Source organism: Nelumbo nucifera, chromosome 5 (genome assembly GCF_055504915.1).
Source record: "Nelumbo nucifera cultivar China Antique chromosome 5, China Antique-T2T, whole genome shotgun sequence".
Taxonomy (NCBI): domain Eukaryota; kingdom Viridiplantae; phylum Streptophyta; class Magnoliopsida; order Proteales; family Nelumbonaceae; genus Nelumbo; species Nelumbo nucifera.
The window spans coordinates 36,259,437-36,331,525 of NC_142653.1; the positions used below are offsets into that span (position 1 = coordinate 36,259,437).

The window sequence follows — 72,089 nt, forward strand, 5'->3', positions numbered from 1 at the left end:
TGTTATTTTCCCGAGGGGCCTGACTTCCTCTCCGCTGAAGCCCACCAGAGGAGTGTTTGCGGGCTTCAACTCGCTTCTCTGCAACTGAAGCTGATCAAACGCCGATTTGAAGAGAATGTCCGCCGAGCTGCCTGAATCAACAAGCACGCGCCTGACTTCGAAGTTGCTGATCCTTAGTTTTATGACAAGCGCATCATCGTGGGGGTAGTGGACCCCTCGCGCATCATCTTCCGTGAAGAAAATCAGTTCCTCCGTCTTCGGCCTCTTCGGAGGGTTTTGCTCTTCTTGGGCAGCTTCGCGAACTGACGCCCGGGCCGCTGCCGAAGTACAACCCACTACTACCGAACCTCCCACTATCACGTGGATGGTTCTCCGAACTGGCCTCTCTTCTGGAGGCTGTCTCTACAACTATTCGGCCGGCCTGCTACTGGACTCGGGAGCATCCTTACCATGCTCCCCTTGCCGACCTATCTTATTATTATTATTATTATTATTATTATTATTATTATTATTATTATTATTATTATTATTATTATTATTATTATTATGCTGTACAAAAATTCTTAAGTACCCGCGACAATGTTCGGTACTATGACTGTGGTATCTATGGAAACTGCAGTACAAGTTTTTGTTCCTCTCGTTTGGGTTCCCTTTTAGGCGAGGTGGCCACTTTACGTACAGGGTGTCTTTGATCGTCATCAAGATCTCAGCCCGCTTCGTGTTCAAGGGCGTGTAGTCTGTTCGACCTACCATGGGAGCTCAGAACGGCTGGCTTGGTTTCGGCGCTCGACATGGATCCTTCCGGCTGTCTCCTTGATTGTGGAGTTCTTCTCTCTTTCTTTTTTCAAACCCACCCCCAGTCCTTTGGTTGATCTCCTCCTCCGTTCGCATGAACTTGTCCGCGAGCTTAAGGAACTCAGCAATGGTCGCGGGCTGGTTGGCCACTATGTGCCACTTGAACTCCTTGTGTGTCAGCCCCATCTTGGCCGCCGCGAGCTGAACTGCGGGGTCCAAGCGTGGGATCTGTAGGCATGCGTCGTTAAACCGCTTGATGTAGTTGCGGATGGGCTCCCCTTCCTTCTAGACCATGCCGAGAAGGCTCTCCTCGGTTCGGGGGCACCGCTTGCTGGTGACGAAGTGCGTGGTGAAGACCTGCACGAACTGGGCCCAGCTCCTTATTGACCCGGGGGCCAGGTTCCTGTACCAGGTGCAAGCCACTCCTCTGAAGGTTGTAGTGAAGGCTATGCACATACAGGACTCGCTGGCCCTAGCCAAGTGCATCTGGGACTGGAAGGCATCGACATGGTCGCTGGGGTCAAAGGACCCATTATACTTGTCGAGTGGGGGGAGTTTGAAGTCTCTGGGCATAGGAACTACAAGGATTTATGATGACAGGGGGGAAGGCCCGAGCTTGGGAAGCCTCCTGGTTGGGGTGCCCGCCTTGAGGGGAGGGCTTGGCTCGCCTAACGGCGAGGTGCCGAGGTGGGAGCTGCGGCTGACTTTGAGGCAGTTGGGGGAACTGCTGCTGGTAGTGGTATTGGGATACATGGTGCAGCATCTGCTGCTGGTAGATTTGATGTTGTTGAAGCTGTTGCATTTGGGCTTGGATGGCCCGCAAGCCATGCACCAGGTCATCAAGCTGGTTCTGGCTAGTTGCCGAGGGAACAATGGTTGGTTCAGCAAAGGTGGTTCCAACAGAGGGAGGAAGGGGGACGTTCATGGCGGGAAGATTCACGGGCGCCACTGTTCGTGGCGCATTCAGGCTGGGGGTCCCATCCACCGGAAGGGGGATGGTGAACTGTCCAATGCACACCACGGGGACTTGAAGTTATTCCCCGGTGGCGTTCATCTCCGTGCTACGTCCGACATTGCTGGAAGAAGCCATGGGTGTTGGGGTTTCTTGGAAAAATGGTGTTATGAAAGTTTTGGAGGGAGGCTTTTAGAAGCGTTTCCCACAGACGACGCCAATTGATGGAGCGCAATCCGGTCGGTCCTAGCTGTCAACGATCTTGCCTCTGACTGGAGCAAAAGGTGCCTGAAACGGGGAAGAAAGTGAGTAGTCTCCGGGGAGGAACCCGGTGAGAGTGCTCCGAAGCTCAAGTTAGTATTTTCTCAAAGGCAAGATAAAAACCAGATGACGCAAAGTTATCACGTACCTTTATTCTTGGGGGGAAGAGGGCCTTTTATAACCACTTCGCGCACTCACTCTCAAGCTCCTGTCAGGTCGGGTATCATTACCTCTGCACTTCTGCCAGTTCGGGTGTCATCACCTCTGCTGGGGTAGACAACCGCCACTGCTTTCTTTGTCGGAGCCGTCTTTGTAACTGGAGGTGGCGGTGGTAGGTGGCCGTTGAAGTGCGGCTGTCAAGCGTCAGATCCTAAGTCAGTTAGGTGCGCCACCTCAGGATACGGACTCCTTTGGTGTCAGGTACGGTTGTTCAGTTCGGCGACTTGGAGACGAAGTGCCGGAGTGGTGTGGGAACTGCCCTGGGGTGGGCCAGTTCGGGTTGTTGCCCTTTGTGCTCCTTGTAAGGCTCAGGGTCAAAGGGAGAGTTCGGGCTCCTTTTGGGGAGCTCGGACCGCTGGTTCCTCCTCTCGGAGCTCGCGCCTTAAGCGCACTGCCGTGCCGAGCTGTTGCTCCTGCCAGGTCACCCTCGGTTGCTTCCACGAAAATGGGGTTCTAACCCTACATTCGATTAATTGATTTGGGATGGGGATATTAAAGTAATTTTATTTTTTGTTTTTTTTTAATTTTATTTAAAACATTGAAAATAAAAAAAAACGAACCCTCGAATTGCTGCCCGTTGAACGATTTAGCGGTCTGACCGCCCGAGTTAGCGGTTTTTTAACTTTTTCAATGTTTTTTAAAGATTTTTGGTTTTTAATGTAACCGAACCCTAGGGCCTGACTGGTTACCGGTTTTTCCGGTCCAACTGTCCGGTCCAATCCGGTTTTGAAAACCATGATATTTTCTTACCAAAACTTCTATTAAATTGAAATGCGTATTTGGTTTGATAGTAGAATGGTGGAGTAGGTTGTAAATAAATTCTTACGAGATTGGATTATTAGCTGATTTTAATACTTGGCTTATAGTGCAAGTGGTTAGTGATGGGCGAGTTGACATTAGTGCCGAACCAAACAGACTGTTGGAAATGAAATTTCGATCGTTTCTTTCTAAACCAAATAGAACTATGGGAATAGACTATTCCCATTCAAGCTATAAAACAAATGGACCCTAATTGTGCTCTCTTACATTGGTCGGTCCTGTAACGGTGTAGCATGTCATCTTCTTGCATAGAAAGGTTTCAATGAGCGTGGCAAGTTTATTTTTGGTTGCCCTGTTTGGCTTGATGATTAATTTGCTCCAGTCTGACTTGAAGCTCTAATTCGATTCCTATTTTTCGAGTGTTTTCTATTGTGGTTTGTTGTGTCCTTTGAGTTGCTTTTGTTTCTTGTTTTTGGCCTTTTAATTGGAAAGTTGCAACGTAAAATGTATTGGGTGGTTGAAAATGTCCCAAGATTACCACTTAAATCCTGGTTGATCGGATTTAAAAATTCAACATTTTCTTGTTTTTCTTCTTTGAGAAACGAGAATTCAAAGGACAAAAGAAGTTATGGAAATCAGGGACATCCCAAGAATAAGGAACTAAAGATCCTCTTACGTCGCCGCTATAGCTATTTTGTACCGCACCGGACAGTGATTTTGTTTGGAGGAACAAAGGCTTTTTAATTTCTTTTTCCCTATAAATATATCTGTATGTACCTCCTTCATTGCCCCATGAACACCGTCTATCACTCCACCCTTCTAAAATCTAACTCCAGAAAGAAAGAATGTCGAGTACTGCTGGTCAGGTGATTCGTTGCAAAGGTACTTCATTAGCTCTTTTGACGCAGCGTGGAAGCAAAGAGAACCGGAGCTGGCGAAGCAAACATCGGGCGTTCACTAGCACCTAGCGAAAAACACCGATTTCTCTAGGAGAGAGAAAAGGTGGCGAAAATAGGAAGAAGAGAACTTGAAGAAATTCTGAAAATCTGAAGTATGAATTGATGAATAACTTTGGGAAAATAGCAGTATTTATAATACATTTGGGAATTGTAAAAGAACTAGGAAAGAACATGAGTCTTGATCTTGATCTTGATCCTCTTGGGCTGTCTTGATAAGGTCGAACCCTCTTGGAATTCTTGGGCTTGATCTTCCACCGTCCGATCTCCCTAGCTCTCTTTATGCATGAATCTAGGAGTCTTGGATTTCTTGATGTTTCTTGGAGTCTTTGTTGGATCTTGATTGGAGTATTGAATTCTTGCTAATCTTGGAAGAGTCTTGATAATCTTGGAGTCTTGGAAGAGTCTTAATGGGTCTTGAATTATCCTATTATCCTTTTTTGACTTATCTTGGACTCTTGACCTTATCCTAGGAGTTGCCGCCCCTAGGGGTGAGATGGGCCTTGGGATGGGCTTCCATCATTCTCCCCCACTTGGAGAGAACTCGACCCCGAGTCGTGACGAGGATAGGCAAGTGTTATCTCTGGCAGGTGCCGGTGAAGGTCAGCAACGTTGGAGGTCTTGGATATACCCATATGATATGGTAGGTCCACTATATAGGCATTATCATTAATCTTCTTCACGATCTTGTATGGACCATATTTCCGAGGCTTCAACTTGTTGTAGGTACCTACGGGAATTCTTTCCTTCCTTAAGAAGACCATAACCTCATCACCTACATCAAACACTTGAGGTCGGCGGTGTTTGTCTGCGGCCATCTTGTACTTGGCGTTGGATTGTTCTAGCTTCTGCTTCACGGCGTCTTGGACGGACCGGATTTGTTCTGCCATCTGTTCTGCTGAGATACTGGCACTGGGTATCTTGGGTAGTTTCACTAAATCCAGTGCATGGTTAGGGACCTTCATGTACACGATGGAGAATGGGGATCTGCTTGTAGAACTATGCACTGCATTGTTATAGGCGAACTCAGCCTGGGCTTTGGCGAAGTTCCACTGTTTCGGCCGTTCCCGGCATATGCTACGAATTAAATTCCCTAAGGTTCGATTTACCACTTCTGTTTGTCCATCTGTCTGCGGATGGGCTGTACTGCTGAAATTAAGTGATGAATCAAACAATCTCCACAGGGTCATCCAAAAGTGACTGAGGAACCGTGTGTCACGATCTGAAGTGATGGTCTTGGGTACCCCATGTAAGCGAACAATCTCTCTGAAAAATAATTTGGCTGTTGCGGATGCATCTGCTGTTTTCTTGCATGGGAGGAAGTGAGCCATTTTTGAGAACCTATCAACCACCACGAAGACGGAGTCCATGTTCCTCTGGGTCTTTGGCAAGCCTAGCACAAAATCCATGGACAAGTCTTCCCATATAGCAGTAGGAACGGGTAGGGGCATGTAGAGACCTGTGTTCTGGGTTTGTCCCTTCATTGTCTGACAAACATAGCACCTTCTTACGATGGTAGACACGTCCCTTCTCAATTTCGGCCAGTAATATCGCCCCTTAACAGCTTCTATTGTTTTGTCCCTTCCCAAGTGTCCTGCTAGTCCACCCCCGTGCAAATCCCTGATGATCTTTTCGCGGAGGGAGGTGCAAGGGATACACAGCTGCTCCCCTTTCATGAGGAACCCGTCATAAATAAAGAAGTCTTCTGCTGACTGCTTATTCACACATTTCTCCCATACCTGTTGGAAGTCTTCATCTTGGGCATATAAGTCTTTTATGCACTCAAAACCCACAATCTCAACGCTGAGGGTCTTGATGAGAGCTACACGCCTACTAAGTGCATCAGCCACTTTATTTTGCTATCCTGTCTTATACACAATTTTATATGGGAACTTGTCTAGGAAAGCAGACCATCTGGCATGTAAATCACTCCTTAATTGCCTTTGCCTACTAAGATATTTTAGGGCCTGGTGGTCAGTATAGAGAACAAATTCTTTTGCAATTAAATAGTGTTCCCATGTTTTCAAGGCTCTTATCACAGCATAAAATTCCTTGTCATAAGTAGACCACTTTCTCTTGGCTTCACATAATTTTTCACTAAAGAAAGCAATGGGTCTTTTCTCTTGGGACAATACAGCCCCTATGCCAACTCCACTGGCGTCACATTCAACTTCAAATAATTTATTGAAATCTGGTAAGGCAAGAACAGGAGCAATACATAACTTTTCTTTTATGAGAGCAAAACTTTGTTCTTGTTCTTCTTCCCATTGAAATTTCCCCCTTTTCAAGCATTCAGTAATGGGAGCCATGATACTACTAAAATTCTTAATAAAACACCTATAGAAGGTTGCCAACCCATGAAATCGCCTGACGTTTGTGACAGTGGATGGGGTCGGCCACTCCCTAATGGCTTTCACCTTTTCTTCATCTACTTTCACACTATCCTTGCTTATAATAAATCCCAGGAATAATAAATTATCATTCATAAAGATGCATTTCTTCAAATTAGCATATAATTTATTTTCCCTCAATGTTTTCAAGACCTCCCTAATATGTCCCACATGCTTAGTGATAGACTTGCTGTATATCAAAATATCATCAAAATAGACTACCACAAATTTACCAATGAAGGGGCGCAATACCTGGTTCATCAGCCTCATGAAAGTGCTGAGTGCGTTGGTTAGTCCAAAGGGCATGACCAACCACTCAAACAAGCCATCTCTAGTCTTGAAGGCTATCTTCCATTCATCTCCAGGACGGATCCTGATTTGATGATATCCACTCCTGAGATCTACTTTTGAGAAAACTACAGCTCCGCTTAGTTGATCCAGCATGTCATCCAGCCTAGGAATGGAAAATTTGTACCCAATGGTGATCTTGTTAATGGCCCTGCTATCGACACACATTCTCCAACTGCCATCATTCTTAGGTGTTAATAAGGCAGGTACTGCACAAGGACTCATGCTGACTTGAATGTGTCACTTTTTCAATAATTCTGCTACCTTTTCTCGTAAAATTTCATTCTCCTTAGGACTCATCCTATAATGTGGGAGGTTAGGTAGACTAGCACCTGGAACAAAATCAATATGGTGTTGTATATCTCTCATGGGAGGGAGTTCATTTGGTAACTCCTCTGGAACTACATCATTAAATTCATCCAGTAGTCCCTGTATTTCAGCTGGAATTGTATTTTCTCCATTAACATCTTCTCCTTTTACTACTAACAAATGTATCTCATGAGTATCCTTACATTCTTTAACAAATTCAGCATGATGATGGGTGATGGTAAGGAAATTTTTCTCATGTGCCTTTGGAGTATTTGTAATATTTTTTTTCTGCTATGGGTAACAAAGTATAACGTGCACCTTCTTTTTCAAGTTGGTAGGTATTCTTCCTACCCATGTGCCTTGCATTTGTATCAAATTGCCAAGGCCTCCCTAACAAAATATGGCAAGCATCCATATCTACAATATTACAAGATGTTTCATCATGGTACTTACCAATTGAAAAAGGTACCTTGCAGCGTTCTTCCACTTGTACACCGCCTCCTTCCTTGATCCACCCAATTGTGTATGGGTTGGGATGTTTTTCAGGAATCAGCTGTAATTGTTGGATGACATCCCTACAAATAATATTTTCCTGACTACCACTGTCAATAATTAAATTAAATAATTTTCCCTTGACAATACATCTGGTACGAAATAATCTGTGCCTTTGAGAAGTATCCTTATTTTTCTGGAACAACATTAATTTTCTTACCACACAAGTATACTCCTCATATTCATATGGACCCTCTTCATCCTCCCCATCAGGTCCACAATATACTTCCTCCTCAATATCTTCTTCCTCCTCCCTTTCTACCATATTAACTGCCTTCCTCCTGGGACAGTCACTGGATCTATGTCCAACCTCATTACATTTAAAACATTTAATAGGAGCAGGCCTTGCATAAGGGTTACTAGGTTTAGGAGGGTTGGAAGGATTACCTCGAGTATGTGCTCCTGTAATACCTCGAGTATTATCTCAGAAGGGATACCATTGTTTTGATCCTGTTTCTCGGAAATTCTATGTATCCATGGATGTTTCTTTTTTTGAAGATGAGCCTATCTTTCATGTTTCTCTTCAGGGGGAGTGTAGACATGAGGAGAAACTGGTTCAGCTTCCTCCTCTTCCTAATTCTTCGCCATTGGCTCAGTCTCCTCTTCCTAATCCTTCTTCCCCTTCTCTTCCTGACCCTCCGCCTTTTCATGTTTTTTCTCGTCGTCGCAAAGGCCAACCAAATTCAAGAGCTGTGGAAAATCCGGAAGTTGTACCTCCAGTGCCACCAGATTCCTCGGGGGAGGATCATACTCACTCAAGTATTTTGGCTCCCAATGACTTCCTTGAATCTATTGAAAATGATCCCTCTGCTGCTAATGACCTTGATCATCATATTGCTAACAGGAAGGGTGCTAGATTGTGCACCACTAAACATCCCATTTCCAAATTTGTTTCCTATGAAAACATTTCACCCTTATTCCGTGCTTTTCTTACTTCCATTGACAATGTTCCTATCCCTAAGAATGTGGTAGAAGCTCTTTCAGTTCCTAAATGGACAAATGCCATGAAGGAAGAAATTAATGCCCTTCATAAGAATGGCACATGGGATCTTGTTGATTTTCCTAAGGGAAATGTTCCAATTGGATGTAAATGGGTGTTCACTGTCAAACATATGGCTGATGGAACAGTGGAGAAGTACAAAGCTCGCTTAGTGGCAAAGGGGTTTACTCAAGTGTATGGAGTTGATTATGTTGAAACTTTTGCTCCTGTTGCCAAGATGAACTCATTAGTCTTTTTCTCCCTTGCTGCTAATTTGGACTAGGATTTACATCAGCTTGACATCAAGAATGCTTTCCTGAAAGGTGACCTTGAAGAGGAAGTTTACATGATTCAACCCCCTGGGTTTCTAGCTCAAGTTAAAACCGTTTGAACGATTTTGACCGTTTTTTAATTTTTTTGTCAGAACGGGCCGGCCGTTCGGGTCGAACAATCAGACCGTTCGAACTGGTAACCAGACCCCTGACCGGTTCAGTCACCAGTTCGTTTTTAAAAACCATGATCTGGACCTTCATCCTAACATTTTTCATTTAAATGACAATTACTCCAAAAGAAAACACCCTCTCTCTTACCACTCCCTCACAATTCATCTTCTTACCACCGAACCAGACTCTCTCTTTCACTTTGTTTAGATCTACGGAACAATGTTTTCAAAACTGGACTGGACCGGACAGTCGCACCAAATAAACCAAGAAACGTTCAGGTCTTCGATTCTGATTTTACTGTAAACCGATAATATTCAAAAACCCATTGAAAAGGTAGAGAACCGCTGATCCGGGTGGTCGAACCGCTAAATCGTTCAACCCGGCAGCGGTTTGCGGATTCTATTTTTTATTTTTCCTGTATTAAGAAAAATATAAACTAAAAAATAAAATTCTTCCCGTGTCCCAACTCCCAGTCAATTTGTAAGGGCTACTGGGCTAGGATTCGAACAATAGTAATTTTCGTTCTTCCCTTCCCATCTCTCTGCCGCTCAGTAACCACCGACGACCTGTGGAGGCCACGACCTACAGTGAAGTACGGCGACTCACGGCAACCGGAGGTGGTGGTTGAGGCTTCATCGACAACGACCTACGGCGACAAGATTTTATATTTCTCAAGGATTTGCAGTGGCAACCGACGGTTTTGCAGCGGCAACCGTCGTTTAAAGACCAAAATTTGCAGCGACCGGTGGTTTAATCAGTTTCATCACTGATCTATAGGAGTTTGCAGCGGCAGTTTCTAGCTTTTTGCTCATCATCCGGAGTTACCGCGGCAATCACCGGCAACTAAACTATTGTCCACCGACGGCGATTTTCCTCTCTCTGTGAGCCCAAACTACAGTTCACCGACCAAACTACAGTCTACCAACGGCAGTTTCTAGCTTTCTGTTTTTTTCTATATTTTTTCTGTATTTGTTTACAAATTTCAATGTTTTGTTTTTTTACAATTTTCTATGTTTTTTTTTCTGTACTTTTTGGATTTTTTTGTATTTTCTGCACATGTATAAGTAATTAAGTATGATTAAATACATCTTAATTTTTTATTTTTTAAAATTTTTGTGTTTTTTTTTTATTTTTTAGACTTTTTTATATTTTTTGTATTTTCTATGTGTTCTGTATTTTATTATTTTTATATTTAGATAGTTTTATTTTTTTCTATATGATGGGTTTTTCTGTATTTTGTTTAATTTTATGCTGTTTTTATTATTTATAAATATTATTTTATTTTTAATTAATTTATGATGGCACAAGTTGAACCATTTGATCCGAACGATTGATCCGTCAAAGTAGAAAATAGTCTCCCAATCGATTCTGTTTCTGGGTCGATTTTCAAAACCTTGCTAGGGAAGGCGGATGTGCACCGAATAGAAGGTCAACACCGCATCACCCCTCTCACACAAATCTTGAAGTTGGTGCCGCACCACCATCAGCACCACCCTCATTCCCTATTGCACAAATATCCAATTTGAATATGGCTACCGCACCACCACTCTCTCTTATTCAGATCTTCGGTTTGAAGATTTGAATGAATAAAGACTACGATTAGAAATTTAAGTGATTTTGAAATATTTGCAATGTTTTGTAAGTTCTTGTAATTTGAATATGAAATAATGTATATTTTACATCTACATGACGGTTTTACAATTTATGCAAAAGTATTTTTGTAAATTTTTATCTGATTGTTTGATGCAATGTTTAATTTTTGTTTGATTTTTTTTTTAATTTTATCATGTTATTAGTTTGTCTGCAATTTTTTAGTTTTCTAAAATATATACTTTTAAAAATGTTATAATTTCTTTTTCCAAAATTTCTGTGATTTTTTGTTTTATATATGTATGTATGTATTTTTTGTAGTTTTTAATTTTATCCAATTTTTTTTGAAAATTTTATCAGTTTTCTTTTTTTTTTGCATTTTCTGCTTTTTTGCTATAATATATAATTTTTTTTTAATTTTTATCATTTTATGTACTTTTGCAATTTCTGCTCTTTACCGAATATTTGTATTTTTCCAAGATTTTCATGTATTTTATATTTGAAAATATTTTTTCAACCTTTTATCTTTTTCATTGTCTTTTTAGTTGAAACGTGTGTGTTTTACATTTTTCTATAATTTTGTACAAATTTTTATATTTTCTGTTTTTTTACAATTGCATTTTCTGGCATTTTACATGAAATATACATTTTTTACCATTGTGTTTTATGCTCTTTTATTTTTATTTAAAAATTGCAAATTTTTATGTATTTTTAGTTTAAATACTTTGTTGTGTTTTTATGCAATTAGAATGGAGAAAAAAAAAAAACTAAGTTGAATTAGAGGGTCAAATGGATGGGTTAGGGTGGATTAGGACCCACAACACTTTCATCCACTAACATGGGTGGTAGGGGTAAGAATGGGTTGGTTCGGTTTGGTTCCATGGCAGAATTGATTGGTGGTTTTGGGGTCGGTTCCAAGGTCTACTTGTGGAACATGTTCTTTGTTTACTCTCCCCCTTGAAAAAAAATGCTCTTTAAAAACTTGACTTTCAATAAAAATGATATATATATATATATATATATATATATATAGTTTAAAACTTATATTATCATTATTGATTAAGTTGGTAAGTTAATATGTAAACTATCATTATATGGTTCAAAACTTATAATTTAAATTTAAATTTTGTAAATATGACCTTTTAGATTACTTATTATATGTATTCAAATATTAACATGAAAACAAATGATCAAATCACTTAAAAGTAGTTCAATGGTCAAGTGAGACCATGGCCTTTGTCACTATGTGTCACTATAAGGGTTGTTTGTTTGACTATAAGGCTGTCCTGGCATGTCAAGCCAGTCTTGGTTCCTGGAGGAAGTTGATGGCTAATAGACTAAGCTGCTCTGTCGACTTTATTTCAGCTCGGATAAACCTCATCAGTCCTCTTCATGAGGTCTCCCCTACAGATTGAACCCTTCGCGGCTCCCGCGAGAGTTAGCGGCCTACGAAATATGCGAACGCCCTTGCGGGTCGAACCCCTCAAGGCTCCTGAGCGAGTTGGCGACCTACAGTTAGTAGGGTTGCCCCCGGAGGTCGAGGTCCCTGTGGCTTCTTGTAGGAGTGGACGATCGACATCATTACGAGGATGATGCAGCGCAGCCATGGCCCCAAACTTCCGACTCACACCGACAACAACATTATGCCCTCACAAGGGGGGGCATAACATGTATGCCGTGGTCTTGCAAGTAGTCATCCAAGAAGATAATCCCACGGGATGATGTAGAAGCAGCCATATGAGAAATTATTAGAGAATGAGCACCTGTTTAGGCAAAAAGGTCAGGCCGCACGTCGACTAAATAAGGATAAGGAGAATGGACCGCAAGTCGCTCCCAGAACTTAAGGGCTAAAGTGCCGAACTGGGAGTGGTTCCAACTACATAGTGACAAAGGCAATGGCTCAACTTAATCATTGCACGGTTCTAGTAGTGGCTCAGTGGAGGTGGAGGTGGATCAGGCAATGGACATGGGAGTGGTTCTGGATATGATTCTGGTAGTGGATCAAGATATGGAGCAGGAGGTGCCAATGGTGGAGGCTATGCCAGTGGTGGAGGAGGTGGAGGTGGTGGTGGTGGAGGCAGTGGTGGTGGTTCTGGCGCTCTGGCTATGGTTCAAGTTCTGGATCCGGATATGGTGGTGGAGTTGGCCATAGCCTGTAGACATTCACGACCCACATCCACATGGTCACAAAACCACTACTAGATAGAAAGTAGGATCCCTCCACCCCCCTTTCTCTTGCATGTTGTGTGTAGTTGAGTATTGCCTACGTGGAATGAATAAAGGTACATTGTGTCTAAGCAATAAGCGTGAGGGAGGGTGATTTGGCCCGATCTCGTAGCACGGGGACACGTGGACAAGACCTGGCACAAGTGACAACTCAGCGTGACAGCCTGGCCATAACTCGGCGTAACGAACTCGTCGGACCCCGACCGGACAACTCGGTGGATGTGGCAACTCGTCGGGAAGTGACACCCAGCTTACCCCGAATTCTCTCTAAGGGTGGAGCTCCCCGAGCTCCCTCCAAGCAAGGAGTCCCGAGCTCCTCTTAAGACCCGAGCTCCTCTTAATGAGCCCCGAGCTCTTCCTTCCTGAGAAGGGAACACCCCGACCTGTGGCTAGGTATCCCGAAGTGGAAACACTTCAGGTCAGCACCATTAACACTCCTATCCATACTTGCCTAAGGCCCACTTCAAGCATAAGCACCTCGGCGCACCCCCAGCACCTCGGTGTAAGGTTGCTCGGTGCAAGGTAGTTCGGCAACCTACAGGAAAGATCTGCCTAACAACAGTACCTACCGAATCCGTACCTTGCAACGGCTGCTTGCACCCGCCACCTCAGCTCTGGCAGTAATGGCTGCAGCAGTGGCGGTTACGCCTGATTTGACAGAACTCCAATTTAAACGGACCCCAATCCCCAAGGAGCACAGGTATTGAACTTGCATCATCCGCACTCTTAGCTCTCTCTTTGCATTTTCTACAGTTCTCTCAGTTCTCTCAGAGTTCTAACTTAACCGTCGGAGTGTTCCCGCCGGGCGACCTCCCCGGGAATTCTTCACTCTCTTCTTCTTCTCAGGTACCGTCCGTCGCCAGCTAGGAGCCAGGTTTCCGCCAGCTAGGAGTGTTCGGATAGCGCACCATCATTTGGCGTCGTTTGTGGGAAATGCTTCAAGAAGCCTTTCTCCAATCTCTGCAAATCTCAGAACTCAACATCCATGGCTTCCTCCAGCAAGAAGAGACTGTCTCCGTCCTGGCATCGACAGAGGACCCAGCTCAGACACTTCAGGTCGGTGCTTCTATTGAGGATCCTCTACCATCCCAACTGGTAAGTTTCTTACTTGAAAAATTAGATGTTTTTGCATGGTCCGCAGCAGAGATGCCCGGCATAGACCCTAGCATCCTAACTCACAAGCTTAATACTGATCCTGTAGTTATGCCCGTTAGACAGAAGAAACGCAACTTAGCCCCAAAGCGATGGAGAGCAGTTGACGAGGAGGTCGGGAAGCTCCTCGCAACCGACTTTATAAGAGAAGTCCATTACCCGAGCTATGTGGCCAACCCCGTTCTAGTAAAAAAGGCTAACGGTAAATGGCGCATGTGCGTTGATTATACCGACCTGAACTGAGCTTGCCCAAAGAACTGCTTCCCACTCCCCAGGATCGACCGTCTGGTGGACGCGACCTCAGGGCATGAGTTGCTGAGTTTCTTAGACGCCTATTCAGGCTACAACCAGATCAGGATGAACCCAGCAGACGAAGAAAAGACTGCCTTCATAACCGAGCTCGGCCTGTACTGTTACAAGGCCATGCCCTTTGGGTTAAAAAATGATGGGGCAACCTTTCAGAGACTTGTAAATAAATTATTTGAGCCATTGATTAACAGAAAAATAGAACGTTATGTAGACGACATGGTCGTCAAAACTCAAATTTCACATGATTTAATACAAGATTTGCATTCAGTTTTTGAAATTCTGCGTAAATTTAACATGAAACTGAACCCGAATAAGTGTGTGTTCGGTGTCACCTCGGGTAAATTCCTAGGGTACATCGTTAACCGGCGTGGCATTGAGGCTAACCCAGATAAAATTAAGGCTATCCTAGACATGAGACCACCCCGGAAATTGAACGAGGTTCAGAAATTGAATGGCCATATAGCCGCTCTAAGCCGTTTCATGTCCAAATCGGTAGATTGCTGCCTGCCTTTCTTTAAGGCAATAAAAAGCAAAGACTTTGAATGGATCGAAGAGTGTCAGCTCGTGTTCGATGAGCTCAAAAGGTACCTCGCCAACATCCCAGTCTTAACCTGACCCAAAGAGGGCGATGTTTTAGAGCTGTACCTCTTGGCAAGTGATGAGGTGGTCAGCTCGGTACTAATAAGAGAAGTAGATCGGGTCCAACGACCCGTCTACTATGTTAGTATAGTGTTGTAGGGAGCAGAGACGAGGTATCCAGAGATAGAAAAGCTGGCCTACGCACTAGTTATAGCAGCCTGGAAGCTCCGTCCATACTTCCAAGCTCACACTGTCATCGTCTTGACCAATAAACCTCTGAGGCGAGTTCTACTCAAGCCCGAGGTCTCCAGTAGGTTGACAAAGTGGGCCATTGAGCTCAGCGAGTATGATCTTCAATACAAGCCGCGAACTGCTATTAAGCCCCAAGCCTTAGCAGATTTTGTTGCAGAATGCATCTTTAGCTGTGAAGTTCCCAGGCCGGTCGAACACGAGGCCCCTAGCTCGGGCGAGCCTGAGGTTCCTAGGCCGGTTGAGCTCGAGAACCGTGAAGTAGCAACCAGCGCGACATCTCTCCTAGTGAGACCAAGCGCGAACTGGGATGAGGAGCCCTGGATCCTTCACGTAGATGGCTCGTCAAACCAGCAGGGCAGCAGAGCTGGGATCGTTTTGTACGGGCCAAGCGGTGTGAAACTGGAATATGCACTATGCATCGAGTTCGTGACATCTAACAATGAAGCAGAGTATGAGGAGTTACTAGCCGGGTTGGCTCTAGAAAACGAAGTGAGAGCCAAACACATTGTCATCTACAGTGATTCTCAGCTCGTGGTCAACTAGGTTACGGGTGAGTACAAAGCTCGCGAGCCAACCATGATCGCTTACTTAGCCAAAGTAAGAGAGGCTCTATTCAACTTCCAGTCACACTTCATCCAGTAGATCCCAAGATCAGAGAACGCTGAGGCCAATGCCCTATCCCGGTTAGTCAGCACCAATGATAACACCATGAGAACCATGTATATAGAAAACTTACCTCGGCCTAGCATTCTCGAAGGGGGGGCAGAGGAGGTCGCTCCCATCGTTCAAGCAAAGCCGAGCTGGATCGATCCGCTCGCGAGCTTCCTGGTACATGGAACCCTCCGTGCATATCGTAATGCCGCCAGAAGGGTAGAACATCAGACAACCAAATACGTCATGATAGATGAACGGTTGTACCAAAGATCCTACATGCTCCCCTATCTGCGCTGCTTGCGACCCTCTAAGGCTGAGCTCGTCCTTCACGATACTCATGAGGGCCTGTGCGGCGGACACTTGGGGGGCAGGGCTCTCGCCCAGAAAGCACTGTGACAGGGATATTACTGGCCAACGATGAAGGCAGATGTGACCGAGCTTATCAAAAAATGCGACAAGTGTCAGTAGCACGCCAACATTCACCACCAGCCTACCGTCGACCTAAAATATCTTACCAGCCCATGGCCATTCGCATAGTGGGGTATCGACATACTCAGCCCATTCCCACCAGCAATATGGAAAAGTAGGTTCCTAGTGGTGGCGGTCAATTATTTTACTAAGTGGGTTAAGGCTGAACCCCTCACAACGATCACAACTCAGAATGTACAGAACTTCTTCTGGAAGAGTATAGTATGTCGCTTCGGACTACCTTGAGTACTGATCTTCGATAATGGTAAACAGTTCGAGGACATCAAATTCCAGAACTGGTGCAAGGACATGGGGATACAACAAAACTTTACCTCGGTAGCGCACCCTCAAGCAAATGGCCAAGCGGAATTCACAAATAGAGCCATTCTCCGCGGACTTAAGGCATGACTGGACCGAGCTAAAGGACTATGGGCGAACGAGTTACCCAGTGTTTTATGGGCTTATTGGACTATGGTGAAGACTGCTACAGGAGAGACTCCCTTCAACCTCACCTATGGCACCGAGGTAGTTATCCCAGTAGAAATCGAGCTTCCCACGCTACGTCTAGAAGCGCACGACGACAAAGCAAACGAAGATGAGCTACGCACCAACCTCGATCTACTTAACGAGGTACGGGACCTCGCATACATTAGGACCGCGGCCTACCAGCAGAGAGTAGCTCGGTACTATAATGCTTGGGTCAAAAAGGGGAACTTTCGCGTTGGAGACCTGGTCCTTCGAAAAGTTATGGTGCTCGAGGAAGGTACATACGAGCTCGAGACCCTAGAAGGGAAACAAGTACCTCGGGCATGGAATACCGTCAACTTAAGGCGATATTACCTATGAATTACCGAACTGAGTAGACTACAAGTCGCTCTCTGAGCCTAAGGGCCAAAATGCTGAGCTAACAAAAAGACCTCAACACTATAAGACCCAGCTGCCTCTTCCGCATGGGCAAACTCCAAGTGGGGGTAGACCGTAGTCGCTCCCAGAGCCTAAGGGCTAAAACGCCGAGCTAACGATGACCTCGACACTATAAGACCCAGTCGCCTCTTCGGCATGGGCAAATTCTAGGAGAGTGTGACTATGTCACTCTCCCAGCCTAAGGGCTAAAACGCCGAGCTAACTAAGGGCCTTGACACTGTATATGACCTAATCGCCTCATCAGCGTAGGCTTAGTATGCCAAGGACGCAGGTAGCTTGGGTGTGAACCCTACAGTGCATAGCCCACCTCGGTATACAACAGGTTGGACCCGCTAAGGACAGCTATCAAGTAACCTAGGAGTAGATAGGTTGGGATTGGGAGATAGTTCGGGGTGACGACAGTTGAGAAACCCTACTTCGGACACTTAACTCTAATAGCTCGAATAAAACAATCATTTCGGAAAAAGAATAAAGTGACAACACTTAGCAAAAAAAAAAAAAAAACAAATTTCATTGATGGAGAGTTCTATACAATGAGTCCGATAAAAAAAAAAAAGAAGAAACTAAAGTTGAGTTCGCAGGCTCATAGTACAAGGACAGGTATTTTGGGGGCTCATCGTTTCTACTCGGGACCTCCTTGGGAGCTACAGCCAGGTCGGTGACATCTACCTCTTCGTCGCCACCCTCCTCTTCGGAATCCGGGTACTCTGTAGCTTGTTGGGCTATGTCATTTGTGATCCGTGAAGTGGTGATGGCGCTTGTGTCGAGCTCGGGGTACATGTGCCTTATCAACCACCTGCTAAGCTTGAAGCCCTTACGATAGGCTTCCCCTAGCACAGCATTGAACCTGTCTGACTTGACATAGTCCATGACGGCCTTGACCTTTGTCTCCTCTATGGCCTGGGTGAAGATCTCGGCTTTCTCCTCAATATTAGCCTTGAAGAACTCCACCTCGTGCTCTAGGGTTCCCTTATCTTCCTTGAGGCCTTTCACCTCGAGCTCTAAGGCCCCCTTGTCTTCCTTGAGGGCGTTCACCTCGCTCCTTAGCCCATCCCTCTCGCGTGCCAACTCTTCTTTCTCCGCCATCAGTGCTTCGATGACGTTTTTCTGAGCTAAAGCATCGCTCTCCAGCCGATGGATTTGGTCGTGAGCTGCCCTTAGATCGGTATGGGCTGCGTGAGCCGAGTCCTCGGCAGCCAGAGCCCGCTTCAGGTGCCTCTCGGACTGAAGGGTCAAGGCGTGCACGGCAGAGTTCACCTGACAAGAGGAGGTCAGTTAGCACCGAAGAGGTAACGAAAAAAAAAAGAAAAAGGGAGAAAAGAAGTCTTTAGATCTTACCTCTTCGGCGTAGACAACCCTCTTGCTCTTCCGAAGCTGCAGTGTCGGATCAGGATACTCCGGGCTCCCTCTTGACTCCTCGAGCTGGAAATTGCCGTCTCGGCTGTGCAAAGGGGATAGGCGGAAGCTTCAGCCGCTGCATCAGCGACCTCGGTGGTGACCTCAGGCTCTACAGCTGCCTTTGGAACAGGCTCTGCCGATGTCTCGGGCTCCTGAGGTGGTAAGATCTCCTCCAAATTGATGATCGGAAGTACATCAAGGAGCTCAGGCTCAGAGGTAGGGGCTTGCAGAAGCTCGGGCTCAGAGGTGGGGGTCTACGGGGACTCGACGCAAGCTTTCTTGGCAGCTCGCTTCTTCCTCCCCTTCATATGGCTGAAAAGCCTCTCCCCCTTGAGCTTCTCTTCCTCCATGCAACAAGGCTCAGCGTCAACAACTCAAAGGTACAAGCTACTAAGGTAAAATGTTTAACTCTAGGTAAGACGACTTACCCGGGATCAAGCCGGCCTATATGAGCTTGCTCTTGGCAATATAATCCTTGTAATTAAACCCGAGCTCAACCCATGACTGGAGCGTCTCCCTTGTCTTCTTGTCCAGTATGACGGCGGGGTCTTGAACAGCCGTCCTCCAATGAGTGGGGAAGGGCCACCCTGCGGTGTTCTGGACTACAAAGTAGTCCTGCTTCCAAGCCGGGACTTTGCTGGGAAGCTTGTGCAGTAACTTGAAACCTGGGCGAGGGGACAGGTAGTAGGCTCGCCTATGCTCGGGGAGAACTCTTGAAGCACTCTTCTTTATTAAGAGAATTGAGCAAAAAATATCTAAGTCTAAAGGGAGGACGTACTCAAAGCAGAGGGAAATGGTCTCGACCACATAACGAATGGAGTTCGGGTGAAGCTGGTCCATTGTGACGTTGAAGTGATTCAGAACCTCTATGATAAGGGGGTGGAAAGGAAGACGGAGCCCGACTATGAGCTGCTCCCGGAAGATCACGATCTTGTCAGGACCGTGCTCCCATGGGAAGTTACCCGCAGGCAAACTGTAGGTATACTCCCTAGGTAAGTTGTACTGTCGGATAAGGTGTTGGAGTCTCTCCAGGGTCATGGTGGAAGGACCGAACCTATCCGGCATCTGACCTCGGTGAGAGGTGGACACTAGATTACCCGAGGCCTCCCGTGCCTCGTGGGACTGGACTTCGGTAGGGTAACCCTAAGCCAAGGTACCCACCTCGGGCTCATCCAGTTGACTATCGAAACTAGACATAATGAAAGAAAGAAACGAACTGGAAGAAATAAGGAAACTGAAAGAAAAGCTAAGGGGACTCACCAAGGAAAAGCAACCAAACTAGGGAGAATTGACCCGAGTTCTAGACGAATGTTGAGAACTTATGGCGAGGGAAAGATGACTAGGACCCCCACTATTTATAACCACCATACTCGGGCATCAATGGTCAAGATCAATATGATTTGATGACTTTCAAGAAAACTGGCTACACGACCCCCAAGGCAAAATCGGTTTAGCGCATTTTTTGATGTCTGCAGAGTCCATAGATTGCGTGACGTCCGCGCGTGAACTATACGCGACCCGGGTTGCTCTTGATTGAGCCGAGCAATGAACTGGTCCGACCAATGAGCTGCCTGACAAGAAGACCTGAGCTCCGAGCCAAATCCACCCGACACATCGTGGACTCCTCGCGCTGGGTCAGAACCCCCAGCATGGGGAGTGGGGGGCAATTGATGGGGTGTGATTTGGCCCAACCTTGTAGCACGGGGACATGTGGACATGACCTGGCACAAGTGACAACTCAGTGTGACAGCCTGACCATTACTCGGCGTAACGAACTCGCCGGAGCTCAGTCGGACAACTCGGTGGATGTGGCAACTCGCCGGGAAGTGACACCCAGCTTACCCCGAATTCTCTCTAAGGGTGGAGCTCCTTGAGCCCTTCCAAGCAAGGAGTCCTGAGCTCCTCCCAATGAGCCCCGAGCTCTTCCTTCCTGAGAAGGGAACACCCTGACCTGCGGCTAGGTATCCCGAAGTGGAAACACTTCAGGTCAGCACCATTAACACTCCTTTCCATACTTGCCTAAGGCCTGCTTCAAGCATAAGCACCTCGGCGCACCCCCAACACCTCAATGTAAGGTAGCTCGGTGCAAAGTAGCTCGGCAACCTGCAGGAAAGATCTGCCTGACAATAGTACCTACCGAATCTGGAGGCTGCACCCACGTCCCTCGTCAGGCGGCGTCGTGCCTGCCATTTCTAAAAGATGTGGCATGCTTGGAAGGTCCGTACCCTACAACAGTTGCCTGCACCCGCCACCTCAGCTCTGGTAGTAACAACTGCGGCAGAGGCGGTTACGCCTGATTTGACAGAACTCCAATATAAAAGGACCCCGATCCCCAAGGAGCACATGTATTGAACTTGTGCCATCCACACTCTTAGCTCTCTCTTTACATTTTCTACAGTTCTCTCAGAGTTCTAACTTAACCGTCGAAGTGTTCCCGCCGGGCGACCTCCCCGAGAATTCTTTACTTTCCTCTTCTTCTCAGATACCGTCCGTTGCCAAATAGGAGCCAGGTTTTCGCTAGGTAGGAGTGTCTGGATCGCGCACATCAAAGCGTATTACGTGCGCACATATGTAACACTTCAATGGTGAATATTAAGTTGTAATTCACTTGAATAAAAGCACAAGAAAGGTTACTATGGTGAGTAGTCTATAAATGAAGAGTTGAGTTTTATTGCTTTGCAAATTTGATATTTATTGTTTTTTTTATGGGTTCAACTATGACATGACATCTAAAAAATTTAGACTCCGTTTGGTTTGCAGGAATAGTGTTTAGGAATCCGAATTGGAATGGGTTATTCTGATTTTAATTGTTTCATTTGATGAAATCAAAATCTTATTCTCACTTTTCTCGAAATGGCATTTCTCCATTTGAATGAACAGTCATTCCCTGTCCCTCCTTTGAGAATGAAATCTTATTCCTTTTGATTTTAATTCTTATTTTCATTCCTATTTAAACCAAATAGAGATTATGGGAATAGACCATTTCAATTCTAATTCTGAATGATTTTAATTTTAATTCCGACTACAAATCCAACAACCCTTGTAATCAATCAACTAGTATCATAAAAGAGTTGATCAATCATCAAAATTCATGAAATGCTTTAGATCAATTTTTAAGTATTATTTGTCAAATCTAACACGTGACAAAATACATAAGTCAGATCCTCACTGTCTTAGCATAGACGTATCCATGGTCCAGCCTCAGGTCGTGCATGACCTACTAATAAACCCACTGTTTTTTTCTCATTTCTAGTGGAAGATAAAGAAAGCTTTCATGTATTGAAAAGGGGCCCAGTTTTTCTTCGTTGAGGCCGAAGAGACCGAGCCCGTAAGGTTGAACAAGCCATGAAGCTTGAAATAATTAATTTTATCTAATTTGACCTATATTGTAGCCCTATTTGACACAAGGCTCCTTTCAGCTCTAAACTAATGTGGAAGCGACCAGTTATTGACGGGTAAAAGACTTAACTCCCCTGAGTTTTCTTTTAAATATACTGAAATATTCTCTCTTTTTTTAAATTTGACTAAGACCTCCCGTGAGAGTTATATCTAATAGAATCATTAAAAACTCTTTTTTATACTTACTATATATTTTCAAAGCAGAAAAATCTCTTTTGCAAAAAATTTTTATTTTTTGGTTGTTTTGTCTTGACCCATCCAAAAACTTTCCCAACCAGTATTTCAAAGAGGTTGGAATAAAAAGAAGATTAAAATAAAAGATTTATATAGGCTCAGTTTGGAAAGAGTACAATTACAAGTTTGTAGAGTGCAAAACCTTGTATTTTGTATTATCTTGTATGTATTTGCATTGTACATATTTGTATTTGTACTCCTTTTAATTGAGCCATAGAATAAAAAAAAAAAAGATTTCTGGGGGCGTTGCTTAGTATTGATCTAGAAGAAGCCATTTTCAACTGAAAATAGAGTTATAAAACAGATATTTAGGCTTAGTTTGGAAAGAGTATAAATACAAATATATACAGTACAAATACATAGAAAATAATACAAAATACAAAGTTTTGCACCCTACATATTTGTATTTGTATTCCTTCCAAACTGAGCCTTAAATTATAAAGTTAGAAGGGACTTGATTTATTTACATAGGAATTAATATACACATTTCTGCAGCTTTAGGGGAGATCATTTTTTGGTTTTTAATCCTTACTCGAATAATATAAATAATTATTCAAATCAAAACAAAAATCCTAAATTGATTCAAACCCGTCTGATGTAACCGCTTCTGGTCACGTATCATTTTTTGGCCGATGACTCAGGGGCTGAAGCGGATCTCCCTGTCATAGTGCAACCTGGCTGCTCCCGAGCTGGAGATGATCTGCTCATCTTTGTAGACGGTGAGAACTAAGGAACTCATCCTCCCTATAGGAGATGATCTGACTACTAGCAACGACGGGAGTTGAGGAACCTGCAGGAACTGAATCAGAGAACCCAGGGGTGTTTACCTGACGGGGACACTCCGATGGCTAAGTTAGCACACAGTAGTGAGCTGAAAATGATATTAGAGAATGAGAGAGATAGAGAGCTAGAGAGCACCCTTTTCTTTTTCCTCCTCTCTCCTCATTTTTCTCAATTTTTCTCATCCTCATTTTGCCTACCTTCGCCCCTAGGGGATGAGGTCTTTATATACTAGAGTCCTCGCGGGTTTGGTGGAGCAGTTCTTGGATTCCCGCTGTGATGGGACCTGTTTTCGTGTTAGGTGGGAATGATGCCACCACAGCCGCTACAAGTCATAATCCCGTGAAATGCGAGGTACGGTGGTGAACTCCTCGGGGTTGTCATGCGGTGATCAGTCTGACTTGGAAGCGAGCTGTCTGTAAGGTGCCAGGCTGCATGGTGGCGAACTGCCTAGTGGCGAGCTGCCTGTAAGTGCTGCATGTAAAGTGTCGGGCTACATGATGGCGAGCTGCCTGTAAGTGCCAGGCTGTCTGTAAGTGGTAGGTGTCACGATATAATTGGAGGGCCAAATCCGCCCTCAACACCATCATTTCATTGAACTTAATTAAGCACATTGTAGTCCCTTTATCGCATCGGATATCATTGAGACCTCCACACGTCAATTCCTGTTTATTCCTCTCACCTAACACAACCACATTGTAGGTCAGGTTCATGTAGACACTTTTAGTTGATTTCAGGTCAGGTCAAATTTTGGGTTGGGCACCTTAAACCTTTGGGTTAGAGTTGACCCATGGGTCAATTCAAAAAATAACTGAAATTTCAAAAAAAAATGAAAAATTCTAAATTAAAGAAATTAATCTTAAAATTTCAAATTACCTTTATGGTTTAGTTAATTGACTAAGTGTACCTTTATTGTTTGAAAATTGACTAACAATACCCTTACTGTTTTTGACAATTGACTAACTCTACCCCTGTCGTTAGCATCCGTTAATGCTCCGTCAATATCTATGCACATGTGACCGCATGTGACCAATACAATTTTTTTAAAACCCAATATTACCCTCGTACCCTGAGCCCCCCCCCCACACTCTCTCTCTCTCTCTTCTAAGACCTCTCCCCCTAACTCTGTCTCTCTCTCCATTCTCAAAACTCCCCCCACTTTCTATCTCTCGCCCGCACATTGACCGCTAGTTAACGACGAGTCTTCCCTTTCTCATCATAGCAGTTCTGCCATAAATCATATGACAAAGAAAATTTTCTCTACCTGTTTCTTCTTTGACAAACTCAACATTTGAAAAAGCTTTAATAGGACAAATAGACAAAAAAAAGAAGAAAATTCAAAAGAAAACAACGAAACAGAGTAACTAAAGATCCACTCTTTTAGAATTTCTTACCTCAAAACCTCGATTGCTATGGAGTATGGAGATGAGGGAGAGGGAGGAGAAGACTAAGGAGTATGTTCGGATCCGTGCGCGCATCTCTTTGTGGCTCTGGACGAAAAAGGTAGAGATCATGCACCGATGGTTATGGCATAAACGGGTTGGACTGCGTCGAAGATAATCGTAAAGAGGCTTCCTATGACACTGTTCTTTCATTCATGAGAATTCAATAGTAGAAGCTGAGTGAAAGATGAAGGGGGATAAGACACGGGTAACGGATTCTCGATAGGAAACGGTGACACGAATGAAGCGGGGCTCTTGTTTATACTTAACCGGCCAGCACTACTTCTTGCAACCGATGAAGACATACGACATAATTTAGATGTTTGTTCAGTATCATTGCAGCTGAACTTCCAGCCCTGCATAATGACCATTTGTTTTGTTAATGAGCTCATTGTGAGATCCAATTTCAATAATGGAACCTCCATTGACCACTGCGATTTGGTCTGCGTTCTTCACCTTCGAGAGCTTGTGTGCAACCAACTAGTTATTAAATTATTGGTTACTTTTCATAGTAGAAAAGATTATACGCTAATTTAATATACCGTTCAAACTTAATCAGACAATTGAAATCATCAAATCATATTGACTTTTAATCTCTCTCTCTCTCTCTCCCTTAGTTGGATTTGGGTGAACCCGTGTAATGTTTTTCGGAGAAACCTAGATCTGAGATAACCCCGATGAGAGCCATCGGAGAGATCGACGACAGTGGAGATCTGATAGAAAAAAATGATTGTCTTGTATCGGAACCCAAATCTGAGATAACCCCGATGAGAGCCACCGGAGATGTTAACAGTAGTAGAGATCTTAGAAGCGGTAGCAAAACCTGAAAAAACAACTTTCTGATCTCAAACCCAGAGTAGAAATGTAGTAGAAGTAAAGATGAGTAGAGAGAGATTGCAAAAGTGGAGAGGAGGAAAATAAAGAAGAGAAGAGAAGGGATAAATGGAGAAGGACGAATCAGGTTGCTCATGCCTAAGTAGCGATAGGAAATTCTAGTTTAATCTGAGCACATGCATAGAGTTGGAGCAGATCCTCTCTGTCCAACCGCGAGCACAGCGGCAGCCTCCGGCTAATCTCACAAAACACCACACCCCCTAACCTTCCAAAGATCAGCTCTAAAAAAACTTGTAATGATCAGTTTTTTCGTAAGAAAGAGGACCGAGCTGGGGAATCTCTCTCCATATGTAAGTGAGAGTTGAAGATGGGGAAGGTACAAATTGAGGAATTGCCATTCTCTCTCTTATTATTTGTTCTTTTTTTCACTCTTTTTGGATCGGAATCAGACTATCAATTTCAGAGAGTAAGTGTTTCTCTTCCCTTTCTCTGTTTTATTTTGAAAATTTGAAGAAGAAAGGATAAAATAGTCTTTTTCACTTTTATGTCAGCGGACATTAACGGTAAGGGAAGAGTTAGTCAATTGTCAAAAACAATAAGGGTAGTGTTAGTCAATTTTCAAACAGTAAGGGTACACTTAGTCAATTAGCTAAATCATAAGGGTAGTTTAAGAAATTTACCCATTAAACAATAAAGAATAAAGGCTGAATACGTGAAAACTTCTAATAATTTATAAATAGTTTCAATTAAAATTGACAATCAGGTCAGCAGATTGATCTGTGAATGAACCTGACCCAACTCAATTTTCGGGTCAGATCGAGTCACAGATTTGGAAGGCTAAATATGAGGCCCTAAACTGTTTTTGGATCGGGTTCATGGGTTTGGGTCAGATTTTTCTTGAATTTCATTTTCAAGTAGTTCCCATTTCCCAAGTGTGTCCTCGTTTTTGAATGACCAAAGTGACCTTAAGAAGCAACCTTCTTCCAAATAAATAATGTACCTGATAAGGTTATCTTATGCTTAGAAAAATAAACATATATTTGAGAATTCCTACTTCATACTTGTATTAGATGCTGATGAGGGCGGATTTGGCCCTCCAATGATATTGTGACACATGGCACCTCATGACAACTAGGTACAGCTCGGCACTTCACAGGCAGCTGGCCACCAAGCAGCCCGACACTTCACAAGCAGATCGCCACAAGGCAACTCGCCACAAGGCAACTCGCCACCAAGCAGCCCGACACATCCCAGACAGCTCGCCACTAGGCAGCTCGCCACCAAGCAGCTCAACACTTCACAGGCAGTTTGCCACTAGGTAGCTCAGCACCAAGCAGCCCAACACTTCATAGGCAGCTCGCCACCAAGCAGCCTAGCACTTCATAGGCAGCTCGCCACCACCAAGCAGCCCGACACTTCACAAGCAGCTCACCTCCTAGTCAGACCAACCACCGCATGGTAATTTCAATGATCTCACCATCGTACCCCGCGCCTTACGGGATCATGCCTTGTAACGGCTAGTATTAGCTCACCCACTCCCCGATTCAGGTGGAAATGGGCAACCTTACCGGTTGGTGGCATTATCCCCAACTAACACGGAAACAGATCCCATCACAACGGGGATCTAGGAACTACTCCACCAAACCAGCGAGGACTCCAGTATATAAAGACTTTACCCCCCAGGGGCGAAGGAGAAGAAGAAAGGATGGGTGATCTCTGCTCTCTAGCTCTCTCACAATCCAATATCATTTTTAGCTCACAACTAAGTGCTAACTTAAGCATCAGAGCGACCCCGCAGGGTAAACAACCCCGGGCTCTCTGGTTCATCACTTGCAGGTCACTAGGTCCGTCGTCTACTGGGAGCCAAGTCACCTCCATCTAGGAGCAGCCGGATTGTGCTACATCATTTGGCTCTTGGCACCTAGGTCCTCATTTGGCAAAAGTTCACTTCAGCCTCTGAGTCATCGGCCACTTGGAAGCAGATCAAATGACGAGGTACTTAGCACAAAAAATTGGACATCACCAAAAAGTGAAACATCATTTGGCGCCGTCTGTGGGAAACACTACAAAGAGCTAAGTTCTCATCCTCTGAAGGGCTAAGTCCTCTTCTTCCAGAAAGATAAGCTCTCGTCCTCTAAAGGGTTAAGTCCTCTTCTTCCAGAAAGCTAAGTTCTCAATTTTTGGAAACTAAAGCTCTCGCTTTCTAGTTTCCATTTTTTATGAACTCAAAGACTATGCAGGAAGTTGATAGCTAATAGACTAAGTAGTTCTACCAATTTTATTTCAACTCGAATAAAGCCTCATCAGTCCTCTTTGCGAGGTCCCCTCTACAAAGATGAGCTCTTCGTGGCTTCCACGGGACCAACAGACTGCATGGATGCCCTTGCTGGTCGATCCTTCCAAGGCTCTCGTGCGAGCTGGCGACCTAAAGTTAGTAGTGTTGCCCCCGTTGGTCGGGCTCCTAGTAGCTTCTTGTAGGAGTGGGTGACCGGCATCACGAGGCTGATGCAATGCAATCATAGCTCTAAGGTGCCCACCCGGCGGCCTGGCGTGGCCTGGCGACCTGCGCGCAGCCTGGCGGCCTACGTGCAGCCCGACGGCGTGCGCGCGATCTGGCGGTCTGGCCCAATCACGAACTAGCGAACTGATAAAAGACTTTCTCACCACCTAAGACCCAGTCGCCTCTTCGGCATGGGCGATCAAGTAGAGTGGACTACGAGTCACTTTCAGAGCCTAAGGGATAAAGTACCGAACTGGCAAAGACTTCAACACCACATAAGACCCAGTCGCCTCTTCGGCATGGGCAAAATCAAAGATCAAGGAGAGTGGAAGGGCTAAAGTTCCGAACTGGCAAAGACTTCGGCACCACATTAGACTCAGTTGCCTCTTCAGCATGGGCAAAATCAAGGGTAAGGAGAGTGGACTGCGAGTCGCTCCCAGAGCCTAAGGAATTGAATCGATGCTTACGAGCTCATCGAATTAGTCATTTCATGCCAAAAGGAGCAATCTACTCCCTTCACCGAGTTACTTTCAGCTCAGTAGTGGGGGGCAAATGATTAGGGCAGATTTGGCCCTCCAATGATATTGTGACACATGGCACCTCATGACAAATAGGTGTACTAAGCACTTGTCTTGATTATTTAACGATTCTTATTCAACAAGATGATGTTATTTCTGCAAGTATACCATCTACTGACGCCAATTGTTCCTCAAAGCCAAACCCATGAACAATTTGTCAAAATCAGCATCAACAGTTTGATGGGTTTTAGACATGTAATGTTACAAGAGGAAATGTTGTATGTAACAAAACTATAATCAATCAAAGAACGTTGAACTCTTTACTACATTTACTTGTACTGGAGCATGTATCTCTCCATTAAAATAATGGTTATTTGCCATCTTTAGGATCAGTGTTACAAGCTTTTTCATCAGTAGAATTTAGTCTTACACGGTACTCTGGTATTTTTGCGCTTCTTCTCCGTAGCGTAGGGGTGTCCTTTTGGCCCAGAAAGTCAAAAAAAAGGAGCTGATGGGGTGATGGACTTAATGTGTCAATGAGTTAGGCCCAGTTCAGACCCGAGCTGAGAAGCAGCTCGCAAGACATAAGCCAAAAAGCGGAAAGAAAAAGTAGTTAGGCCAACGATGGAAAATTATTAATATCAGGCGAGTCCTATCTACATGGGCTTATGATTTTAGTGACTTTCCTTTCTGAAGAGTCAAGCGGTAGCAAGTGGAGTCTTGTTTGGTTCCAAAAGTCAAAAAAGAGCGAAATATCTTCCCCTACTGGATATGCAAGTTAGGTCAAAATGCATGGAGATTCATCTCCAAGCACAAACAATGGTTTACTCGGTCTATGTGCAATAGCCCGCGTTAACTCTACTAGGATCGCTATAAATACGTAATGTTTGCATGGGGCTTATCACACTACTTTCTCAAATCGATCAAACATTAATTCATTGATTGATTGAGCAGAAAATGGTGAACTCGAAGTTGGTTTCTGTTGCATTCTTGGTTTTACTTTGTGTTGGACTCTCCTCCGCTGCTAGGTCCTTGCTTGCCGCTGGTGGAGGAGGAGGGGGAGGTAGTGGTGAAGGAGGTGGTGGTGGTGGAGGTACAGGAACTGGGTCCGGATATGGCTCAGGTTACGGAGAGGGATATGGTTCAGGGGAGGGCATTGGTTATGGTGGGGCAAAAGGGAAAGGATATGCAAATGGCGGAGGTGGAGGCGGAGGCGGAGGTGGAGGTGGTGGAGGGTCTGGGAATGGCAGTGGTTATGGTTCCGGAGGTGGAAGTGGTTCTGGGTATGGTGCTGGAGAAGCCGTAGGTAGAGGTTCATATGCAAGTGGTGGAGGTGGTGGAGGTGGAAGTGGAGGCGGAGGTGGAGGAGGATCTGGTAATGGAAATGGAAGTGGTTCCGGATACGGTTCTGGTAGTGGCTCAGGATATGGAGCAGGAGGTGCCAATGGTGGAGGCTATGCCAGTGGTGGAGGAGGTGGAGGTGGACGTGGTGGTGGTGGTGGTTCAGGCAGTGGCTCTGGCTCTGGCTCTGGCTATGGTTCAGGTTCTGGATCCGGATACGGTGGTGGAGTTGGCCATAGACCATAGACATTCACGTCCCACATTCACATGGTCACAAAACCACCCTCTTTCTCTTGCGTGTTGTGTGTAATTGGGTATTGCCTGCGTGGAATGAATAAAGGTCCATTATGTCTAAGCAATAAGCATATTATGTGCGCGCTTATGTAACACTTCAATAAGCGTATTAAGTTGTAATTCACTTTAATAAAAGCAGAAGAAAGGTTACTATTGTGACTCTATGAATGAAGAGTTGAGTTTTATTACTCTGCATATTTGATATCATTGTTTATGTTATGGGTTCTAGTTCAACTTCAAGTTCAACTCTATGAATGAATAAAGGTCCTTTGTTTAATTTTTTGTTTTTTTTTGTTTTTGGAAATAAAGCCCTTAGGCTGTTTCGTTCAACTTTCTACTGCATAGAAGAAAGAAAATCGGGCATCACTGACCACATATGAGAACTATCTATGGATAAAGCTTCTTTTCTTCTATAGCATGGCCAATATTGTTAGTGTTGCCTAAGTCTAGGTGGCATTATACCTTGGGGTGTTCGTGGTCTGGTTTTGTTCAATTTAGGAAAAATATCAGACCAAAGAAAAAAATTAGAGTTAAGAAAACTTCAGACCAAACTATCCAGTTTCTAATATGGTTTGGGCCATTCTATTGGGTTTAACCCAATTTGAATGCCCAAATAATATATACTCCTGCATAAATAACAAATAACTTCAAATATCAGATTGACTGTTGATAAATGCCACCTATTAAAAGTCATATAAATTACATTTACATTGTAACATAAACAAGTCACATTGCGCATGAAATTACATGATAAAAATTGAAATAAACAACAACAATGTATAAAATACTTATATAATTAAGAGTTATGTAATATTTTTAAATGTTAAATGAATACTTATATTGTGTGTATGTGATGGGTCTATTGTTAATACTTCAATTTACCGGTTTATGGTTTGGTCTTGTTTCGGAAATTCAATTAGTCAAACCGAACAAAAAAAAAAAAAATTGTGGTATGAGAAATTTATAAACCAAAACAAACCATTTTTAAGGCCAGACCAGATCAGACTGCCAATTAATTTCAGTTTGGTTCGGTTCAGTTTGGTTTGGTGACTTAGACGATATAAGGAACACCCATAGTCAATTCCATTAATCACCAAATATATGGTTTCGAAAGTTTATTTTATATAACTTTCAAAGAATCCAAAACCGAATCAAACTGTTTTTATGTCCAGACCAAACCAAACTGTGAATTTCAATTTGGTCTGATGGTCTAAACCGTATAGTAAACACCGACATTCCTTACTACTTTTCTATCAAGTGCTAACACGGCTCACTTGTCATAATCGAATTTAGTTACAGTAATCTCATTAGATGTCAGTGAAACATTACTAATATCAACCTTTAGAATGCTATTGTTATCAACAAGAAAAAGAAAAAGAACCATACATCAAAAACCAGAATGCTATTGGCACATAATGGATCACAGTTATCAAAGGGTTCGGCCACCATCAAATCTCTTCATTTTCAATCATTTCAACCCCCCTCCCCCAGTGGGTACTCCATTGCAGCATAACAGGAGCTCGCAGTGCATTACCCTCCACCGTTTAGGCAGTGTTTGGTTGCAGTGCAATTTTATTTACACTAGTATAAATGTATAGGAGTATAAATGAAGAAAATCTAAATTCTCGTTTAATTTTGTTCTGGGTTTTACTTTATTTTGTTTCATGTCTTAATTTACTTCATTTGTACTGCAATCAAACAAAACAAGCTAAAGTTTGAAACAAAAATGGGTGAGAATTTACACTCAAATCATTTGCACTGCCATGTTTTTGCATAAATACAAATTTATTTGCATTGCAATCAAACACAGCCTTATGAATTACTTAACAAAGACATTTTCAAGTGGCCACCTTCTTCATTAGGCTTGGGCCAATTGGTCCAAGAGCCCAAGCCCATGATGTTGAACCAAACCATACCATGTCTTATGTCTTGGGCAATATTATCTGAGCCTAATGAAGTATGGGTTTAATTTGTGTACAAGAACACGTGGGGTCATACCAGCACTTGTCTTGATTATTTAACGATTCTTATTCAACAAGATGATGTTATTTCTGCAAATACATCATCTACTGACGCCAATTGTTCCTCAAAGCCAAACCCATGAACAATTTGTCAAAATCAGCATCAACAGTTTGATGGGTTTTGAACATGTAATAGTGGTTTGGAATCCGAATCTGAATGGGCTATTCTGAATCCAATTGTTTTAATGGATGAAATTAAAATCTCATTCTCATTTTTTTAGAAATGTCATTCTCATTTGAGGGAACAGCCATTCCCTGTCCCTCGTGAATGAAATTTTATTTCTATTGGTTATAATTCCTATTTTTATTCTTATTTGAACCGAACAAAGACTACAGAAATAGATCATTTCAATTTTAATTTTGAAGGATTTTGATTTTAATTCCTACTGCAAACTAGACAACCCTTATAATCAATCAACTAGTATCATAAAAGAGATTACCAAACATCAAAATTCTTGTAATGCTTTGATTGGTTAAATCTCTTCCAACCAAATGGTATTCATCTAAATCATTAATCACATATTCATCATAAATTCTTCCTTTGTTTAAATCAATTTTTAAGTATTATTTGTCAAATCTAACACGTGACAAAATTCACAACTCAGATCCTCACTGTCTTAGCATAGACGAATCCATGGTCCAGCCTCAAGCGTGCATAACCTAATAAACCCCACTCTGTTTTTTTCTCATTTCAAATGGAAGATAAAGAAAACTTTCATGTGTTGAAAAGGGACCCAGTTTTTCTTCGTTGAGGCCGAAGAGACCTCCACACGTCAATTCATTGAACTTAATTAAGCACATTGTAGTCCTTTTATCGCACCTGATATCATTGAGACCTCCACACGTCAATTCCTGTTTATTCTTCTCACCTAACACAACCAACTTTCCATTGGATACTCCTTTGCAAGTTTTAACTTAAAATCATTTGTCAAATGGAACCCCAAACCTAACTTTAAGGCCCGAACCTCAATTGGCTTCTCCACCACTACCCCAACTAAGAAAATAAACCTAAGAGGCCAGAACTTTGAATTCAGTTGGTTGGTGACGTGGACTAATCCATGCTATCTCGTCGATTGATCCACATCACGGGCCAATTTATTGTGTACGCCTTTATTTCGTGGATTTGACCACGCTACCGTGTTGTATGGAATGAGGGGTTATCCCATACTTCCCATCTAATATTTACCTTACAATAATCCAACTTTATTTTTACCGTTGCAATCTATCACAGAGCACCGCCGCTACCATTGCTTCACCGTTTGCCGCTGCAATTCCAACCATCGCATCTTGCTTCAACACTCATCATTGCAACTCCGACTAGCACTACACCGAATTGTCTGTAAGTATAAAGAGAACTCGTTTCATATTTGATTAATGAAAGAACTCCGACCAGCATTGCAATCTCTCACAGAGCACTGCCGCTACCATTGCTTCACCGTTTGCCGCTGCAACTCCGACCACCACATCTTGCTTCAACACTCACCGTTGCAACTCCAACCAGAACTGCACCGAACTGTTTGTAAGTATAAAAAGAACCCCTGTTTCATATTTGATTAATGATACAACCCCGACCAGCATTGCAATCTGTCACAGAGCACTGCCGCTACCACTGCTTCACCATTTGCTGCTGCAACTCCGACCACCGCGTCTTGCTTCAACACTCACCGTTGCAACTCCAACCAGCACTGCACCGAACTATCTATAAGTATGAAAAGAACCCATGTTTCATATTTGATTAATGAAACAACTCCGACCAGCACTGTAATCTGTTACAGAGTACTGCCTCTACCACTGCTTCACTGTTTGCTGCTTCAACTCCAACCACCGCGTCTTGCTTCATCACTCACCACTGCAACTCCAAACAGCACTACACCGAGCTGTCTGTAAGTATGAAAAGAACTCCTGTTTCATATTTGATTAATGAAACAAATATGGTGTTTTCGGTAGAAAGAAAACGAAAGTTCAAAAATTTTGTCTTTCTAGATTTTTAATTTGCACCTGTTTCATATCCGCTTACTCCTGTTTCATATTGTCTTTTCATTGCCACTTTGCACAAGTATTTGATCATCTTTTTTTCAATGAAATAAAGTTATATGTTTGTAAGATGTGTTATTGATACATTATCGTTCGTGAATGAAGAATTATACTAGTAACTTTTGGAAAGCCTGTCAATGTTTTTTATCTACTGAACATAAATAAGAAAATAGTTGCAACCCCACTTTCCCGTGAAGAAGACAATATTTCCCCTTCTGCCCTCTCTCTGTCAAACCGGTTCTGAGATATAGTTACTGCATCCCAATCAAGTAGAAGAAGTAGAGGGAGTTTCTGATGGTGCAATAAATACAACTACTCAAGTTAATTCAACAACAGAAATTCATCCAGTTTTGGATAGGAATTATTACTTGTTAGCAAGTTAACGGCATGCTTAGATATGGCAAAAATGATGAATAAATCATACCCAACGATGCCAAAAGAAATTCGTCAACAAAATACAATACCATTTCCTGAGACGAATAGAAAGCAAACATCTCAGTTATCATGGTCCACCACTCAAAAGAATCTATCAGAAAACATGATGAGCAAGATCCAGGACTGATGCAACAATAAAATCAGGGAATGGTGCATTGGTAAAGAGGTAATGCTCCCAATGCCTCCCTTTCTGCTCTTTCCTTCTTTACCTGCATAGAAATATAACCCAACATTGATCACAATTGGAGCTTATTGTCGCCTCAACACAAAAGAGACATTGCAATAGCTGTTTTACAGATTTTGCCCTGATAGTTTAGGTTTACACTACAGAGATCAACCTGTTTGAAAGGGTGATATCTGTATTTGCATGGAAAAATGATTAAAGTAAACACAATCCATTCTCAAATATTCAGTGCAGGTAATTGAGAGCATCTAATTAGAAGGTGCACATTCAACCTCCAAACAAACCAAACAGGAATACCATGTAATTCACATGTAGAGCTAAAAGCTAGGAAAGAAAGCCAACAAATAGAAGTGACAAAGGTATGAGTTTTTAAATTTTCAAGGTGTAAATTTGGAGTGAAGTTATTTATCATACACTTGTTTAAACATTGCAGGAGAAGAAAATTCTCCTTCACTGTTGTTGTGGGCAATCATATCCTTACAGACCAGAGATGATCATAAATTAATACGAATTCAGAGAAACAAACAAGGGCTTTACGATTGGATAAATTGAATAGAAACTAGGAAAAAGAAGAAAGATGCCAGTCACTAATCATGGGCATGATCATGAGGAAATCATACCCTCTTTTTTGAATCAAGCACCCTTGGAATTGTAGTTCCAATCATTGGCGAAACAAACCATACCCACTGTTGGGGTGTTATGTGTTTTGCTACAATAGTATTGTTTCCTCAGATAAATCCAGGTCAATCAGGATCAAAGTTGATCTCCTTAAGGTTTTGCAAACTTATAACCGGACCCAATCCCCAATTTTTCCTCTGGCATCGGTCGTCCTCCAACCAACAGCCTCTCACCTAATGGCCAGTTTTCCTTGCTTCAGTGCTTCTCCAGTTCCCTGTCTCTTTCTCTCTCTTACTCTCTGTTTCCTATCATCTTCTTCTCTACTGCGCCAACCATCAAGCAGACAAGCATGCATCAACAATGCAACAACGCCGGTCGCCGTCTCGACTCTGCTAGGACCGCCACCTCCTAGGCTCTGTCTCTGTCTCTCTCATCTCTCATCTTCGCAGCTCCGCCACCTCTTAGGCTTTCACTTTAGGCGACAACAACCACCAACCAGTCCGACACTTACAAATCATCGACCACCACTTTGCCCTCGCTAGCTCACCCCTTTGTCATGCTTGTTTAGGTATTTTTTCCCTTTTTTTTCTTATTTTTGAGTGTAAAAAATCAAAAAACCGAGCCGCGGTTAACCGGTGGACTGGTTAACCAGTTACATCAGTTCAGTTTCGATTCAGATTTTTAAAAAATCAATCAAATAAGTTCGGTTTAAAAAAAAAAAAAACCCACGGTTCGGTTAACCCCTAGTCATAGGAGTGTGGGAAGATTCTGAGTAGAAGATACGGAGTGGAGATGTAAATGTCATAGAAGGAAACTGAATGTTCTAAGGTCAAGTTAATTAGAAAATAGATAGGCTGGATTGATCAACCTGCCTGGCCACGGACAACATATTCACAAGACTAGGGATGGCAACGAGCCGAGCTCAGTTTCAACCGAGTAGCTAGTGAAAAGCTCGGCTCGGCTCTGTTTCAACCGAGCTCAGGCCCAATTCACTAGCTCGATTATTAAACGAGCCGAGCTTGATCCTACTAGAACTCAGCTCGTGAGGGTCACGAGCCGGCTCGAATATATATATATATATATATATAATAAAAATATTATAATTATTAATTATTATAATTCTTAATTTTTTAAATATCAAATAAAAAATATTTGTATCTATAATTTTTCATTTTTATAAAATATTTTTTCTAATAATCGAGTTCGAGCCTTATAGAACAGTCTCGAGTCAAACTCGAGCCTGGTTCTATTCGGCTCGACTTGACTCGAATCCACCCCTACACAAGACTATTAAGAATTTGAGCTAAGTACAGGCTCCACTTATTATATTTGATAAGGCCCTATCTTTTTCTCTAGATATCGCTTCTAACTTTAGCTTGTTTATAATAATGAGATTAATTTAAGGTCCACTCCTTGACTCTGGATGAAAATTTTGCTACTATTTTGAGAAGTTGATCAAGTGGCCGATCAGTACTTGTCCCTTATTCCGGTTTTAGTGAACACTGGATTATTTGAGTGAGTGGATTAACCATGTGAAAACTCAGCCATTCTCACTTGACTTAAATCTATACTTAAATCTATATGATCAATCGGACCGGAAGACCTTAAGTTGCTATTCACAACGACCTCTCAGTCAACAGAGTGGACTAGGGAAAACTCAGCTGCCGACCAATTGGACTCAATTTTTGGTGCTTTTCTTACTCTGTACTACGGCAGTGGAGGTATGGGTGGTGGTGGTGAAGGCATTGGGTTTGGATATGGCTCTGGTGGTGGAAGTGGCTATGGCCATGGTGGTGGAATAGGAGTGGGAGTTGGTATAGGAATTGGCCTTGGAGGAGGTGGTGGGGGTGGCCATGGCGGAGGTGGTAGAGGAGGTCAAGGCTCAAGGAGTGGTAGTGGGTATGGTTCTGAGAGTGGCAGTGGGTCAGGTTATGGTTCAGGGGGATCCCCAGGTGGTGGTTCATATGGGAGAGGTGGTGGAGGTGGAGGTGGAAGCGGAGGTGGGGGTGGAGGCAATGGAAGTGGGAGCGGATCTGGATATGGTTCAGGGAGTGGCAATGGATCAGGTTATGGTGCAGGGGGAGCCTCAGGTGGAGGTTCCTATGGCAAAGGAGGTGGAGGTGGAGGTGGAGGTGTGTCACTTTACCACGCCATCAAGTGTCATCCATAATGCCTACAGCCGCCACTCCAGTATCCAAGTGTGTGTCATGGGTGGGTTATGTATGTATTTTGTATGGGGGATTGTCAATGGCATTCTTGTAATTATCTAGTATGATTTTTTATTCTTTTGATGTATCTTTATGTCATTCCCCCAAAATCTAAACGTAGTCTTTGAAGGGAGGTAGGTAGTCGAGTGAATCAAGAGCATGTAAAGGTTAAGCATGAGATCCCTTTGACATTGATCTGTATTCTTAAGCTTGTCGTCCATTAATGCAATACAAGTTCCCTTTTGTCTAATTTGTGCACCATCTTTATTGCATTTTCTTGTGATGTTGCTTGTCACTTAGGCTTACCTGTCGTATTCGAGTGCCACACGGGGCCCCAACGACTAGCCCCGTGACAAGTGGGCATATACCTTGAAGCAATTGGAAACATCCTAGAAGTATGGACTAATTAACAAATCTTGAATCAATCATCTCTCCCTCTCTAGCTCTTTCTCTCTCCTCTCCGTGCTCTCGTTTAATGACTGTTGGGTGTATTTAGATGTTTGCTCTACTGTGCAACTTTGGAATAAATTCGTCAATCACCATGCTCATGGCATAGATTGAACGATGACTTGGATGTGCAGTTCATCATCCGTGCGGTTTTTTTTTTTTTTTTAAGGCAATAAAATAAGTTATTAAGTATTTTTTTATGGTAAATAAAAAAAACTCTCTCTCTCTCCAATATATTTGAAATTAACAATAAATGACGAAAGCAGAGGATTTCTTTGAGAACTAATTTTTGCATGGTGATTAATGGCAGACTAAATGGGTATATATCTTAGGAAACTCCTCTATGACAAAGAATGTTAATTAGCACAAAGTAGATTGAAAACTTGTGATAATTGATTTCTTTCCCTTCGCTAGAAAGGGTTGAGTTGTTCATGAAAGATATAAATTTCAGCCATTGAGCATTAATTTGCCAAAAATCAAAAGATCATCAACAAACCGATCACATAGATATGTAAGGATCCTTAAAGCCCACAAAGAACGACCAGCTATTGCACTTATATGATTCGCCAAAACTCATCCTACTGTCACTTTTTAAACAACTGAAATGAGATGAGAAACCATACAAGAATTTAATTTGATTAATTATAATATGGTCGCCACCTGAGGTGAAGTCGTTCAAGCTAAATCCAAGCACAACTCTTCCAGGTTCAGGCATGAGTGGGCAATAGTCGGGCTAGGGCAAGTTGGTGACAAAACATATTGATCAGAGAAAAGACCTTACATGCATGGAATAGTAACAGTAGTACCAACAAACACATCTTTTAACTAGAAATTAAAGGGTTGTAACTAGATCAATTATTTGAGGAACTAACTGGACTGTCTGAACTATTTCTCCAGTGGCCAATGTGGACAACTCATCAAATAGCAGAGTTTCGAATTGGTGGAAAATGCAACTTAGGTGGGCCAACTCAACTCTACTAGCTTTTTCTCAGGTTGAACTGGGTTTTTTTTCGGCTATGAACTAGGCTTCTTAGGCTAGTAAACTTAAGCTTAATTCTATATTAGGTTGGTCTTAGGTTGAGTAATGAGCTCATAGGTGCCCAGCCAGACACTGTTTATTATGTAAGTAAGTAAAAGGAACATTTACAGTTTACTTCTTTATCATAAGCCATTTTTAAAAAATTTTGGAACCCCTGCCCTTGTCTACTCTCCTTACAGATACAACATAACTCAATCTGAGTTATTTTGGGATTTAGATCAGTCTATGCCTGAACTTGCCTTAAATTGGACTGGGTTTTAGGATAGGGTGCTCAAGATTCACGAACTATATAAATAGACCATTAGTTCAATATTCTTGTTTTATACTTTCCCTTAATCCTAACTTAATCAAAATTCTCTATGAATATGATGATAACAGTAGTCCAAACTTTCAATTCTTTAATCTGAAAAATGCCCTTTTCTAAACTGAAACCTAGCTATATGATGAATAGAGAATGAAGAAATGAACACAACGCTCGCTTTTTTTTTCAGTCTCAAAACAAGTTGTATGACGACTCTTCATTGTACAACCGGACTGGCAGACCTGTACTCATATTTGCCTTTGTTATTGACCTACAAAGATACGCAAGTGTGTTCAGAACACCGATTACAAAAGGAACTAAGAAAGCCTCTGGATTGGCAACCTGATCACTCCTTAGGTCCATGAGCATCGTATTCAGCCACCATGTATTGGACCTTAAATCAGTCCAATAATTCCAACAAATATCTTGGCCATATCTAATAACCCTAAATCATATCATTTGGGTTGGACCAGAATGTTATATTATAATGCTACAATGATGTAGTATAAGAGAAGGCCAATAAGTTCTATGTAAGTTGGGACCACTCCAAGACATATAAAAAGCTTGAATGACATTATTGACCTAACCGAGTAATTAGTTACTAAGTTAGCACTAGTGCAGAACTTCTATTTTGATTTGAATTTACCAATCTAGTACCAACACGAAATTTCCATCTTAGTTCAAATTTATCGAGATAGTGCCATCATGGAATTTCCATTCCGATTCGAATTTACTAAGATAGCATCAGCACAGAATTTCTATCTTAGTTTGAATTTACCAAGATAATATTAGCCAAGGTTCAAAATGTCGATACGCCAGTAGAGGCATATATCGGGCAAATCAATATTGTTTTTTATTTTTTTTTATTTTTATTTTTTTTGCAACTGGTTTAGGGGGCCGGTTTAGGGCTCCTCCACCCCCTGAACTGGTCAGACCCCCAATACACCCACTGTAGGGGCGTATCGGAGAGGTTCCAGAACGATACGTATCAGCCGATACAGGCCGATACGTGTTGATACTTTGAACCTTAGTGTCATCGCAGGATTTCTATTCTAGTTCATAATTACCAAATTAGTATTAGATTATAATTTCTGAATTTATATTTAATTAGGACTTTCCTTTTGAAGGGTTTAAGTAAGATTCTATTATAGAGTGTTTTCTTAGATTATGATTGCTCAATTAAGATTTTCTTTTTGAGGAGTTTTAGGAGGATTCTATTATGGAATGTTTTCAGATTAGGAATAGAAGCTATAAGGGTGTTTGTCTACATAAAGAGTAGTTAAGGGAAGGCTAAGAGAGTTTTTGATATTGAATTTTCTCTTAATTATTCAGTAAAGAATTCTTCTTCCTCACAGTTTGACTTCTGCTCTTTTCTTTGAAACTTTTCTCAATGTGTTTTGTTTCCGTATTGTGCCATACATGGAGTAATATATATTTCCAAATACCCATCTTGAACACATAATAAAACTCTAGACTACAATCACAAACCCTGGCATCGATCACCATTTGGTTGATCTGTTCAAATTAAGATATTCTCAAATGTTTAGTTAATGGAAGTGAATATAAATATATGACTGCCTATGATCAATGTTTTAAAAACCTATCCGGAGGTGGACCCACTTTTTCCTTCAGGTCATGGGTCATGTATAATTGTTTTTTAGCCCCAAAAAAGGGTTTTTTGGCAAAAATAGCGGGGCAATGCACCTTTGGCCCCTTGGCCTTGAGATGCATAGATCTCGAAAAGTTACCCAAAAAAAAAAAAAAAGATCACCCCAATTGGACATTAGAATGCATTTAAAGTTATGGCCTCTAAAAGTATGTACATACATTGAGCCTACAACCCACGACCCGATGACAAGGTCGAATGGATCAACAATTGAACCGCCCGGATCAACTGGTTTTTGACCAATTGATTCAACGAGCTGGGTCAATGGAAAATTGAAAACACTCCTATGATAACCTTTAGGGACAAGAACTCTTCTCAAACACAACAAGCGTTTTATGGAACTCTGTATAAGCTCAGTTCAGATACAATCTGAATCACAGCAAGAGTCAATCTGGTTAGATCTCTAATGTAGGTGTGTCAATGGACTGATTTTTGGGTTGGAACCGTCAAAATCAAAACATATTTGGACGGATAAATGGACAAATAAGATATATTGAATTGATTTAGTTCAGACATAATGGTCCAAATGATTTATTGGATTGGATTGGATCTGATCGACCCCTAATGGATTTATATTGGATTAGGTTGAATTGAACCAATATCGGGTCTATTGATAGAAGATAAGAATACGCGTGTCAATGGACCAAAATTGGAGTGGTTTGGACCTGCTCCATCCGTAATGAATTCATATTTAACTAGATTGGATTGGACCAAATCCGGTACAATTGACATCCCTATTCTGTGGCAAACCTTTCATGGAACTTTGTATCTATAAACCCCACGACATTTGTGTATCATCTTTCAATATTTTCCATGGTTTTTAAAAATGAACCGGAAACAGAACTAGTCAGGGGACTAGTTTTCGGTTAAATGGTTCAACCATTTGGGTCGAATGGTTCAACCATTTGGGTCGAACGGTTCAACCATTCGGGTCGAACGGTTTGACCCGTGATGTCATAAATAAATTAAAAATAAATAATATTTATAAATAATAAAAAATAGCATAAAATTAAATAAAAAACAAAAAAATACAGAAAATAAAACTATCTAAATAAAAAATAATACAGTACAAAATACATAAAAAATATAAAAATAAAATACAAAACAATTCTAAAAAATACAGAAAAAACACAAAAAAAATTCAAAAAATTCAGAAGAAACAGAAAAATAAAACAAAAATTTGCAAAAAATACAGAAAAATAAAAGGGGAGAAATATGAGAATTCACTCAAGAATGTTAGATTGCTATGCAACCAAGATTGATATGTAAAAGACTTCAATACACATTAATTTTACCAAATTGATCAAAAAATTGCACTAATTTTTACCTGGAAGTGCTGCAAACTCGCCTATCGTAAAGCCAGGAAATGCTGCAAATTGCAAAAAATGATTGCCGTCACCGATTAACGTTAATCGCGATCAATCTGTGTGTGTCGCCGTTGAACGCCGAAGGTGCTGCTGCTGCAGGTGGTCGGTTGGGAGTGAGGGATGGCTGCCACTACAAACTCGCCTGCCGCAAAGCCGGGAAGTGATGCAAATCGCAAAAAACACTGGTCGCCGCTACAAACTCGCCATCGCCCGTCGACATTGGTCGCAGTCGGTAGGTGTGCATCACCGTCAAACGCTGGAGGTGTTGGCCGCCGTAGGTGGTTGGTTGGGTGTGAGGGATGGCCGTTGCTGCAAACTCGCCGTTGTTGGTCGCTGTGTATCACCGTCGAATGCCGGAGGTGCTAGAAGTCGCAGGTGGTCGGTTGGGTGTGAGGGCTGAGAGGAGGGAAGAACAAAGGGTTAGAACGAAAATGGGGTTCTAACCCTACATTCGATTAATTGATTTGGGATGGGGATATTAAAGTAATTTTATTTTTTATTTTTTTATTTTATTTAAAACATTGAAAATAAAAAAGAACGAACTGCTGCCCGAGTTGAACAGTTTAGCGGTCTGACCGCCCCGGTTAGCGGTTTTTTGACTTTTTCAATGTTTTTTAAAGATTTCCGGTTTTTAATGTAACCGGACTCGGGGGCCTGACCGGTTACCGGTTTTTCTGGTCGGACTGTCCGATCCAGTCCAGTTTTGAAAACCACGATATTTTCTTACCAAAAATTCTATTAAATTGAAATGCCTATTTGGTTTGATAGAAGAATGGTGGAGCACTTCTATAGGTTGTAAATAAATTCTTACGAGATTGGATTATTAGCTGATTTTATAGGTTGTTAATAAATTCTTACGAGATTGGATTATTAGCTGATTTTAATACTTGGCTTATAGTGCAAGTGGTTAGTGATGGGCGAGTTTGACATTAGTGCCGAACCAATCAGACTGTTGGAAATGAAATTTCGATCGTTTCTGTCTAAACCAAATAGAACTATGGGAATAGACTATTCCCATTCAAGCTATAAAACAAATGACCCTAATTGTGCTCTCTTACATTGGTCGGTTCTGTAACGGTGTAGCATGTCATCTTCTTGCATAGAAAGGTTTCAATGAGCGTGGCAAGTTTATTTTTGGGTGCTCTCTTACATTTAGGATGTAGGGTTTTTAGAAAGTTTTGGGGGCAAGAAACTCCATCGAGTTTGTATATATATATATCATAAGATAACAATGGAAAGGAACAACTTTTGGCTTCCGATATTTTTCATGGTATCAGAGCCACTTTCTAGCAAGTCAAATCCAGCAACCCTTTGATATGAAGGTAGTTAGCAGCCATTATAAGATGGTAAAGCTCATTGACACCGACGTTGATGTACTCTGAGTCCCAGTTCTTGATTTCTTCATGAGCCTCAATAGGATCGTCCATATTCTTCTTGGAATCAAACTCAACGTGTTTCCTGCAATAATCAATCACCTTGGGTAAGATATTACTGCTGACGTTGAGCAACAGAATCACACCAACACCAAAACCATCTTCGACCTTTTGCTTGAACATCTCAGACGAGTCTTGCTGATCGGTCACCATGGCTGCCAACAACGACAGGAACGATGAGAGCTCGAGTAAGTTTGTTGAACCGTCTTCTCCTTTCTATTTGCATCCATCAGATAATCCCAGAATTATTATCAGTCTGGTGGTCTTGAGAGGAGATAACTACGACGAATGGGCAAAGGCGATGAGAACTGCTTTTCGTGCCAAAAACAAAATTGGTTTCATCGAAGGCAAGGTCGCAAGGCCGTAGGACGATGCTCCAGAGATCGATCTCTGGTGGATTGTGAACTCGATGTTGGTGGCTTAGGTTTTCAATACTGTCGATCCATCACTGCGTTCAACTATCATGTATATGGAGACGGTCAAGGAGCTTTGGGATGATTTGAAGGAACGATTCTTGATGGGCAACGAACCCCAGATTTATCAGATTAAATTCGATCTTGCTAACTGCAAGCAATATGAACAGACAATTGTTGCATATTACGGAAAATTGAAGGCAATGTGGGACGAATTAGGAAGCTACTCTAAGGTACCTGTTTGTACATGCGGGTGCAGGTGTGGAGCAGCAACCGAATTGGTTAAAGAAAGAGAAGAAGAGAAAATCCACCAATTTATGATGAGTTTGGACGATGATATATTTGGAACTGTGCGTTCCAACATATTGAGTATGGAGCCAATTCCAAATATGGACAAAGTTTACTCAATGATCATACAAGAAGATCGACATCGATCGTTGGCACGAGGTAAGGAGGAACAGGCAGATGCGGTTAGTTTTGCAGCACAAGCCTCGCAGACATCACGAGACAGTAGAGTTGCTTCAAAAGACAAAACAATTGGGGTCGATTTGGCCATGAAGCAAAGAATTGTTTCTAGTTAATTGGATACCCTGAATGGTGGGGAGACAGACCCCGTGGTACGTCGACCGGGCGTGGAGCAGGACGAGGAAAAGGGGGTGAACCCTCTGGCGGACGTGGCCGAGGCATGGCAAAAGCTCATGCTGCTCAGTCATCAGCGGGGAATGAGGTGGATGTTAATGCAGCTGTGATTGACGGAGACCGGACCGGACTAAGCGGGCTTAATGACAAGAAATGGCAGATTCTTGTAAGCATGCTTAATGCTTACAAAACCAGGACTAATGAAAAACTCTCTGGTAAGAATTACTCCACTGAATGAATTATTGACTCTGGGGTGTCACATCACATGACAGGGAATTTAAATGTGCTTGTCGACACCTATGATGTTGCACCTTGTCCTGTTAGGTTACCCAATGGTGCGCACACCGATGCCGTGAAAGAAGGCACTATTGAACTTGGAAATAATTTTAAATTGTTGCACGTATTATATGTCCCAAAACTCAATTATAAAATATTGTCAGTAGGTCGGTTACTCCGTGACACAGATTGTATTGTGACGTTTACTAATAAGTTGTGTGATACAGGACCGCATCTCGAGGACTCTGATTGGTGCGGGTGAACAGCTTGATGGGGTCTATGTCTTCAAGGGTGTGAAGCCGGTTCGTGCTTACAAGACAGATGGAATTGGGTCATGCGATTTGTGGCATCGGAGATTGGGACACCCTTCTTATCAAACGGTTAGCTTGCATCTTAATATCAGTAATAGTAAGAACAAAACCTATGATGTTTGTTTAAAGGCAAAGAAAACTAGAGATATTTTCATTCAAAGCGGCAACAAAGTGACTGATTGTTTTGCATTGATTCATTGTGACTTATGGGGTGCTTATAGAGTACCTGCATCTTGTGGTATTGTATACTTTTTGACAATTGTTAATGATTATTCTCGAGTAGTTTGGATTTATTTGCTGGTTGAAAAAAGTGAAGTTGGTCAATCACTCAAAAATTTATGTGCAATGGTTGAACGACAATTTAATAAGAAGGTTAAACTGGTGAGAAGTGATAATGGAACAGAGTTTAAATCCTTGAAACCATATTTTCACGAGCAAGGAATTTTATTTCAAACTTCCTGTATTGGAACACCACAACAAAATGGTCATGTGGAGAGAAAGCATCATCATATTTTGAATGCGGCCAGAGCACTCAGGTTTCAAGCTCATCTTCCAATCAATTTCTGGGGTGAGTGTGTTTTGACTGCAGGGTACTTGATTAACTGGACACCTTCGACCCTTCTTGGTGGTAAAACACGTTACGAGATGCTATTTGGACAAAGTCCTTCTTATAAACATCTCAGAATTTTTGGTTGCTTGTGTTTTTCACATACTCGGGACCGTGACAAATTTTTTGCTAGGAGTAGGAAATATGTCTTTGTTGGGTACCCTTTTGGGAAAAAGGGGTGGAAATTATACGATTTTGAGTCTGGTGATTACTTCGTCTCACGAGACGTGGTGTTTAGTGAGGCTGAGTTTCCTTTTGCCACTCCGGAACATCAACCCTCAGTAACCAGTCCTCCCTTAGCCAAGGAAAATGTTGGGTTGCCTTGGACTGTCCAACCACCGAACTCTACGACTACTCCTCCTGACATGGTTTCTGATTCACCTCATATAGAAGTCAGGGGGAGCAACACGATCGATGAAGAAGGACATCAGAACACGGGTAATGATGAGGAGGCAGGTCCTCTTGATGAGACAAGGAGCCATACAGATTGTAGGAATAATGAAACTCCAACTGCTCCTCAGCCTACCACAGAGTTATTAGACCGCGGACATCGAGAAAAGCGGACCCCCACCTATTTACAGGACTTTGTCACACTCTGCTCATCGTTTAGACACCTCCGTTATTTCTCCTGCATCATCTCAGTCCTCAGGTACTCCTTATCCCATAACTCATTATGTGATGTATGATAATTTTTCTGTGAAACACAGACATTTCTTGGTAGCTGTTACTGCAGGTTGAGAACCTACTTGTTTCTCTAAGGCAATGGCTGATGCTCGGTGGCGCGATGCTATGCGCCAAGAAATACAGGCTTTGGAAGACAATGGAACATGGACCTTGGAAGATCTCCCACCTGGAAAAAAGGCAATCGGGTGTAAATGGGTCTGCAAAATCAAGTACAACTCTGGTGGATCCATTGAAAGATTTAAAGCACGGTTGGTAGTCTTGGGCAACACTCAAGTTGAAGGTCTTGATTACAACGAAACCTTTGCCCCTGTGGCTAAAATGGTCACAGCTCGAACCTTCTTAGCAGTTACTGCGGCCCAACATTGGGAATTGCATCAAATGGATGTCCACAATGCTTTTCTGCACGGTGATCTCCATGAGGAGGTCTATATGAAACCTCCTCCAGGTTTTTCGGTCTCCGGGACTAGAAAGGTATGCAAACTCCGGAAATCTTTGTATGGTCTACGGAAAGCCCCCCGGAATTGGTTCTCTAAATTATGTGTTGCCTTGAAAACTTTTGGGTTTGATCAGTCCTATTTCGATTATTCCTTATTTACATATCGCAAGAATGGGCTTGTCTTACACGTCCTGGCTTATATTGATGACTTAACCGTTGGTGGGAATAACCCGAAATTCATACACAAATTTAAACAGTATATGAACCGGTGTTTTCACATGAAGGACTTGTGTGTTCTTAAATATTTTTTGGGCATCGAAGTGACTCGCAGATCATCGGGGATATTTCTTTGCCAAAGAAAATATGCGCTTGATATTATTACAGAAACTGGCTTATTGGGGTCAAAACCTGCTCACTTTCCCATTGCTCAGAATCATAAACTTGCCCTTGCTGACGGAGCACTCCCGGATGACCCTTAACGATATCAACGTCTTGTGAGCCATTTGATTTATTTAACCATTACACGGCCGGAGCTCAGTTATTGCATCCATGTCCTAGCTCAATTTATGCAGTGTCCTCGTGTTGATCATTGGGATGCGGCATTACGTGTGGTTCGTTATCTGAAAGGACATCCTAGTCAAGGGATATTTATGCGCTATGGTAATGATTTGCAATTGTATGCCTACTGTGATTTCGACTGGGCGAGTTGTCCTCTAACTCGTCACCCTCTTACTGGGTATTTTTTCATGTTAGGACATTCCCCCATCTCTTGGAAGACTAAGAAACAACATACTGTCTCCCGTTCTTCTACCGAGGCTGAATACTGGTCAATGGCTACTGTCAGTTGTGAGTTGAAGTGGCTAAAAGGTCTGCAATCGTCTTTGGGTATATCTCATCCTCAACCTATACGCTTGTTTTGTGACAATCAAACTGCTCTGCACATTGCTGCGAACCCTGTCTTCCATGAGTGAACCAAACATATTGAAGTTGATTGTCATTTCATTCGCAATGAGCTCCAAGCCGGCACCATTGCGCCTTCCTATGTGCGTACCGGTGAACAACTTGCCGACATTTTCACAAAGGCTCTCGGACAAAAACAGTTTGATTTTTTCCTTCCCAAGTAGGGCATTCGCAATCCTCATGCACCACCATGAGGGGGAGTATTGGACAAAATTCGCGAGAGTCCTAGGAGATCCCGGATCTGAATATTTTTTGTACAGTTAGGAAGCTTTGTGTTTTAGAAGTTTTGTTTTTAGTAGCCTTGTTTTTAGGAAAATATTCTTTCTGGATTAGGAAGTCTTTTGGAGATAGAAGTTGCATTGCGTTTAGGACGTAGGGTTTTAGAAAGTTTTGGGAGCAAGAAACTCCATCGAGTTTGTATATATATATCATAAGATAACAATGGAAAGGAACAACCTTTGGCTTGGAGTTGCCGCGGCAATCACCGGCAACCAAACTATTGTCCACCGACGAAGATTTTCCTCTCTCTGTGAGCCCGAACTACAATCCACCGACCAAACTACAATCTACAAATGACAGTTTCTAGCTTTCTGTTTTTTTTTTATATTTTTTCTGTATTTGTTTACAAATTTCAATGTTTTGTTTTTTTACAATTTTCTATGTTTTTTTCTGTACTTTTTGGACTTTTTTGTATTTTCTGCACATATATAAGTAATTAAGTATGATTAAATACATCTTAATTTTTATATTTTTTAAATTTTTTGTGATTTTTTTATTATTTAGATTTTTTTTATATTTTTTTGTATTTTCTATGTATTCTGTATTTTATTATTTTTATATTTAGATAGTTTTATTTTTTTCTATATATGGGTTTTTCTGTATTTTGTTTAATTTTATGCTGTTTTTATTATATATAAATATTATTTTATTTTTAATTAGTTTATGATGCCACAAGTTAATCATTTGACCCGAACAATTGAACCGTCAAACTAGAAAATAATCTCCCAATCGATTTTGTTTTGGGTCGATCTTCAAAACCTTGCTAGGAAAGGTGGGATGTGCACCGACTCTCTTCTTTCACTTAGATCCATGGAAGGTCAACACCGCATCACCCCTCTCTCACACAAATCTTGAAGTTGGTGCCGCACCACCACCACCACCACCCTCTTTCCCTATTGCTCAAATATCCAATTTGAATATGGCTACCGCACCACCACTCTCTCTTATTCAGATCTTCGGTTTGAAGATTTGAATGAATAAAGACTACGATTAGAAATTTAAGTGACTTTGAAATATTTGCAATGTTTTGTAAGTTCTTGTAATTTGAATATGAAATGTATATTTTACATCCCCATGACGGTTTTACAATTTATGCAAAAATATTTTTGTAAATTTTTATCTGATTGTTTGATGCAATGTTTGATTTTTTTTTTTAATTTTATCATGTTATTAGTTTGTCTGCAATTTTTTAGTTTTCTAAAATATATACTTTTAAAAATGTTATAATTTCTTTTTCCAAAATTTCTGTGATTTTTTGTTTTATATATGTATGTATGTATTTTTTGTAGTTTTTAATTTTATCCAATTTTTTTTGAAAATTTTATCAATTTCCTTTTATTGCATTTTCTGCTTTTTTGCTATAATATATAATTTTTTTGAATTTTTATCATTTTATGTACTTTTGCAATTTCTGCTCTTTACCGAATATTTGTATTTTTCCAAGATTTTCATGTATTTTATATTTGAAAATATTTTTTGAACCTTTTATCTGTTTCATTGTCTTTTTAGTTGAAATGTGTGTGTTTTACATTTTTCTATAATTTTGTACAAATTTTTATATTTTCTGTTTTTTTAAATTTGCAATTTCTGGCATTTTACATGAAATATACCTTTTTTACCATTGTGTTTTATGCTCTTTTATTTTTATTTAAAAATTGAAAATTTTTATGTTCTTTTAGTTTAAATACTTTGTTTTGTGTTTTTATGCAATTAGAATAGAGAAAAAAACAAAAACTAAGTTGAATTAGATGGTCAAATGGATGGGTTAGGGTGGATTAGGACCCACAACACTTTGATCCACTACCATGGGTGGTAAGGGTAAGAAAGGGTTGGTTCGGTTTGGTTCCATGGCAGAACCTGGAATCTACCCTATAGGGATCGGTTCCAGGTTTTTAGAACTGGTTGGTGGTTTTGGGGTCAGTTCCAAGGTCTACTTGTGGAACCTGTTCTTTGTTTACTCTCCCCCTTGAAAAAAAACATGCTCTTTAAAAACTTGACTTTCAATAAAAGTGATATATATATATATTATATATAGTTTAAAACTTATATTATCATTATTGATTAAGTTGAGTAAGTTAATATGTAAACTATCATTATATGGTTCAAAACTTATAATTTAAATTTAAATTTTGTAAATATGACCTTCTAGATTACTTATTATATGTATTCAAATATTAACATAAAAGCAAATGATCAAATCACTTAAAAGTAGCTCAATGGTCAAGTGAGATCATGGCCTTTGTCACTATGTGTTTGGTTTCAAATCTTCACATCCCCAAAAGTATTTTAGGGTTTATTTCAAGGCGAGTTCAATTCTAAGAGAGGTTCCACCAAGGCCAGTTCATCAGGTCGGTTTGGGTTGGGTAAACTCTTAGACCCTAGAATCGGCCTAGGTAAGGGTTGGTTCCAAGAATTTGGAACCAAACCCTACCCTATAACAGATCAGATAGAATTAATTCAAGGCTGATTCAAGGTTGATTTCATTCGGTCCCAGATCAGACCTACCCATTTACTCACCCCTAATGGGTGGCAAATGTGTTAGCACATCAATATGGGTGGGTTGGTACTTAACCCACACTCAACCCAACCCACCCACCCATTTGCCACCCTATTCATAAATGTGTTAAGGACTTAAAGTCTTAAACGTCTTTGTTTGATTTTTTTGAAATAAATCCATAAGCAATTGCATTCAACACTTAACTCAGTAAAAAGATGCCTTTCTATTAACCACAAACATCCCAGTGGAGGGGTGGCCACTGTTAAATTTTATTAATATATACAAAAAATATCCTATGAGGGGTGGGAGACATAAAAGCCTTACCCCTTTAAAAATTCATACAGGTATTCGCTCATAAATCCATCCATAGAACACAAAACTAAATACTCCAGAGATAGGGAAGGCCCAGACAATCAATTCGGAATGCTGTTAGAGCCTCAGGGATAAACTGTAGCGAGAGAAATACGCAATATCACGAGCTGTGTCACACCCCTCATTAGCAAGAGAATCGACCACTGAATTTGCTTCTCGTTAGCGGTGGATAATAGTAAAGTTCACCTGCATTAACAAATTCATGATGGCTATAAAATCATACCAAAGAGTCCACGGCTACGTAGAGGAACCCTGAACCATGTTTGTGAAAGTAAAATTATTCAAATAGATGAGGAGGTTGGCTATAACCATGGAGCATGCCAGTTAAAGTCTGTCTCTTAGACTCAGTTTGTAAAGAGTACAAATGCACACCGTAAATACATACAAAATAATACAAAATATAAAGTTTTATACTTTATATATTTGCATTTTTACTCCTTCCAAACTCAGCCTTAAATTTTGCATTTTAGCTTTTATGTTGGTTACCTGCCCACTGGAATGTGCCTTACACAAATAAAAAAAAGAAAATCAGGCATCACTAACCACATATGAGAACTATATAAGGATATAGCATCTTTATTGCTATGGTATGCACAATCTTGTTAGTGCTGTCCAAGTGGTATTTGACCTGAGGGGTGGTCACTGTTTGGTTTGATTCAGTTCAGAGAAGACTTTAGACATCCAGTAAATTTTAATCTAAAAAATTCTCAAACCAAACTGTTCAATTTCTATTGGACTTTGATGGTGCGCGATCTGAATGCTCCTAGTTGTAAGGCAGTTTGGACACCTATTGCCAAGTAGGCCGCTCGAATTGCAAAGAAAGGGATGTATCAGAGACCCGGGGTGGCTAACCCAGTGAGGTCACTCCAATGCTTAAGTCAGTAATAGTATATATGAGCTGAGAGTTTGAGAATAAGGAGAGTTAGAATGCACTAAATCGCACGTACCTTTTCATGTCATTGGGGTTGGTGCCTTTATATAGGCTTTGTTTGGCGTGGGGTTCATGCACTGCATCCGAGATTTCCGAGAGGTCCCCTAACCGATCTGAGATCCCCGGAGTTAACCGTTATGCACGTTGGCCATCCTCTGGAACACTCGATACGTAGGCCAACTTCCGAGAAACTTGGGAGTCCTAGGATATGCATACCGAATTTTCAGTCAGGTCGGCAAGCCCTCGAGGGAGGTCGCTCCTCGTGTCGATGTCACATCGACCAGTGACGAGGTGCTACAAGTCAGCCCTAGACAAGGTGTTCCTAGACGACCTAAGTTGTGGTCAAAGACGCTAGGTTGGCGGTAAAGGCAGGTCACCAAATCGGGGCGACGACAAACTACGATCTGGAACTTCAAATCATCGCCTAGGTGTCGTTCAACTGTTTCGGGATGCCATGTGTCACAATGTCATTGGAGGGCCAAATCCGCCCTCATCAAGCTTTACTCAATTAAAAAGGCCAAATAATATACATTCCTGCACAGATAACCAATAAAATTCAAATATCAAATTGGCTTGTCTAGAAATTGAAACAAAAATACTTCTACTAGAATGTTTCTATAGTTTTATGGAATTACTTAAACCTACCGTGTATTTTTCATTATACTAAAACAATCCTAAAGTTTGCAACCTATTTACTTAACCAACTTTTCACTAAGAATTGTTTATTTTGCTATTTGAAAATAATAACATGATCATTTAAATTGAACGGGAAATATTCAAAGGTTGGGCCTATGATTGATTATCCTAAAATTATCCTTAACATTTATTGGTACAAAAAACAAAATTGACCAAATAGAAAAAAAAATAGAATAATTGCATGTGTTAGGGCAAAATTAGCATTTTCATTTTTATTTTCTTTTGAGTAAATTTATTCAAATGGATGCTAAGATAAAAACTGTCACTTTCCACCGTAAGGGGTGATTTAGTAAAACACAAGTAGATTTTGATAAATTAATGGAACTATAAGTGGTCTTTTAGTAAATAATCTTAAATTTAAAAGTAGGGATTATATATGAAAAGGAGTAATGGACTTTTGGCCGAGAAAGTCAAAAAGGAGCTGATGGGGTGATGGACTTGATGTGTCAATGAGTCAGGCCCGATTTAGACCCGGGCTGAGAAGCAACTCAACACACATTAGCCAAAAAGCAGAAGGAAAAAGAAGTTAGCTAGGTCAAAAATCAACAATAATAATTTAATGTCAGGCGAGTCCCATCCACATTCCACTAGGCACTATGATTTGATGACTTCCCTTCTTAACGAGTAGCAAGTGGCGACTTGTTTGGCTGCATAGGTCAAAAAGAGCGAAAATTTTTCCACTGCTGAATGTGTAAGTTAGGTCAAAATGCATGGAGAATGGGAGATTCACCTCCAAGCATAAACAATGATTTACTCGGTCTATGTGCAGTAGTCCACGTTAAATTTACTAAGGATCGCTATAAATAGGTTGTGTTTGCACTGGACTTACCATACTGCAATCTCAAATCGATCAAACATTAATTCATTGATTGAGTGAGAAAATGGTGAACTCGAAGTTGGTTTCTGTTGCATTTTTTGTTTTACTTTGCGTTGGGCTCTCCTCGGCTGCTAGGTCCCTGCTTGCCGTTGGTGGAGGAGGAGGGGGAGGTAGTGGTGAGGGAGGTGGTGGTGGTGGAGGTAAAGGAACTGGGTCTGGATATGGCTCGGGTTACGGGGAGGGATATGGTTCCGGCGAAGGCATTGGTTATAGTGGGGCAAAAGGGAAAGGATATGCAAGTGGTGGAGGTGGCGGAGGTGGAGGTGGAGGCGGAGGTGGAGGTGGTGGAGGGTCTGGAAATGGCAGCGGTTATGGTTCCGGGGGTGGGAGTGGTTCAGGGTATGGTGCTGGAGGAGCCGTAGGTGGAGGTTCTTATGCAAGTGGTGGAGGAGGTGGAGGTGGAAGTGGAGGTGGAGGTGGAGGTGGAGGTGGATCAGGCAATGGACATGGGAGTGGCTCCGGATACGGTTCTGGTAGTGGCTCAGGATATGGAGCAGGAGGTGCCAATGGTGGAGGCTATGCCAGTGGTGGTGGAGGTGGAGGTGGCGGTGGTGGTGGTGGAGGCGGTGGTGGCGGTTCAGGCAGTGGCTCTGGCTCTGGCTATGGTTCAGGTTCTGGATCCGGATACGGTGGTGGAGTTGGCCATAGCACGTAGATAGAAAGTAGGACCCCTCCTCCCCCATCCCCCTCTTTCTCCTGCGTGTTGTGTGTAATGAATAAAGGTCCATTATGTCTAAGTAATAAGGGTATTATGTGCGCGCGTATGTAACACTTCAATGGTGAATATTAAGTTGTAATTCACTTCTTTTTGATTCATAAGTTGTAATTCACTTGAATAAAAGCAAAAGAAAGGTTACCATGGTGAGTCTATGAACGAAGAGTTGATTTTTATTGCTCCGCATATTTAGTATTATTTGTTTTTTTATGGGTTCAACTATAACATTGAAAAGACATGATATCGAAACACTTAGATCCCGTTTGATAGTTTGGAATCGGAATCAGAATTTTTGGTTGAGTGGAATCAAAATCTCATTTTCATCTCTTCTGAAATAGCATTTCTCTATTTGAAAAAATGGTCATTCCCTATTTTTCCTTTGAGAATAAAATCTCATTCCTATTAATTTCAATTCCTATTCTCATTCATATTTGAATCAAACATAGTATAGGAGTAAACCATTCTTATTATAATTCTGATTCTCGAATATTTTAATTTTGATTTCGACTATGAATCAAACAACCCTTATAATCAACTAGTATCATAGAAGAGGTGAAGAATCATCACCAAATTCATGAAATGCTTTGATTCGTTAAAGCTCTTCCAACCAAATGGTATTCATCTAAATCATTAATCACATATTCATCATAAATTCCTCCTTTATTTAGATCAATATTTTAAGTATTATTTGTCAAATCTAACACGTGACAAAATTCATAAGTCAGATCCTCACTGTCTTAGCAGTTAGCACAGACGTATCCATAGTCCGAGCTCGCATTCTGTGCACCCGTGGGTGCACCGGACGAGTAAACCCGTGCATGGGTGATCGACACGTCGACCAGGCCAGCGTTAATGTGCGTTTGAGCATTAACATGGTCTGGTCCGGTTCATGCAAAAATGAATTGGTTCGCGAGAACACGAACCAGTCAAGTACCCATAAAAAATCCCCTTTTTCTTTTGATTCTTCTCCTTTCAGTTCTTTCTTCCATTTCTCTCCACCGAACCCTACCCATACAACAGAGTAACCCTTGTCCACCGGCAGCTATAGAGCTCTGGCGGCGAACCGACGGCGATTCGATGGCGACAGAGCTCCGGCAGTGGCGATGTATCCTTCTTCTCTTCTAAAATGACTCTCCATTATTCTTCTTCTTTGTCTTCTCCAGTGGTAAGTCTGATCTAAAGGACGAACAGGGTTGCAACCACCTTTCATTCCTCTCTTTTTCTGTTGTTTTCCTTTCTGGTATTCACAGTTCTCAGTATGGAGGACGTGAGATGGGAGGCCACGGCAAGACTTTAGGAGGGATCTGGCAATTCAAAGGGCTCAGAACTGCAACACTGTAAACCGACATGGACATTCTACTCGTGCAAGAATCGCTTCCACCCATCATTTTACCAGCTTTAACGTCCTCGCTTTCTTCATCTTCACCAGGAAGACAATGGAAAGTAGGGTTAATAAAAGATGCTGTAACTAGAACTATGGTGCTCCCAACGACGAGTGACCCTGCAACAGTCCCTCCAAATACCTACCTGTGACCTCCTGCAAGAGAGATAGTAAACAGAGGAAGATTGTGAAACGGTGACCTCCTACAAAAATCCCTCCAAACATGGTGCAGTCGTTGTCTCTGGTAATAACGATTGGTGGCTTGGGTTTGTTCTTAGACCCAGGTGGTCGACCTATCGGTTTCCAAACAACTTCCGCTCGTCGTTGCCAAGTACATTCGGTGGAGAAGAGTCAACAATAGCCGGTTCAACCAGTTAATGGAGAAAACTTCCATTAATTCGTGGTTAACACATGTTGATCACCCATTCACGGATGCACTCGTCCAGTGCACCCACGGGTGCATAGAATGCGATCTCCCATGGTCCAGCCTCAAGTCTGGCATGACCTAATAAACCCACTCTGTTTTTTCTCATTTCTAGTGGAAGATAAAGAAAGCTTTCATGTATTAAAAAGGGGCACAGTTTTTCTTCGTTGAGGCCCAAGAGACCGAGCCCGTCAGGTTGAACAAGCCTTGAAACTTGGAATAATTGATTTGTATCAAATTTGACCTATTGTAACCCTATTTGACACACAAGGTTCCTTTCAGCTCTAAACTAATGTGGAAGTGACCAATTATTGATGGGTAAAAGACTTAAACTCGCCTGAGTTTTCTTATAAATACTAGAAGAGACACGCGTGATGTATGGGAAATTTTGAAAGATTTAATAAATTTATTTTTCATTTTAATAATTTTTACTTTTTATTATTTTTAATTGAAATTTTGATTAATTTAAATATATAAAAATAATTATAAAAGATAATATTTTTATTAATTTCAATAATAATTAACAATTATATAAGAATGACAACTGGGTGGGTTCAGGGCAGGGTACCCCATTCCCGTCCCGTCCCTAGTATCACGCGGGTTCAGGGCAAGGTAACCACTCATCAATGTCGGGCAAGTTTAGGGGCAAGACACCCCACTTCTTATCAAGGACGAAGAATCCTCGAATTTCCCTGTCCCGTCCCCAATGTTGGGCAGGTTCAAGTAGAGGAGTAAATTGGGTCATGCTGGGTCGACACGACATGACCCGCATGTGGCCCGCACAAAGTGCGAGTCGTGCCATGCTGGCCCACAAGGCGTCCCGGGCTATGCCTCCCTCCTTTAGGATAATTTGGGGGTCGGTTTGGCATGGCTCACGGGGCGTACCGCCGGTCAGGTTGGTCCATGGACTGAGCCTTGGGCCAGGCCATGCCGTACACCAAGCCAAGTTCAAGGCAAGGCACACACTCCCCATCCAAGGTTTTTAAAATTGGACCGGATATGGAATTGTTTTGGGGTCGAACAGTCTGACTGTTCAATCCGAATGGATGACACGCTCTCACAAAAAAAAATAGAAAAACAAAAAAAGGCCAAAAGCTGTTGTCCGGGTTGACAATTTGACCGCCCAGGTCTGCGGTTTGCTAACCAAATAAACAGTCTTTGGACAAAAAGTGATTTTGAGGTGAAACGGTGTCCGGTTCCCAATTTTTCCGGTTTAACCATCTAGTTTGATTCAGTTTTGAAAACATTGTCCCTGTCAACCCTGATTGAAATGATCAAAATGATATATTGAGTATGAACAACATAGTAAATTTCTAAAAGTACACTAAATTGTCTTTAATATTCAAAAAGGTAATTTTATGAAAATTTTGGAAAATGTATTGTACTTGTGTAATTTTGAAAATTTATTCAAATTTATTTAAATTTTTATTAAATAATTTATTTTCTTTTTAAATGGTTTACTTACAGAGTTATACTAATTTATCTTATAATTTTTAATATAAACTAACCAATAATTTCCTTTTTCCAATATTATACTAATTTATCTTAATTATTTGTTCAAATTATAGTTTTCCATTTCACATGGTCATTATTCTTTAATAATCTTCAATAATTTGCAATGCAAATTACAAAATTTTTCAATGATTTTCCAAAATCTATCAAATGTAATAAATTTTCCTAAAATTTCCAAACTATTCTAATAATTTTCAATAATTATTTAACGCATTTTAAATAAACTTTCAAATACTTTATATCTTTTAATTTCAAAAATGTTATTTTATGAAAATGTAGTTTTATGAAAATTTTATTACATTTGTGTAACTATGGGGATTTATTGAATTTTTTTTTAAATTACTTTTAAATATATTTTTTATTTAATAATTTACTAACAAAATAACGTTAATTTATCTTTTATTTTTCAATATAAATTAATTAATAATTTCATTTTCTAACATTATAATATTTTGTTCCCCCATTTGTATTTGGTTATTAATTATAATAATAACAATAACTAAAATTTTATACATTTTGATAATTGTTAAATATAATTCTCAATCTTATAGAAATTAGTTAAAGAGTTTTCAATTTCTATAAAATGTTGTTAATGAGCTAATTAATAACAATATTTATTAATTTTTGGTAATTTACTAACCGTACTAATAAGAATATTTAATTTTTGGTAATTTATTAACTGTATTTATTAACTTTTGGTAATAACACTATATAATACTCATTGAATCTGGGTGGGATTAAATATTAACCATATTTAAATAATTATTAATTAATATTAATATTTTAAATGAGGGAGAGTGGATATAGATTGGGGGGATGCATTTTAGGAATTGATTAAGGAGTTTGGCAACATGATACTTTCCTATTGGTTTAAATGAGATACCTTAGGAGAGAGATTATAGGAATATTTTTAGGTAGTTGGGTGACATGGCTTAATGGGAGTGGTGGGTAGGGGTGAGCAAAAAAAAAAAACTGAAAAACCGAACCAACAAAAGAACTGACCGAAACTTAACCAAAAAATCGGTTAACCGAACCAATCGGTTCGATTTTGGTTCAGTATTTTTAAAAAACCAAAGGTACCGATTTGGTTTCGATTAACCAATATAAAAAACTAGTGGTTAGCCGAACCGACCGGTATACATATATTCTATATATTTTATATATTTATGTATATTATATATATATATATTTATATTTTTTATATATTATAAATTAATAAATATGCATTATATATATAATATATGATATATTATTTATTAATTAAAAGATAATATATTTATTTATAAATTTTTTATTATATATATATATATTATAAAAATTGAAAAACCAAAAAACCGACGAATCGAACCAACGATTAACCAAACCGGTCAACCGGTTAACCGACTGGTTTCGGTTTGGTTACGATTACCAATTTTCCAAAAACCGATAGGACCAGTTCAGTCCTAAATAAAACTCCACGGTTTGATCAACTGAACCATGAACACCCCGAGTGGTGGGAAGGGGAGAGGAGAGAAAGTCAAAGAGAATGCAGGGTGCAGATAATGGAGCGAGGCATGGTGACGGGGACCCGTGCTTTGTTAAGCAAAAGTTAAACAATAGAAATACATAAGAGTATATAATTGTTTTATATTTTAACTTTTTAATAAACAATCCAATCAAACTCAACCCGAGTTGGTTGGTTTTCTAGTATTTCAAATCGACTTTGGTTTAATAAAAATATATTGATATTTTATATTTTAAATTTAAATTTTTAATACAAGAAAGTAGGAAAATTCCCATATTTGCTAGTCTAAAATATTTTTTATCCTAGATTTAATTTTTGTAATTTATTTTTTAATGTCATTGTAATTTAGGAAATTTAAAGTTAATTTTCAAGTTTAAATCTTTTAAACAAACAAACTAAACTGAAAATAGACCCAAATCGAAACAAACCAAGTTGGTGGGTTTTCACTAATGGTCAATCAGTTTCAAGTGAAAAACTACAGACTTGACTAGATTGATTTGGTTGGCGAAATAGCCTGCAACTAAACTAAACCAATCATTGAATGCTCCTAATTTCAACTAAATTTATAGTTTAATCTCTAATAAATAACAATAGTTTAATCTCCAAAAACTATTGAAAATTTATATCAAACGCACACGATCATTGAAAAAAAGTTTATAATGAAAATATAATAGATATATAATAAAAATACAACAATTACAAAAATACAATAAATACTGAAAATATACTAAATTAGTAAATAAATAGTGTAATATTAAATAATAGTTTAATCTCTAATAAGTATTAATCTATAAATTATAAAAAATATATAATTACTAAAAATAAATTTATAACAAAAATACAATAAATACGATAAATTAAATTTCAAAAGTTAAATAATAGTTGTTTAATCTCGAATAATTATTGATAGTTTTCTATGAAATAACAAAGATAAAAATACATTTATAAATAATTATTGAAAGCATATTTATAAAAAAACAATAAATAATTACTGAAAATAAAATAAATATTAATTATTGTATATATAAATACATAATGAATATACACTATGCTCTCTGTGATCTCGTTTCATATTGAATCAATCATCTCTTCTTTCTCTCTCTCTCCCTCTCTAGCTCTCTCTCTCTCTCCTCTCTGTGCTCTCGTTTAATGACTGTTGGGTGTATTTAGATGTTTGCTCTACTGCGCAACTTTGAAATAAATTCGTCAATCACCATGCTCATGGCATAGATTGAACGATGACTTATACACTATGCTCTCTGTGATCTCGTTTCATATTGAATCAATCATCTCTTCTTTCTCTCTCTCTCCCTCTCTAGCTCTCTCTCTCTCCTCTCTGTGCTCTCGTTTAATGACTGTTGGGTGTATTTAGATGTTTGCTCTACTGCGCAACTTTGAAATAAATTCGTCAATCACCATGCTCATGGCATAGATTGAACGATGACTTGGATGTGCAGTTCATCCATCCATGTGGTTTTTTTTTTTTTTTGAAGGCAATAAAATAAGTTATTAAGTATTTTTTTATGGTAAATAAATAAAACTCCCTCTCTCTCTTGCTCTCTCTCTTGCTCTCTCTCTCTCTCCAATATCTCTGAAATTAACAATAAATGACGGAAGCAGAGGATTTCTTTGAGAATTAATTTTTGCATGGTGATTAATGGCAGAATGAATGGGTATATTGAGTTGTTCATGAATGATATAAATTTCAGAAATTGAGCATTAATTTGCCAAAAATCAAAAGATCATCAGCAAACCGATCACATAGATATGTAAGGATCCTTAAAGTCAACAAAGAACGACCAGCTATTGCACTTATATGATTCGCCAAAACTCCTCCTCATCCTACTGTCACTTTTTAAACAACTGAAATGAGATGAGAAACCATACAAGAATTTAATTTGATTAATTATAATATGGTCGTCACCTGAGGTGAAGTCGTTCAAGCTAAATCCAAGCACAACTCTTCCAGGTTCAGGCATGAGTGGGCATAGTCGGGCTAGGGCAAGTTGGTGACAAAACATATTGATCAGAGAAAAGACCTTACATGTATGGAATAGTAACAGTAGTACCAACAAACACATCTTTTAACTAGAAACTAAAGGGTTGTAACTAGATCAATTATTTGAGAAACTAACTGGACTGTCTGAACTATTTCTCCACAGTGGCCAATGTGGACAATTCATCAAATAGCAGAATTTCGAATTGGTGGAAAATGCAACTTAGGTGGGCCAACTCAACTCTACTAGCTTTTGCTCAGGTTGGACTGGGTTTTTTTTTTCGGCTATGAACTGGGCTGCTTAGGCTTAAAACTTAAGCTTAATTCTATATTAGGTTGGTCTTAGGTTGAGTAGTGAGCTCACAGGTGCCCAGCCAGACACCTATTTATAATGTAAGCAAGTAAAAGGAACATTTACAGTTTACATCTCTACTTGGTCCACATTCTTTATCATAATCCATTTATTAAAATTTTTGGAACCCCTGCCCCTTGTCCACTCTCCTTGCAGACACAACTCAATCTGAGTTGTTTTGGGATTTAGATCAGTCTGTGTTTGGACTTACCTTATATTGGACTGGGTTTTAGGATAGGGTGCTCAAGATTCAAGAACTATATACATAGACCATTTGTTCAATGTTCTTGTTTTATACTTTCCCTTAATTCCAACTTAATCAAAATTCTCTATGAATATGATGATAACAGTAGTCCAAACTTTCAATTCTTTAATCTGAAAAATGCCATTTTCTAAACTGAAACCTAGATATATGATGAATAGAGAGTGAAGAAATGAACACAATCTCTCTCGTTTTTTTCTTCAGTCTCAAAACAAGTTGTATGACGATTCTTCATTGTACTCATATTTGCCTTTGTTATTAACCTACAAAGCTACACAGTGTGTTCAAAACACCGATTACAAAAGGAACTAAGGAAGCCTCTGGATTGGCAATCTGATCATTCCTTAGGTCCATGAGCATCGTATTCAGCCACCATGTATTGGACCTTAAATCAGCCCAATAATTCCAACAAATATCTTGGCCAGATCGATCTAATAACCCTAAATCATATCACTTGGGTTGGACCAGAATGCTATATTATGATGCTACATGAGTAATATAGATTTCCAACTACCCATCTTGAACACACAAAAATACTCTAGACTACAATCACAGATCCTGGCATCGATCACCATTTGGTTGATCTCTTCAAATTAAGACATTCTCAGATGTCTAGTTAATGGAAGTGAATATAAATATATGACTACCTATGATCAATGTTTTAAAAACCTATCTAGAGGCGGACTCACCTTTGCCTTCAGGTCATGGGTCATGTATAATTGTTTTTGAGGTCTAGAAAAGGGTTTTTTGGCAAAATTAGAGGGGCAATGCACCTTTGGCCCATTGATTTTGAGATGCATAGATCTCAAAAAGTTACCTAAAATAAAAAAAAAAGATCACCCCAATTGAACATCAGAATGCATTTAAATTTTGGCCTCCGAAAGTATATACATACATTGAGTGTGTAACCCACAACCCGATGACCAGGTCGAATGGATCAACAATTGAACCGCCCATATCAGATGTTTTTTGACGAAGTCAACATTTTTACCAATTAGTGGGTTTCAACATAACCGGACCGAAAATCAAAGCTTGGTGATGGTTTGAACGATTCAACAAGTTAGGTCAATGGCAAATTGAAAACACTCCTATGATAACCTTTAGGGGCAATAACTCTTCTCAAACACAGCAAGCGTTTTATGGAACTCTGTATAAGCTCAACTCAGTTATAATCCACAGCAAGAGTCAATCGGGTTAGAGCTCTAATGTAGGTGTCAATGGACCAATTTTTGGGTTGGAACCGTCGAAATCAAAATAAATTTGGACTGATAAATGGACAAATAAGATATATTGAATTGATTTAGCTCAGACGTAATGGTCCACATTATTTATTGGATTGGATTGGATCAGACCCACCCCTAATGGAATTATATTGGATTAGGTTGAATTGAACCAATATCGTTCAATTGATAGAACTTGCCTGCCGCAAAGCCCGGAAGTGATGCAAATCGTAAAAAACACTGGCCGCCGCTACAAACTCGCCATCGCCCGTCGACATTAGTTGCAGTCGGTCGGTTTGCGTCGCCGTCGAACGCTGAAGATGCTGGCCGCCGCAGGTGGTCGGTTGGGTGTGAGGGATGGCCGCTGCTGCAAACTTGCCTGCCGCAAAGCCTGGAAGTGCTGCATATCGCAAAAAAACGATGGCCGCCGCTGCAAACTAGCCGTTGCTGGTCGCCGTTAATCACCGTCGGTCAGTGTGTATCACCGTCGAATGCCAGAGTTGCTGGTAGCAGCGGGTGGTCGGTTGGGTGTGAGGGCTGAGAGGAGAGAAGAACGAAGGGTTAGAACGAAAATGGGGTTCTAACCCTACATTCGATTAATTTATTTGGGATGGGGATATTAAAGTAATTTTATTTTTTGCTTTTTTATTTTATTTAAAACATTGAAAATAAAAAAGAGAACCCACAAACTGCTGCCCGTTGAACGGTTTAGCGGTCTGACCGCCCGGGTTAGCGGTTTTTTAACTTTTTCAATGTTTTTTAAAGATTTCTGGTTTTTAATGTAACCGGACCCGGGGGCCTGACCGGTTACCGGTTTTTTCAGTCCGATTGTTCGGTCCAGTCCGGTTTTGAAAACCATGATATTTTCTTACCAAAAATTCTATTAAATTGAAATGCGTATTTGGTTTGGTAGACATTAGTGCCGAACCAAACAGACTGTTGGAAATGAAATTTCGATCGTTTCTGTCTAAACCAAATAGAACTATGGGAATAGACTATTCCCATTCAAGCTATAAAACAAATGGACCCTAATTGTGCTCTCTTACATTGGTCGGTCCTGTAACGGTGTAGCATGTCATCTTCTTGCATAGAAAGGTTTTAATGAGCGTGGCAAGTTTCTTTTTGGGTGCCCTGTTTGGCTTGAAGATTAATTTGCTCCAGTCTGACTTGAAGCTCTAATTCGATTCCTATTTTTCGAGTGTTTTCTGTTGTGGTTTGTTGTGTCCTTTGAGTTGCTTTTTTTTCTTGTTTTTGGCCTTTTAATTGGAAAGTTGCAACGTAAAATGTATTGGATGGTTGAAAATGTCCCAAGATTACCACTTAAATCCTGGTTGATCGGATTTAAAAATTCAACATTTTCTTCTTTTTCTTCTTTGAGAAACGAAAATTCAAAGGACAAAAGCAGTTATGGAAATCAGGGACGTCCCAAGAATAAGGAACTAAAGATCCTCTTACGTCGCCAATATAGCTATTTTGTACCGCACCGGACAGTGATTTTGTTTGGAGGAACAAAGGCTTTTTAATTTCTTTCTCCCTATAAATACATCTGTACGTACCTCCTTAATTGCCCCATAAACACCGTCTATCACTCCACCCTTCTAAAATCCAACTCCAGAAAGAAAGAATGTCGAGTACTGCTGGTCAGGTGATTCGTTGCAAAGGTACTTCAATAGCTCTTTCATCCCTACCTGTTTTGATTCTGACCTTCACCTCTCTTCTGGATTCGCTGTTTATCAATCTTGGGATCCGCTGTTTAGTTTTATTTATTGCTTGTTTGGTTTATAATTTCTACTCGTTTTAACCCATCTTCTTGTCTAGTTTTCTGTTAGTAATATAAATAGTTATTCTAGTTTATTTGTTTCTTGGGTCATTTGGGAGTTGGTTTCTCAGTTGATTTCGATTTTTCTGGGGTTTGTTCTTCAAAACAAAACAAAAAATTAAGACCACAACCAGAATCAGAACCCTTCAATCAGAACTGAAAAGTCTATTACCATAGTCTGTTTGGTCCAAATAGCAATCGGAATAGTAATCTGGACAAGAGAGAGGGAGGATGTCATTCCACCAAGAATGGGAATGGGATTTTAATTATAGTTGAAATTGGAATAGTTCCATTCCGATTCCAAACCCCTACTCCTACAAACCAAACAGACTCCTAGCTCCAATGGCAGGAATCGGGTGTTTTACTTGTAGATTCACTTGTTTTTTCTTTTTGTCAATGCAGCTGCTATAGCATGGGAAGCTGGGAGGCCATTATCAATCGAAGAGGTGGAGGTGGCGCCTCCACAGGCAAATGAGGTTCGTGTGAAGATCCTCTTCACCTCCCTCTGCCACACCGACGTCTACTTCTGGGAAGCCAAGGTAAATACACTACTTTCATATACTATTCAATTGCTTATTGCATTTTCAAATCAACAATTTGATCAGAATAAACAATGTAGCTGGGTACAAGCTAAAACAAAGGTATCTGTTTGAATTGGATTTATGGTGGTGATGTTTCTAAAGTTTCTGATCAAACTAAAATGGTTTTTTCAAAATTTCAGGGACAAAATCCCTTGTTTCCTCGAATCTATGGCCATGAGGCAGCAGGGTATGCAAATCCCAATCTCATGAAATAATTGTTTGCTAACGCTAATCCTTGATGATTGATCAGTGAATGTAACGAATTGTTTGATGGATATCTAGGATTGTTGAGAGTGTTGGAGAGGGCGTAGCAGATCTTGCCCCAGGAGATAAAGTCCTTCCAGTGTTCACTGGAGAATGCAAGGAATGTGCCCACTGCAAGTCAGCGGAGAGCAACATGTGCAGCCTCCTCAGGATCAACACCGATAGAGGTGTGATGCTTAGCGATGGCCAATCCAGGTTTACTGCAAAAGGCCAGCCTATTTACCATTTTTTGGGCACCTCCACCTTCAGTGAATACAGTGTCATGCATGTTGGCTCTGTCGCCAAGATCAACCCTTCAGCCCCTTTAGACAAAGTTTGTGTCCTCAGTTGTGGCATCTCCACAGGTGCATAAATATTAACCCAATCCCAACTTAATTATATTCAAATTGCAGTTTAATTATGTTCTCCATTGATCAATAAACTTTGATTTTTCTCTTCAAGGTCTTGGTGCTACCTTGAATGTTGCAAAACCTCCCAAGGGCTCATCAGTGGCCGTCTTTGGTCTGGGAGCCGTAGGACTTGCTGTGAGTTTCTATTTCTTGTCATATACATCAATGTTGTTCTTGTCAGTTCATTCCAATTCACCTACTGACAGATTTATTTGTGCTGGCACCATGGGAATAGGCTGCAGAAGGGGCCAGAATTTCTGGGGCTTCTAGAATTATTGGTGTCGATGTGAACACCAAGAGGTTTGAGGAAGGTAAATGATTCAGCCCTACCAGCACTTAATCATCTTTATATCATAAAATTGAAGGTGAAAAAGCAAATGAGTTTTCTTTTATTTCTTCTGAACAGCTAAGAAGTTTGGCTGTACTGAGTTTGTTAATCCAAAAGACCACAATAAACCAGTTCAAGAGGTTTGATACTGGAACCCTTGTTATCAAATTCTGGCATTTCAATGATGCTAAACCTTCTTGTATTATCTCATAGATTGAACCAATTTTCTTGCACCCATCTTGTGTAGGTGATTGCTGAAATGACTGATGGAGGAGTTGACAGGAGTGTTGAATGTACTGGAAACATTGATGCCATGATCTCTGCTTTTGAATGTGTTCATGATGTAAGTTGTCATCATTTAAATGCTTTCCCTGAATTGTTCCTCCTCTCCGAATTAAAGTGTCTCAACACACCGTTCCACTGAATCTCAATGAAAAATATAAAATATTCTTTCAGGGTTGGGGTGTTGCTGTTCTTGTGGGTGTACCTACCAAAGATGCTGTTTTCAAGACGCACCCTGTGAATCTATTGAATGAGAGAACTCTCAAGGGCACCTTCTTTGGAAACTACAAACCACGCAGTGGTCTTCCTTCCGTTGTAGAAAAATACATGAATAAGGTAAATTTGCAGATTTCATTAACAATTACCTTCCTGATGATCCCATGCTAGAAAAATGAAAAATCTTGTATTGATGATTCATACATGTAGATGTTATTCAGAGTAAGAAGTTGATAAACTTCAAATCTTGTGATCATTGAGCAGGAACTTGAGGTGGAAAAGTTTATTACCCATGAAGTGGCATTCTCAGATATCAACAAAGCTTTTGATTATATGCTAAAGGGTGAAGGCCTCCGGTGCATCATCCGCATGGAAGGTTAAAATAATGGAGTTGAGTTATTCATCACAATCTACATATACTGGTTTCAAGTCCAAAAGAAGATGACAATAACATAACTTTGTTTTGTTTTTATTGTCCTATGTTGAATTCAAGTCCACAAAATCTAGGCACATTTTGTGCATAGAGAGTGATGGCATGGCTTGTATTCTTTTTCTCCCTTGAGCATTATATTAAGAGTAAAATATTAATGTTACTTTTGGTTGTCTGAAATTAAATTTTGGTCCCATTTATGCCTTGCTATGAAAATGATGAAAATGGTAAAATAAAAAAATTCTTGTTTCCTTCAATCAAGCGCAGTCCTATATCTATATTCTTCAGGTTTGGGGTGGCCAAATACCAAACAATGAAACGACAACTATATTGATCAAACCCAACTTTTTATCTAATCTGAGATGCAGCCAGCAGCCAGCATTACCTGGACCACTATGGGGATGCAGTTGTGTTGGTAGCAAAAGGGGGTGTTTCTACTAGTGTGGGATCTTCTTCTAGGAAAGGAGATCTCCAGAAAAAAACAGAATATAAGGATAAATTGTGGTGCATTCCTTGTCAGAAATCCCGACACACCAAAGATACCTGTTGGGATCTTCATGGAAAACCAAAATGGGCTCAAGATCTAACTAAGAAGCAAGGTTCAGAGGTGAATAAGAGGCCCAGACAGAAAGGTACAAATAAACATCACATGGCCAACATGGTTACTCGGGAGAATCAGCCCTCCACTTCTACTGTGACTCAGACACATCTCACTGGATCTGACCCGAGGGAGGATTTTATAAATTCCTTCCGTGATCATTTAGAGCTCTATGGTAGAGCATTTCGTCAGATGGATGCTCCTCCCTCAACCTCATTTGCATCTACGTCAGGTAACCCTACCACAGCTTTCCATGTTACTTCTCACACCTTTGACTCTCCATGGATCATTGATTTTGGAGCGTCAAAACACATGACTGGTACGTCATTTTACTTTCAAACCTATCACCTTCTTTCTAGAAGAGACACGGTGAGACTAGCTGATGGATCATATACTTCCATAGCTGGTCAAGGAAACCTATCTCTTCCTCTTGGTCTTACCCTTTCTGATGTCCTTCATGTTCCAAAATTTCCCATTAATTTGTTCTCTGTTAGTAGTGTTACTAATTCCTTGAATTGCTCAGTGACATTTTTCCCTTCTCATTGTGTGATTCAGGATCTGGCCTCGGGGATGACGATTTGTAGGGGACGTATGGTTGATGGACTTTACATGATGGAGAATAAAATTGGTCTTCATGTTACAGAGTCTATGAGTCAACCCTGCAAGAAGAGAGTCTATTTATGGCATTGTCGTCTAAGTCATTTGTCTTTTCAATCTTTGAAAGTTATATTCCCATAACTGTTTAAGTCAATGTTTGTTTCTGATTTTTCTTGTCAAACGTGTCAGTTAAGTAAACATTGTAGAACTCAGTTTCTTCAAAGAAATAGTAAATCTGAATCTCAGTTCAATGGTAAAGTGAGAGCATGGCCTTTGTCACTATGTGTCACTATAAGGGTTGTTTGATTGACTATAAGGTTGTCCCTACATGTCAAGCCAGTCATGGTTCCCGCATGAAGTTGATGGCCAATAGACTAAGTAGCTCTGCTGACTTTATTTCAGCTCGGATCCAATAGACTAAGTAGCTCTGCTGACTTTATTTCAACTCGGATAAGCCTCATCAATCATCTTCGTGACGTCTCCCTTACAAATCGAACCCTTCGCGGCTCCCGCGAGAGTTAGTGGCCTACGAACTATGCGAACGCCCTTGCGGGTCGAGCTCCTCAAGGCTCCTGAGCGAGTCGTCGACCTACAGTTAGTAGGGCTGCTCCTAGAGGTCGAGGTCCCTGTGGCTTCTCGTAGGAGTGGATGATCGGCATCATTACGAGGATGATGCAACGCAGCCATGGCCCCGAACTTCCGACTCACACCGGCAACAACATTATGCCATCGCAAGGGGGGGCAGAACATGTATGTTGTGGTCTTACAAACAGTCATCCAAGAAGATAATCCCACGGGATGATGTAGAAGCATCCATATGAGAAGTAACTAGAGAATGACCACCTGCTTAGGCAAATAGGTCAAGCCACACGTCGACTAAATAAGGATAAGGAGAGTGGACCGCGAGTCGCTCCCAAAACTTAAGAGATAAAGTGTCGAGCTGGGAGTGGTTCCGACTACATAGTGGCAAAGGCAATGGCTCAACTTAATCATTGTACGGTTCTAGTAGTGGCTCAGTGGAGGTGGAGGTGAGTGGAGGTGGAGGTGGAGGTGGATCAGGCTAGGGCCGTTCATAAGAAGGCCCAACCCGGCCAAACCGACCAACCCAGACCAACCCAACCCGAGTCGGCTGGCTTTTCATCAGCACCGGTCGGTTTCGGGTTGTACAAATTCATAAACCGATGGTTCGTGTCGGTTTTGGTTTTCTTACTTAGTTCCTACTTAACTAAAAACTGAAATATCTGAAAATATATATTCCAATATCTATATCTAAAATATATATATATATTATGAAATATGTCAGATATATATTTCCAGAAAAATATATATTCCAATATATTTGTATGTATATTTTTGTTTATATATATATTTCTAAAATACATATTTCAATTTTAAATATATTTCCAGAAAACTAGGTGGCCATGGGGGGCATGAATGAACTTAAAGCCGAAACTGACCCAAACCGACCCAACCCGACTCAAACTGACCAGGTCGATTTTGCTTAACACTGGGTTGGTTTCGGTTTCCATCTCAGGTAACCCGACCAGGTTGGGTCGGTTGGAAAAAACTCAATAAACCAACCCAACCCGACCTGTAAACAGCCCTAAATCAGGCAATGGACATGGGAGTGGTTCCGGATACGATTCTGGTAGTGGCTCAGGATATGGAGCAGGAGGTGCCAATGGTGGAGGAGGTGGAGGTGGAGGTGGTGGTGGTGGAGGCGGTGGTGGTGGTTCAGGCAGTAGCTCTGGCTATGGTTCAGGTTCTGGATCCGGATATGGTGGTTGAGTTGGCCATAGCCCGTAGACATTCACGACCCAAGGTTCAGGCAGTGGCTTCTTCGTTGAGGCCGAAGAGACTGAGCCCGTAAGGTAGAACAAACCAAGAAGCCTAAAATAATTGATTTGTATCTAATTTGACCTATATTGTAGCCCTATTTGACACACAAGGCTCCTTTCAGCTCTAAACTAATGTAGAAGTGACCAGTTATTAACGGGTAAAAGACTAAACTCCCCTGAGTTTTCTTATAAATATACTGAAATATTCTCTCTTTTTTTAAATTGGACTAAGACCTCCCGTGTGAGAGTTATATCTAACAGAATCATTAAAATCTCTTTTTTATACTTACTACTTTATATTTTCAAAGCAGAAGAATCTCTTTTGCAAAATTTGCACTGTACATATTCATATAGGCTGAACAAGCGAAGAATCTCTTTTTATACTTACTACTCTATTCATATAGGCTCAGTTTGGAAAGAGTATAAATACAAGTTTGTAGAGTGCAAAACCTTGTATTTTGTATTATCTTGTATGTATTTGCACTGTACATATTTGTATTTGTACTCCTTTCAAATTGAGCCATAAAATAAAAATAAAAATAAAAAAGATTTCTGAGGGCGTTGCTTAGTATTGATCCAGAAGAAGTCATTTGCAATTGAAAATAGAGTTAAAAAACAGATATTTAGGCTTAATTTGAAAAGAGTATAAATACAAATATATACAGTATAAATACATAGAAAACAATACAAAATACAAAGTTTTGCACCCTACATATTTATATTTATATTCCTTCCAAACTGAGCCTTAAATTAGAAAGTTAGAAGGGACTTGATTTATTTACATAGGAATTAATATAGGGAGATCATTTTCTGGTGTTTAATCCTTACTCGAATATTATAAATAATTATTCAAATCAAAACAAAAATCCTAAATTGATTCAAACACGTCATTTCATTGAACTTAATTAACCACATTGTAGTCCCTTTATGGCACCTGATATCATTGAGACCTCCACACGTCAATTCCTGTTTATTCTTCTCACCTAACACAACCAACTTTCCATTGGATACCCCTTTGCAAGCTTTTAACTTAAAATCATTTGTCAAATGGAACCCCAATCCTAACTTTAAGGCCCTAACCTTAATTGGCTTCTCCACCACTAACCCAACTAAGAAAACAAACCCAAGTGGCCAGAACTTTGAATTCAATGTTGCAAAGAACAGCTTTGAGCATGGTGGCCTCAATTGGCTTCTCCAATTTATAGCAGAAATCTTAGAAATGAAATTTGTGCTTGTTGTGGAGTTAAACAGCACCATAGAAAATGACAGGAGTATGATTTGAATTGTTAAAAGGGTTCATAAAGTTCAGTTTGCAAAGCGTACAAATAAAAATATGTACACTGCAAATACATACAAAATAATACAATTACAAGGTTTTGCATTCTACATATTTGCATTTATATTCCTTCCAAACAGAGCCTAAAGAGCAAAATTGGATTTTTCCAAAAAAATAAACCCACATATGCTGCCACATTTTAACAGATTTTGATGAATTACTAATGATGGGAGGTTATTGTCCCATGATATGACTTAATATGGGAGGTCTTAGTCCAATTTGAAAAAAGAGGGGATGCTTCAGTATTTATGAAAACTTTAGGGGAGGTTCAAGTATTTTACCCATTATTGACTCATTAATATATATATATATATATATATATATATATATATATATATAGTGCTTGTTTGGTGTTGATCTTATTTCTTTCGGCCCAAAAATTCTTTCACTTATATTCATATGTCTATCCACCTAACAATCGATTGGGTGGGTCAGGTTCATGTAGACACTTTCAGTAG

The 72,089-nt window shown here is 40.7% G+C and overlaps 2 protein-coding genes, 1 long non-coding RNA gene and 1 pseudogene across 3 annotated transcripts; 3 read left to right on the plus strand and 1 right to left on the minus strand.

Moving 5' to 3' along the window:
* The first annotated feature begins 29,111 nt into the window (after positions 1-29,111).
* On the plus strand, positions 29,112-30,091 carry LOC104606804 (uncharacterized). Its single transcript, XM_010272173.2, has one exon. The coding sequence runs from the start codon at positions 29,180-29,182 to the stop codon at positions 29,807-29,809; it is 630 nt and encodes a 209-aa protein (XP_010270475.1). The 5' UTR covers positions 29,112-29,179; the 3' UTR covers positions 29,810-30,091.
* Positions 30,092-33,079: 2,988 nt separating this feature from the next.
* LOC148791417 (uncharacterized) lies at positions 33,080-33,919 on the plus strand. Its single transcript, XR_016076123.1, has 3 exons — positions 33,080-33,217; positions 33,290-33,397; positions 33,472-33,919. It is a non-coding gene; the product is annotated as an uncharacterized LOC148791417 (long non-coding RNA).
* Positions 33,920-43,462: 9,543 nt separating this feature from the next.
* Positions 43,463-43,762, minus strand: LOC104606802 (SKP1-like protein 4 pseudogene; annotated as a pseudogene).
* A 20,584-nt stretch (positions 43,763-64,346) lies between these two features.
* LOC104606799 (alcohol dehydrogenase-like) lies at positions 64,347-67,478 on the plus strand. Its single transcript, XM_010272167.2, has 10 exons — positions 64,347-64,614; positions 65,175-65,311; positions 65,494-65,540; positions 65,636-65,961; positions 66,059-66,141; positions 66,242-66,317; positions 66,413-66,474; positions 66,582-66,677; positions 66,791-66,952; positions 67,097-67,478. The coding sequence occupies exons 1-10, from the start codon at positions 64,578-64,580 to the stop codon at positions 67,211-67,213; spliced, it is 1,143 nt and encodes a 380-aa protein (XP_010270469.1). The 5' UTR covers positions 64,347-64,577; the 3' UTR covers positions 67,214-67,478.
* The last annotated feature ends 4,611 nt before the right edge of the window (positions 67,479-72,089 follow it).

Bases quoted from the DNA above. Each gene is read 5' to 3' on its own strand.
- LOC104606804 (XM_010272173.2), top strand. From the start codon at position 29,180: ATGGTGAACTCGAAGTTGGTTTCTGTTGCATTCTTGGTTTTACTTTGT.
- LOC104606799 (XM_010272167.2), top strand. From the start codon at position 64,578: ATGTCGAGTACTGCTGGTCAGGTGATTCGTTGCAAAG. The intron at 65,541-65,635 runs GTATGCAAATCC...ATGGATATCTAG, and splicing joins TATGGCCATGAGGCAGCAGG to GATTGTTGAGAGTGTTGGAG. The intron at 66,678-66,790 runs GTAAGTTGTCAT...ATATTCTTTCAG, and splicing joins CTTTTGAATGTGTTCATGAT to GGTTGGGGTGTTGCTGTTCT.